General features: G+C 44.3%; 5 protein-coding genes across 8 annotated transcripts; 3 read left to right on the forward strand and 2 right to left on the reverse strand.

Moving 5' to 3' along the window:
* The first annotated feature begins 22,015 nt into the window (after nucleotides 1-22,015).
* LOC100216781 (uncharacterized) lies at nucleotides 22,016-29,675 on the forward strand. 3 transcript variants are annotated; one of them, XM_020544907.1, is made up of 13 exons: nucleotides 22,016-22,142; nucleotides 22,228-22,576; nucleotides 22,998-23,527; nucleotides 23,608-23,697; nucleotides 23,775-24,014; nucleotides 24,162-24,383; nucleotides 24,469-24,775; nucleotides 24,866-25,185; nucleotides 25,269-25,375; nucleotides 25,461-25,555; nucleotides 25,652-25,728; nucleotides 25,810-25,909; nucleotides 29,247-29,675. In XM_020544907.1, exons 2-12 carry the CDS (start codon nucleotides 22,264-22,266, stop codon nucleotides 25,906-25,908), a joined length of 2,400 nt encoding a protein of 799 aa, XP_020400496.1. In that variant the 5' UTR covers nucleotides 22,016-22,142; nucleotides 22,228-22,263; the 3' UTR covers nucleotide 25,909; nucleotides 29,247-29,675. The 3 variants fall into 3 exon arrangements, with proteins under 3 accessions (XP_020400496.1, XP_020400495.1, NP_001346428.1); XM_020544906.3 differs by lacking the exon at nucleotides 29,247-29,675 and adding an exon at nucleotides 26,090-29,138; NM_001359499.1 differs by lacking the exon at nucleotides 29,247-29,675 and adding an exon at nucleotides 26,120-26,356 and having other exon boundaries at nucleotides 22,018-22,142.
* A 1,528-nt stretch (nucleotides 29,676-31,203) lies between these two features.
* Nucleotides 31,204-32,136, forward strand: LOC100279100 (uncharacterized). Its single transcript, NM_001152145.2, has one exon. It carries the CDS (start codon nucleotides 31,243-31,245, stop codon nucleotides 31,861-31,863), a length of 621 nt encoding a protein of 206 aa, NP_001145617.2. The 5' UTR covers nucleotides 31,204-31,242; the 3' UTR covers nucleotides 31,864-32,136.
* Nucleotides 32,137-32,573: 437 nt separating this feature from the next.
* Nucleotides 32,574-38,387, reverse strand: LOC103641904 (cationic amino acid transporter 6, chloroplastic). Its single transcript, XM_008665213.4, has 5 exons — nucleotides 37,604-38,387; nucleotides 37,127-37,349; nucleotides 36,481-36,811; nucleotides 36,163-36,394; nucleotides 32,574-35,477 (listed from the first exon to the last, which is right to left on the reverse strand). Exons 1-5 carry the CDS (start codon nucleotides 37,959-37,961, stop codon nucleotides 34,939-34,941), a joined length of 1,683 nt encoding a protein of 560 aa, XP_008663435.1. The 5' UTR covers nucleotides 37,962-38,387; the 3' UTR covers nucleotides 32,574-34,938.
* A 6,835-nt stretch (nucleotides 38,388-45,222) lies between these two features.
* LOC100193614 (glutamic dehydrogenase2) lies at nucleotides 45,223-49,240 on the forward strand. Its single transcript, NM_001138715.1, has 9 exons — nucleotides 45,223-45,952; nucleotides 46,044-46,157; nucleotides 47,195-47,416; nucleotides 47,502-47,576; nucleotides 47,703-47,819; nucleotides 48,006-48,256; nucleotides 48,462-48,537; nucleotides 48,635-48,721; nucleotides 48,808-49,240. Exons 1-9 carry the CDS (start codon nucleotides 45,845-45,847, stop codon nucleotides 48,991-48,993), a joined length of 1,236 nt encoding a protein of 411 aa, NP_001132187.1. The 5' UTR covers nucleotides 45,223-45,844; the 3' UTR covers nucleotides 48,994-49,240.
* Nucleotides 49,241-49,295: 55 nt separating this feature from the next.
* On the reverse strand, nucleotides 49,296-51,338 carry LOC103641906 (histone H1). Of its 2 annotated transcripts, NM_001365345.1 has the most exons (3): nucleotides 50,940-51,109; nucleotides 50,145-50,529; nucleotides 49,337-50,078 (listed from the first exon to the last, which is right to left on the reverse strand). In NM_001365345.1, exons 1-3 carry the CDS (start codon nucleotides 51,054-51,056, stop codon nucleotides 49,474-49,476), a joined length of 1,107 nt encoding a protein of 368 aa, NP_001352274.1. In that variant the 5' UTR covers nucleotides 51,057-51,109; the 3' UTR covers nucleotides 49,337-49,473. The 2 variants fall into 2 exon arrangements, with proteins under 2 accessions (XP_008663438.1, NP_001352274.1); XM_008665216.4 differs by having other exon boundaries at nucleotides 49,296-50,529; nucleotides 50,940-51,338.
* Nucleotides 51,339-63,951: the final 12,613 nt, after the last annotated feature.

Raw genomic sequence — 63,951 nt, forward strand, 5'->3', positions numbered from 1 at the left:
CCACCAAACGGCTAGTTTGGTGGTTTGGGTTATAAATACCCCCAACCACCCCACATTCAAGTCATCCAAGTTTTCCACCTTCCAACTACTTACAAGAGCTCTATCATTCAATTCTAGACACACCCAAGTGATCAAATCCTCTCCCAATTCCACAAAAGCTTTAGTGTTAAGTGAGAGAGATTTGCTTGTGTTCTTTCGAGCTCTTGCGCTTGGATTGCTTCCTTCTTTCATTCTTTCTTGCGATCATCTCATTTGTAAGCAAGGCAAGAGACACCAATTGTGTGGTGGTCCTTGCGGGAAGTTTGATTCCCAATTGATTTGAGAAGAGAAGCTCACTCGGTCTGAGGGACCGTTTGAGAGAGGGAAAGGGTTGAAAGAGACCCGGTCTTTGTGACCACCTCAACGGGGAGTAGGTTTGCGAGAACCGAACCTCGGTAAAACAAATCCGCGTGTCACACTCTTTATTCGTTTGCGATTTTTTTTGCACCCTCTCTCGCGGACTTGATTATATTTCTAACGCTAACCCGGCTTGTAGTTGTGATTAAGTTTGTAAATTTCAGATTCGCCCTATTCACCCCCCCCTCTAGGCGACTTTCAGCCCTCAAAGCAACCAACAGCAGGGAGACACTACCAAGCAAGGTGGCACAAGTGGAGGCCGCTGGCCTCAACGAAGATGAAATGGCGCTTATCATCAAGTGCTTCAAGACCGCACTAAAAGGACGCAAGGAGTACCCCAACAAGAATAAGACAACGGGAAAGCGCTCCTTCTTCAAATGCGATAAGACTGATCATTTTATTGCTCAATGTCCCGATAACGAAAATGACCAGGGGGAAGAAAGACATGGGAAGAAGGAGAAGAAGAAAAGCTATAGGAAGGCGAAAGGCGAGGCTCACCTTGGCAAAGAATGGGATTCGGACTGCTCTTCATCCTACTCCGACGATGAAGGACTGGCAGCCTCAGCCTTCAACAAGTCCTCTCTCTTCCCCAACGAATGACACACTTGCCTCATGGCCAAGGAGAAGAAGGTAAGTGTTCGTGACACCCCTAAATACACTACTTCTAGCGATGATGATTCTAGTGATGATGAAGTAGATTACTCTAGCTTATTCAAAGGTTTAGATAGAGCTAAGGTAGAAAAGATCAATGAATTAATTGATGCTCTAAATGCAAAGGATAGATTGTTAGAAAAACAAGAGGATATTTTATATGAGGAGCATGATAAATTTGTTAGTGTGCAAAAATCTCTTGCTTTAGAAACTAAGAGAAATGAAATGCTATCTTCTGAGTTATCTACTTGCCATGAATCTATCTCTAGTTTAAAAACTTTGAATGATGATTTAAATGCTAAGCTAGAGGTAGCTAATAAATCTAGTTCATGTGTAGAACATGTTGTAATTTGCAATAGATGCAAGGATTTTGATATTGATGCTTGTGATGAACATCTTGCGTCCATTACTAAATTAAATGATGAGGTGGCAAGTCTTAATGCTCAACTTAAGACTTGCAAGGTTGATTTTGATAAGTTAAAATTTGCTAGGGATGCCTACACCATTGATAGACACCCCTCAATTAAGGATGGACTTGGCTTTCGAAAGGAAGCCAAGAACTTAATAAGCCAAAGGGCTCCCCTTTCCAACAAGGAGAAAGGGAAGGCCCATATGGCTAATAGTGCTCAAGGAATCATGCTTTCATTTATAATGATAGAAAATTTTCTAGGAATGCTCATTATAATAGGAGTTATGATCATGATGCCTTTAATGCACATGCTATGTTTGTCTCTAGCTCTACTTTTGTGCATGGTAAGCCTAGGAGAAATCATGTTGTACATCATGTGCCTAGGAGAGTGTGTAATGAACCTTCCACTATTTACCATGCTTGCAATACTTCATTTGCGCTTGTATGTAAGAATGAAAAAGTAGTTGCTAGAAAGTTGGGATCCAAATGCAAGGGAGACAAGACTTGTATTTGGATTCCAAAGGCTATTGTAACTAACCTTGTAGGACCCAACAAGAGTTGGGTACCTAAAACCCAAGCGTAAATTGTCTTGCAGGTTTATGCATCTGGGGCTCAAGCTGGATTATCGACAGCGGATGCACAAACCACATGACGGGGGAGAAGAAGATGTTCACCTCCTACGTCAAGAACAAGGATTCCCAGAATACGATCATCTTTGGAGATGGGAACCAAGGCAAAATCAAAGGCTTGGGCAAGATAGCCATCACCAACGAGCACTCCATTTCAAACGTATTTCTAGTAGAGTCGCTTGGTTACAACCTCCTGTCCGTAAGTCAATTGTGCCACATGGGCTATAATTGTTTGTTTACAAATGTTGATGTTTCTGTCTTTAGAAAGAGTGATGGTTCATTAGCATTTAAGGGTGTATTAGACGGCAAACTCTACTTAGTTGATTTTTCGAAAGAGGAGGCCGATCTAGATGCATGCTTAATAGCTAAGACTAGTATGGGCTGGCTGTGGCATCGCCGTCTAGTACATGTTGGGATGAAGAACCTTCATAAACTTCTAAAGGGAGAACATGTGTTAGGACTAACCAATGTCTGCTTTGAAAAAGATAGACCTTGTGCAGCTTGTCAGGCAGGGAAACAGATGGGAAGCACTCATCACAGCAAGAATGTGATGACAACATCAAGACCACTGGAGCTTCTTCACATGGACCTCTTCGGACCCGTCGCCTACCTTAGCATCGGGGGAAGTAAGTATGGTCTTGTAATTGTAGATGACTTTTTCCCGCTTCACTTGGGTGTTCTTTTTGCAGGATAAATCAGAAACCCAAGGGACCCTAAAGCGCTTTCTAAGGAGGGCTCAAAACAAATTTGAGCTCAAGGTGAAAAAGATAAGGAGCGACAACGGGTCCGAGTTCAAGAACTTACAAGTTGAGGAGTACCTTGAGGAGGAAGGTGTCAAGCATGAGTTCTCCGCTCCCTACACACCATAGCAAAACGGTGTGGTAGAGAGGAAGAACAGGACGCTTATCGACATGGCGAGGACAATGCTTGGAGAGTTCAAAATGCCTGAGCGGTTTTGGTCGGAAGCTGTGAACACAGCTTGCCACGCCATAAATCGGCTCTATCTACATCGTCTCCTCAAGAAGACCTCCTACGAACTCCTTACCGGTAACAAACCCAATGTCTCTTACTTTCGTGTATTTGGGAGCAAATGCTACATTTTGGTGACGAAAGGTAGACATTCAAAATTTGCTCCCAAAGCTGTAGAAGGGTTTTTACTAGGGTATGACTCAAATACAAAGGCGTATAGAGTCTTCAACAAATCATCGGATTTGATTGAAGTCTCTAGCGACGTTGTATTTGATGAGACTAATGGCTCTCCAAGATAGCAAGTTGATCTTGATGACATAGATGAAGATGATGTTCCAACGGCCGCAATACACACCATGGCGATTGAAGATGTGCGACCACATGAACAATAAGAGCAAGATCAACCTTCTTCCTCAACAATGGTGCACCCCCTACTCAAGATGATGAACAGGTTTCTCAAGAAGAGGCGCGTGATCAAGGGGGAACACAAGAAGAACAAGTTATGGAGGAAGAAGCACCACTGGCCCCTCCAACTCAAGTCCGAGCGACAATTCAAAGAAATCACCCTGTCGATCAGATTCTGGGTGACATAAGCAAGGGTGTAACAACTCGCTCACGTTTAGCTAATTTTTGTGAGCATTACTCGTTTGTCTCTTCTATTGAGCCTTTCAGGGTAGAAGAGGCCTTGCAAGATCCGGACAAGGTGTTGGCCATGCAAGAAGAGCTCAACATCTTCAAGAGGAATAAAGTTTGGAGCATGGTGCCACATCCAAAGCAAAACGTTGTGGGAACCAAGTGGGTGTTCCGCAATAAGCAAGACGAGCACGGGGTGGTGACAAGAAACAAGGCTCGACTTGTGGCAAAAGGTTATGCCCAAGTCGTAGGTTTGGATTTTGAGGAGACTTTTGCTCCTGTGGCTAGGCTAGAGTTTATAAGAATATTATTAGCCTATGTCGCTCACCACTCTTTCATGTTGTTTCAAATGGATGTGAAGAGCGCCTTCCTCAACAGGCCAATAAAGGAGGAGGTGTACGTGGAACAACCTCCTGGCTTTGAGGATGACAGGTATCCCGACCATGTGTTTAAGCTCTCTAAGGTGCTCTATGGACTTAAGCAAGCCCCAAGAGCATGGTATGAATGCCTTAGAGATTTCTTAATTGCTAATGCTTTCAAGGTTGGGAAAGTCGATCCCACTCTTTTCACTAAGACTTGTGATGGTGATCTTTTGTGTGCCAAATTTATGTCGATGATATAATATTTGGTTCTACTAACCAAAAGTCTTGTGAGGAGTTTAGCAGGGTGATGACTCAAAAGTTTGAGATGTCAATGATGGGCGAGTTGAACTACTTCCTTGGGTTCCAAGTGAAGCAACTCAAGAACAGCACCTTCATCTCCCAAACGAAGTACACTCAAGATCTTCTTAAGCGGTTTGGAATGAAGGACGCCAAGCCCGCGAAGACATCGATGGGAACCGACGGGCATGTCGACCTCAACAAAGGAGGTAAGTCTGTTGATCAAAAGGCATACCGGTCTATGATAGGGTCATTACTTTATTTATGTGCTAGTAGACAGGATATTATGCTTAGCGTATGCATGTGTGCTAGATATCAATCCGACCCAAGGGAATGTCACCTTGTGGCCGTTAAGCAGATTCTTAGATATTTAGTTTCTACGCCTTGCTTCGGGATCTGGTATCCAAAGGGGTCTACCTTTGACTTGATTGGATATTCAGACTCTGATTATGCTGGATGCAAGGTTGATAGGAAGAGTACATCAGGGACATGCCAATTCATAGGAAGGTCCCTGGTGTCTTGGAGTTCAAAAAAACCTCTGTTGCCCTATCCACCACTGAGGCCGAGTATGTTGATGCAGGACAGTGTTGCGCGCAACTACTTTGGATGGGGCAAACCTGAGAGCACCTAGAGGGGGGTGAATAGGTGATCCTGTAAAAACTTGAAACTTAATGCCACAAAACTTGATTAGGAGTTAGCACAATAAAGCCAAGTGGCTAGAGAGGAGTTCTTGCAAAACATAATAACCACAAGGAGATCAACACAGAGAGGCACAGTGGTTTATCCCGTGGTTCGGCCAAGTCCAACACTTGCCTACTCCACGTTGTGGCGTCCCAACGGACGAGGGTTGCACTCAACCCCTCTCAAGCGGTCTAAAGACCCACTTGAATACCACGATGTTTTGCTTTGTTTCACTATATCCCGCTTGCGAGGAATCTCCACAACTTGGAGCCTCTCGCCCTTACAATTTGATTAACACAAAGAATCACAGAAGTAAGGATGGGATGAGCAACACACACAAGACACAAAATCAGAGCAACAATATGCACACAAGTCACAACTTGAGCTCTCAACACAACTCAAAGAGTTCTCTACTCAAATGGAGCTCCAGTTGCTATCACAAAGAATCGAATGCGCGGAAATGAGGTCTTGGTGCTTAGGAATGCTTAAAGGATGCTTGGTGTACTCCTCCATGCGCCTAGGGGTCCCTTTTATAGCCCCAAGGCAGCTAGGAGCCGTTGAGAGCAATCCTGGAAGGCAATTCTTGCCTTCTGTCGACTGGCGCACCGGACAGTCCGGTGCACCACCGGACACTGTCCGGTGCGGATTTCTTTCCTGTTTTGGCGCAGCCGACCGTTGGCGATTTGGAGCCGTTGGTGCACCGGACATTGTTTATGCACACCGGACAGTCCGGTGCCCCCTTCTGATCGTTGGCTCGGCCACGCGTCACACGCGGATTCCTTGGCCGACCGTTGGTCCAGCTGACCATTGGCTCACCGGACAGTCCGGTGCACCACCGGACAGTCCGGTGAATTATAGCCGTACGCCGCCGACGAATTCCCGAGAGCAGCCTTTTCACCAGAGCCAGACTGGCGCACCGGACACTGTCTGGTGCACCACCGGACAGTCCGGTGCACCCAGACCGAGCAGAGTCTTGGCTGCTCGAGCCAAGACTTATCCAAATGTATTTTCTCTGATTCTAGCACTTAGACAAATTTGTTAGTACACAAAAACCAATGTACTAAGTCTAGAATTATACCTTTGTATTGATTTGCACTTTGTCCACCATTTGGCATAGTTTAACACTTAAGCACTTGTGTTGGACACTAAATCACCAAAATACTTAGAAATGGCCCAATGGCACATTTCCCTTTCAATCTCCCCCTTTTTCGTGATTTATGCCAACACAACATAAAGCAACTAAAAGAAGTGCAATATCAATGCAATTTCGAACAAGAAATGGTTTCGATTCAAATTTGGCATATTTGGATCATTCTTTGCCACCACTTGGTTTGTTTTTGCAAATCAAACTCAATTTCCTATCTCTAAGTCAAATTCACTTGCAGAGACATAAAGAGAGGTATTCTAAGAGAAATTGATCAAAGATTCAAAAACTCCCCCTTTTTCCCATAATCAAGCATTCTCCCCACAAGAGACAGACTTTTAGCACTAAGAGACAATAAGAGTATTTTGACAAAACAAAACTCTACTCTACTATTTTCAATATTCTCAAGTGGTAGCTGATCCAATTCTTGCTTTGGCCTTATTTTCTCCCCCTTTGGCATCAAGCACCAAAACGGGATCAATCTTGGCCCTTAAACCCCATTGCCTCACCAAAATCTTCAACTAAGAGTAAAAAGGCAATAAGAATATGAAGACGGACTTGGAGTGAGTTACCCTCTCATCGGAGTGCAGTGGAAGTCTTGCATGGTCCAAGTTCACCTTTCCCTTTCAATCTACCTTTGAGACTAAATCAAGTAAACTCAAGCACACGGTTAGTCTCAAAGGGTCAAGTTGTAGCATGCCTCCCCCTAAATAAGTGCATCACTTGCAATTGAACTTGTGAGGTCCGGGGATCATGAGTACAACTTGAGCACCATAAATAAACAACAAAATGCATAAGGAACATGATCAAAGGCATAAACACATGTATGCTACAAATCAATCCAAGTTCCGCGAATCTAAGACATTTAGCTCACTACGCAGCCTGCAAAAGGTCTTTTCATCTAAAGGCTTGGTAAAGTTATCAGCTAGCTGGTTCTCGGTGTTAACATAAAACACTTCGATATCTCCCTTTTGCTGGTGGTCTCTCAAAAAGTGATGTCGGATGTCAATGTGCTTTGTGCGGCTGTGTTAAACAGGATTGTCCGCCATGCGGATAGCACTCTCATTGTCACATAGGAGTGGGACTTTGCTCAGATTATAGCCAAAGTCTCGGAGGGTTTGCCTCATCCAAAGTAGTTGCGTGCAACACTGTCCTGTGGCAACATACTCGGCCTCAGCGGTGGATAGGGCAACGAAAGTTTGTTTCGTAGAACTCCACGACACCAGGGACCTTCCTAAGAATTGGCACGTCCCCGATGTACTCTTCCTATCAACCTTACATCCAGCATAGTCGGAGTCTGAATATCCAATCAAGTCAAAGGTAGACCCCTTTGGATACCAGATCCCGAAGCAAGGCGTAGCAACTAAATATCTAAGAATTCGCTTAACGGCCACAAGGTGACACTCCCTTGGGTCGGATTGAAATCTAGCACACATGCATACGCTTAGCATAATATCCGGTCTACTAGCACATAAATAAAGCAAGGAACCTATCATGGACCGGTATGCTTTTTGATCAACGGACTTACCTCCTTTGTTGAGGTCGACGTGTCTGTTTGTTCCCATTGGAGTCTTTGCGGGCTTGGTGTCCTTCATCCCAAACCGCTTTAGCAAGTCTTGCGTGTACTTCGTTTGGGAGATGAAGGTGCCGTCCTTGAGTTGCTTCACTTGGAACCCAAGGAAGTAGTTCAACTCGACCATCATCGACATCTCAAACTTTTGAGTCATCACCCTGCTAAACTCTTCACAAGACTGTTGGTTAGTAGAACCAAATATTATGTCATCGACATAAATTTGGCACACAAATAAGTCACCATCACATGTCTTAGTGAAAAGAGTTGGATCGGCTTTCCCAACCTTGAAAGCATTAACAATTAAAAAGTCTCTAAGGCATTCATACCATGCTCTTGGGGCTTGCTTAAGTCCATAGAGCGCCTTAGAGAGCTTACACACATGGTCTGGGTACCGTTCATCCTCAAAGCCAGGGGGTTGCTCCACGTACACCTCCTCCTTGATTGGCCCGTTGAGGAAAGCGCTCTTAACATCCATTTGGTATAACCTGAAAGAATGGTGAGCGGCATAGGCTAACAAAATACGAATCGACTCTAGCCTAGCCACAGGAGCAAAAGTCTCCTCAAAGTCCAAACATGTGACTTGGGCATAACCTTTTGCCACAAGTTGAGCCTTGTTCCTCGTCACCACCCTGTGCTCGTCCTGTTTGTTGCGGAACACCCACTTGGTTCCCACAACATTTTGCTTGGGACGCGGCACCAGTGTCCAAACTTCATTACGCTTGAAGTTATTGAGCTCTTCCTGCATGGCCAACACCCAGTCCGGATCTAGCAAGGCCTCTTCTACCCTGAAAGGCTCAATAGAAGAGACAAAAGAGTAATGCTCACAAAAATTTACTAATCTAGAGCGAGTAGTTACTCCCTTGCTAATATCACCCAATATCTGATCGACGGGATGATTCCCTTGAATTGTCGCTCGAACTTGAGTCGGAGGGGCTTGAGGTGCTTCTTCCTCCATAGCATGATCATCTTGTGCTCCCCCTTGATCACACGCCTCTTCTTGATGAACTTGTTCATCGTCTTGAGTTGGGGGTTGCACCATTGTTGAGGAAGAAGGTTGATCTTGCTCTTGGTGTTCCTGTGGTCGCACATCTCCAATCGCCATGGTGCGAATTGCGGCCGTTGGAATGTCTTCTTCATCTACATCATCAAGATCAACAACTTGCTCTCTTGGAGAGCCATTAGTCTCATCAAATACAACATCGCTAGAGACTTCAACCAAACCCGATGATTTGTTGAAGACCCTATACGCCTTTGTATTTGAGTCATAACCTAACAAAAACCCTTCTACAGCTTTGGGAGCAAATTTAGAATTCCTACCTTTCTTTACTAGAATGTAGCATTTACTCCCAAATACACGAAAGTATGAAACATTTGGTTTGTTACCGGTTAGAAGCTCATACGAAGTCTTCTTGAGGAGGCGATGAAGGTAGACCCGGTTTATGGCGTGGCAAGCCGTGTTCACAGCTTCCGACCAAAACAGCTCGGGTGTCTTGAATTCTCCAAGCATTGTCCTCGCCATGTCTATGAGTGTCCTGTTCTTCCTCTCTACCACACCATTTTGTTGTGGTGTGTAGGGAGTGGAGAACTCGTGCTTGATTCCTTCCTCCTCAAGGTACTCCTCCACTTGAAGGTTCTTGAACTCGGACCCGTTGTCGCTCCTTATCTTCTTCACCTTGAGCTCAAACTCATTTTGAGCTCTCCTTAGGAAGCGCTTGAGGGTCCCTTGGGTTTCTGTTTTATCCTGCAAAAAGAATACCCAAGTGAAGCGGGAAAAGTCATCAACAATAACAAGACCATACTTACTTCCTCCTATGCTTAGATAGGCGACGGGTCCGAAGAGGTCCATATGAAGCAGCTCCAAAGGTCTTGATGTGGTCATCACATTTTTGGTATGATGAGAGCTTCCCACCTGTTTACCTGCTTGACAAGCTGCACAAGGTCTATCTTTTTCGAAGGTTACATTTGTTAGACCTCTTACATGTTCTCCCTTTAGAAGTTTGTGAAGGTTCTTCATCCCCACATGTGCTAAACGGCGATGCCACAACCAGCCCATGCTAGTCTTAGCAATTAAGCATGCATCTAGACCGGCCTCCTCTTTTGCAAAATCAACTAAGTAGAGTTTGCCATCTAATACACCCTTAAAAGCTAATGAACCATCACTTCTTCTAAAGACATACACATCTACATTTGTGAATAAGCAATTATATCCCATATTACATAATTGACTAACGGACAACAAATTATATCCAAGCGATTCAACTAAAACTCATTAGAGATAGAATGCTCAGAAGAAATTGCTATTTTTCCTAGTCCTTTAACCTTGCCTTGATTCTCGTCACCGAATATGATTGAGTCTTGGGGATCTTTGTTCTTGACGTAGGAGGTGAACATCTTCTTCTCCCCCGTCATGTGGTTTGTGCATCCGCTGTCGATAATCTAGCTTGATCCCCCGGATGCATAAACCTGCAAGGCAAATTAGGCTTGGGTCTTAGGTACCCAACTCTTGTTGGGTCCTACAAGGTTAGTGACAATAGTTTTAGGAATCCAAATGTAAGTTTTGTCTCCTTTGCATTTTGCCCCTAATTTCCTAGCAACCACTTTCTTATCCTTTCTACAAATAGCAAAGGAAGCATTGCAAGCATGGTAAATTGTAGAATGTTCATTACTTACTTTCCTAGGTACATGAACAACATTTCTTCTAGGCATATTATGAACAACATTTTTCCTAGCAAAATTTCTATCATGCATAATAGAAGAACTTGAAGCAATCATGGCATGAGAATCAAAAGCATCATAACTTCTATGAACATTCCTAGAATATCTCCTGTCATGGTACATGAAAGCATGGTTCTTTTGAGCACTATTAGCCATAGGGGCCTTCCCTTTCTCCTTGGCGGAGATGGGAGCCTTATGACTTGTTAAGTTCTTGGCTTCCCTCTTAAAGCCAAGTCCATCCTTAATTGAGGGGTGTCTACCAATCATGTAGGCATCCCTTGCAAATTTTAGTTTATCAAATTCACTTTTGCTAGTCTTAAGTTGAGCATTAAGACTAGCCACTTCATCCTTTAATTTGGAAATGGAGACTAGGTGTTCACTACAAGCATCAACATTAAAATCTTTACACCTATTGCAAACCACAACATATTCTACACAAGAGGTTGATTTATTAGCTATTTCTAGTTTAGCATTCAAGTCATCATTGATACTATTTAAGCTAGAAATAGATTCATGGCATGTAGGCAATTCATATGAAAGCATTTCATTTCTTTTAACTTCTAAAGCAAGAGAACCTTGTGCACTTACAAATTTATCATGCTCTTCATATAAGAGATCTTCTTGCTTTTCTAAAAGTCTATTTTTCTCATTCAAAGCATCAATTAATTCATTGATCTTATCAATTTTAGTCATATCTAATCCTTTGAATAAACTAGCATAGTCTACTTCATCATCGCTAGATTCATCATCACTTGAAGAGGCATAAGTAATAGCATTTCGAGTACTTACCTTCTTCTCCTTTGCCATGAGGCAGGTGTGATGCTCGTTGGGGAAGAGAGACGATTTGTTGAAGGCGGTGGCGGCGAGTCCTTCGTCGTCGGAGTCGGACGAAGAGCAATCTCAATCCCACTCCTTTCCAAGGTGTGCCTTGCCTTTAGCCTTCTTGTAAACCTTCTTGTTCTCTCTTTTCCCATTCTTTCCTTGTTCCTGGTCACTATCATTATCGGGGCAGTTAGCAATAAAGTGACCAATCTTACCACACTTGAAGCAGGAGCGCTTTCCCTTCGTCTTGCTCTTTTTGGGATGCTCCTTGCGACCCTTTAGCGCCATCTTGAAGCGCTTGATGATGAGTGCCATTTCTTCCTCATTGAGCCCCGCCGCCTCAACTTGTGCCACTTTGCTAGGTAGCGCCTCCCTGCTATTTGTTGCCTTGAGAGCAATGGCTTGAGGCTCATGAATTGGACCATTCAACGCCTCATCGACGTATCTTGCCTCCTTGATCATCATCCGCCCGCTTACGAACTTTCCAAGTATTTCTTCGGGCGACATCTTGGTGTACCTAGGATTTTCACGAATATTGTTTACAAGATGTGGATCAAGGACAGTGAAAGACCTTAGCATTAGGCGGACGACGTCGTGGTCCGTCCATCGTGTGCTTCCATAGCTCCTTATTTTGTTGACGAGGGTCTTGAGCCTGTTGTATGTTTGGGTTGGCTCCTCCCCCAGATCATTGCGAACCTTCCTAGTTCGCCTTCCACCAACTCCATCTTGGTGAGCATGGTGACGTCGTTCCCCTCATGTGAGATCTTGAGGGTGTCCCAAATCTGCTTGGCGTTGTCCAAGCCGCTCACCTTATGGTACTCATCCCTGCACAATGAGGCTAACAACACAGTAGTAGCTTGTGCATTTTTATGAATTTGTTCATTGATGAACATGGGACTATCCGTACTATCAAAGTGCATTCCATTTTCTACTATCTCCCATATACTTGGATGGAGAGAAAACAAGTGGCTACACATTTTGTGACTCCAAAATCCATAGTCCTCTCCATCAAAGTGAGGGGGTTTACCGAGGGGAATGGAAAGCAAATGAGCATTGGAATTTTGCGGAATACGAGAATAATCAAAGGAAAAGTTTGAATTAACCGTCTTCCTTTTCTCGTAGTCGTTGTCGTCGTCGTCCTTTTGGGAAGAAGAAGACTCGTCGCTGTCGTCGTAGTAGACGATCTTCCTGATACGCCTCTTCTTCTTCCCGTCCTTCTTCTTTTGACTTGAGCCCGAGTCAGTGGGCTTGTCGTCTTTCGGCTCATTGATGAAGGACTCCTTCTCCTTGTCGTTGATCACTATTACCTTTCCCTTAGGATCCATCCCTTCGGGCGATTAGTCCCTTCTTTGAAGAGAACGGCTCTGATACCAATTGAGAGCACCTAGAGGGGGGGGTGAATAGGTGATCCTGTAAAAACTTGAAACTTAATGCCACAAAAGATTAGGAGTTAGCACAATAAAGCCAAGTGGCTAGAGAGGAGTTCTTGCAAAACACAATAACCACAAGGAGATCAACACAGAGAGGCACAGTGGTTTATCCCGTGGTTCGGCCAAGTCCAACACTTGCCTACTCCACGTTGTGGCGTCCCAACGGACGAGGGTTGCACTCAACCCCTCTCAAGCGGTCCAAAGACCCACTTGAATACCATGATGTTTTGCTTTGTTTCACTATATCCCGCTTGCGAGGAATCTCCACAACTTGGAGCCTCTCGCCCTTACAATTTGATTAACACAAAGAATCACGGAAGTAAGAATGGGATGAGCAACACACACAAGACACAAAATCAGAGCAACAATACGCACACAAGTCACAACTTGAGCTCTTAACACAACTCAAAGAGTTCTCTACTCAAATGGAGCTCTAGTTGCTATCACAAAGAATCGAATGCGCGAAAATGAGGTCTTGGTGCTTAGGAATGCTTAAAGGATGCTTGGTGTACTCCTCCATGTGTCTAGGGGTCCCTTTTATAGCCCCAAGGCAGCTAGGAGCCATTGAGAGCAATCCAGGAAGGCAATTCTTGCCTTCTGTCGACTGGCGCACTGGACAGTCCGGTGCACCACCGGACACTGTCCGGTGCGGATTTCTTTCCTGTTTTGGCGCAGCCGACCGTTGGTGATTTGGAGCCGTTGGCGCACCAGACACTGTCCGGTACCCCTTTCTGACCGTTGGCTCGGCCACGCGTCACACGCGGATTCCTCGGCCGACCGTTGGTCCAGCTGACCGTTGGCTCACCGGACAGTCCGGTGCACCACCGGATAGTCCGGTGAATTATAGCCGTACGCCGCCGACGAATTCCCGAGAGCAGCCTTTTCACCAGAGCCAGACTGGCGCACCGGACACTGTCCGGTGCACCACCGAACACTGTCCGGTGCGCCACCGGACAGTCCGGTGCACCCAGACCGAGTAGAGTCTTGGCTGCTCGAGCCAAGACTTATCCAAATGTATTTTCTCTGATTCTAGCACTTAGACAAATTTGTTAGTACACAAAAACCAATGTACTAAGTCTAGAATCATACCTTTGTATTGATTTGCACTTTGTCCACCATTTGGCATAGTTTAACACTTAAGCGCTTGTGTTGGACACTAAATCATCAAAATACTTAGAAATGGCCCAATGGCACATTTCCCTTTCAAAACCCCCAGGACTTTGGCTACAATCTAAGCAAAGTCTCACTCCTATGTGACAATGAGAGTGCAATCCGCGTGGCGGATAATCCTGTTGAACACAACCGCACTAAACACATAGACATCCAGCATAGTTTTCTGAGAGACCACCAGCAAAAGGGAGATATCGAGGTATTCCATATTAGCACCGAGAACCAGCTAGCCGATATCTTTACCAAGCCATTAGATGAGAAAACCTTTTGCAGGCTGCGTAGTGAGCTAAATGTCTTAGATTCGCATAACTTGGATTGATCTATAGCATACATGTGTTTTATGCCTTTGATCATGTTACTTATACATTTATGCAATTTGTTGCTTATTTATGGTGCTCAAGTTGTGCAAGGGATCCCTGGACCTAACAAGTCCATGTGTGAATAATGCACATATTTAGGGGGAGAAGTGCTACAACTTGATCCTTTGAGACTAACCCTTGTGTTTGAGTTACTTGATGTAGTCTCAAAGGTGCATTGAAAGGGAAAGGTGAACTTGGACCATGCAAAGACTTCCACTGCACTCCGGTATTAGCGTACTCACCTCCAAGTTCATTCTTATGCTTTTATTGCCTTTTTTGCTCTTAATTGACATTTTTGGTGAGGCAATGGGGTTAAAGGGCCAAAAATGATCCCGTTTTGGTGCTTGATGCCAAGGGGGGGGAGAAATTAAGGCCAAAGCAAATGGATCAGCTACCACTTGAGAATTTTGAAAATAGTAGAGTTAGAATTTTTGATTTGTCCAAAACACTCTTATTGCAAAATTTGGTCTCTTGTGGAGGAGAATTTATGATTATGAGAAAAAGGGGGAGTTTTTGGAACTTGATCAATTTTTCCATTGGAATATCTCTCTTTGTGCCTAAACAAGTGTGTTTGACTTAGAGATAGGAAAATGAATTTGATTTGCAAAAACAAACCAAGTGGTGGCAAAGAATGATCCAAATATGTCAAAATTTGTGCAAATACAATTTTGTTCTCAATTGCAGTGATGTTGCACCTCTTTTAGTTGCTTTTGGATGTGTTGGCATAAATCACCAAAAAGGGGGAGATTGAAAGGGAAATGTGCCCTTGGGCAATTTCTATTATGTTTTGGTGATTAAGTGCCCAACACATTTAAATAAGTTCTCATGTGCTAAATGAAGAGAGAAGTGCAAATCGAAGAGAAGGTATGTTTCTAGACTTAGTACATAGTTTTTAAGTACTAATATGTTTTATCTAAGTGCTAGAAACAATGAGAAGAAAAGAAGAAAAGAATTGCAAATGACTTGGCTTGGTGCAGCCGAAGTCCAGCTCGGTATGGCACACCGGACTGTCCGGTGGTGCACCGGACAGTGTCCGGTGCGCCAGGCTAGCTTTCGGTGAACATGCCACTCTCGGTAAAAATCGACGGCGTACGACTATAATTCACCGGACTGTCCGGTGGTGCACCGGACTGTCCGGTGAGCCAACGGTCGGCCGCGCAATCCGTGGGCGACGCGTGGCCCGCGCCAACGGTCGGCAGGGGGCACCGGACTGTCCGGTGTGCACTGGACAGTGTCCGGTGCGCCATCTGGCCCGGAGATGCAACGGTCGTCTGCGCCAGAATAGGAAGGAGATCGGCACCGAACCGTCTACAGTGACTGTTCGGTGGCGCACCGGACTGTCCGGTGCGCCACCCGACAGAAGGCAAGGATAGCCTTCCTTGTTGGCCTCCAACGACTCCTAGCTACCTTGAGGCTATAAAAGGGACCCCTAAGCGCATGGAGGAGTTACCCAAGCTTACAAGAAATATTTTAAGACTCCAAGACTCCAACTTCGTGCATTTGATTCTTTGAGATAGTGACTTGAGCTCCATTTGAGTTGTGAACTCCGTGGGTTGTGTTTTGAGCTTAAGTTGTGACTTGTGTGCGTGATTGTGCTGTGATTTGAGTCTTGTGTGTGTTGCTCTCCCCTCCCTTACTTTTGTGCTTCTTTTGTGATCATCATTGTAAGGGCGAGAGGCTCCAAGTTGTGGAGATTCCTCGCAAACAGGAGAAGACTAAGAAAGGAAAAATCGTGGTATTCAAGTTGATCATCGGATCACTTGAAAGGGGTTGAGTGTAACCCTTGTCCATTGGGACGCCACAACGTGGAAGTAGGCAAGTGATACTTGGCCGAAGCACGGGATAAAAATCGTGTGTCTCTTGTGTGCTTTCTCTTTGATTGTCTGTGTTCACAAGAGCTCGTTTCAAGCCATATCGGATCTAGGGATGAAAATGGGACGGATACAGCTGGATACAGGGTCACCCTATATCCTACCCTAATGTATTTCTCTCGAATACAGGACCGGATACGAGTAGTTAAGATTAAGTACGGATACAGGACGAGACCGGGTAATAATCCAGGCGGGTAAGAAACGGATAACGGATACTACTCGGGTAGGTACCGGATAGTTGTCGGGTAGTTCATCACGATGATATTAAATATCCAACCATCCAACAAAAACACATAAATTAAGCAATACATAATCATGTATATGATAGATCAAATGTAGGAAATGAAACCGATAAAATTGACATCATACAGTTCAAAGTTACTAATCACAAGGACATTGTAGAACTAACACCACAATATTAAAAATTCATAAAATATTCTAGTTTCACTCAAAAATTGCAAATAAGTTACAAAAATTAATAAACATTTTATACGAAGATAACTCAAGTCCTCATATGAAAATGATAAAGTAAAGTACTGATTATGTTGAAACTTGGATACTTATAGTGATTTCACATGTAACCCATACAAATAAGTGAAAGGGAAATGGAAGGAAGGAACACAGACATCTTATAGATCTTATGATCCAAATATTTTTTATGGTTATATATGGACATAGGTTGTACCTCCTTAAGATTTCATGACATTTTGTGGCTATTTGAACGTTATTTCAATGATTTTGGCCTAAAGATTTGTTTAAACAAAAAATGATGTACTACAAAGTTATAGATCTCTTCGAGCTCTACAATTTTCATATAAACTTTATCTTCATCTGATTTCATACGTAAAAGTTATGATTTTATAACTATATTATGCAGAAAAAGTAAAAACGGGTACCCGAATTCCGGGTATTCGTATCCGACCCGAAAATATCCGGGTATTTATCGGGTAGTCCTAGCTCCGTATCCGACCCGATCCGAAGCTGCAGTATCCCCGAATATAAAAATACCTGAATCCGTATCCGAAAAATGGGTATTTACACTATCCTTATCCGGTACCCGACGGGTATACCCGACCCGTTTTCACCTCTAATCGGATCTTACTTGGATAACCCACTTCTAGCTCGATGCCCCCTTCCCCTCGCACCGACCAGGTTGAGGGAGGGAGGCCCTCCCCTCCGAAAAATCAAAAGGAGAAACCCTCCGAGGGGGAAGCGTGTCTGACAAAAGACAGGTGGTGAACGCAGGAAGCAAGCCCCGGAACGACGATAAAGTGGCAATAGATGGACTCTCGCTCGACGCGTGACAAACCATCACAGAAAAGGGTCTGCCCTTTAAACTGTATAAACCCCCAAGCAATCCATATGGATTACTCGGGGGCTACATCTACCAGATGCGCTTGCGCGCACCTAGAAAGGCACCCGCCCAGGCCAGCCAGAAAAGATAGGAGATGGACTCTCGCCCTGCGCGTGATGAACCATCACATAAAAGGGTCTCTCCCTTACATTGTATAAACCCCCAAGCAACCCGTGTCGATTGGTCCGGGCTCGGGGGCTACAACTAGCAGATGCGCTTGCGCGCACCTAAAAAGGCAACCACTCAGGAAAAGCCTCTGCGTAACTCCAAGGATTTACTAAAAAGGAAATGTGACTTTGGGACATTTCTATATTTTTTTGATGATTAGATGGACAACACATTATGTTTTAACTAACATGTTTTATAAGAAATGTATATGAAGCAAATTGAGCTCTGAAGTGGACATAATGTAAATCTAGATGGACCAAGTGAAAAGGTAAGCTCTGGACACTTAGTCAATTGTTTTGTGTGCTAATCATATTTGTCTAAGTGTCAGGGACCTTATAAAGTCAGTCCAAAAGAGAGCAAAAGAAAACAAAGAAAGAAACATAGAAAAGGTGTTGGACTGCAGCGCATCGGACGATCCGGTGCCACCCACCGGACAGTCCGGTGCATGGTCTGACCAACTTGTTGCTCTCAAAAATTCTAGCCTGTGCGGTTATAATTCACTGGACGGTCTGCACGAGGCGTCGGACAGTTCGGTGTGCCAGTCGCGTAACGGTAGCTGCCACGTTGGCCTCGGGCCAACGGTGAAGTGGTGCACCGGACGGTCTGGTGCCCCCAAGACAGGAAAACAACCAATCAGGGATTCTCTGCCCGCGCCTAGCCTGCGCATAGTTCACTGTCCGGTGTGCACCGGACAGTCCGGTGCACCCGCGGACAGAAGACAACTAGAGCCTTCCAAATGGAGCTCCAACGACTCCTAACTCCCTTGGGGCTATAAAAGGGACCCCTAGGCGCATAGAGCAGTACACCAAGCACCCATTGAACATTCTACAACACCGAGGCTTCGCAAACACACATTTGGTTCATTGTGATAGAGATTCGAGCAATTCTTTGAGTTGTAACTCCGCTGTGATGTTTTGTGTGCTCGTTCTTTTCTGGTGTGCGTGTTGTTGCTGCAACTCTCACTCGTGTGTGTTTCTATTTCCCCTTACTCTTGTGTCCGTTTGAAATCATTTGTGTAAGGCGTGAGAGACTCCAAATTGTGGAGATTCCTCACAACGAGATATTATTGAGATAAAGAGAACCATGGTATTCAAGTTGATCTTCGGATCACTTGAAAGGGGTTGAGTGCAACCCTCGTCCGTTGGGACACCACAACGTGGAGCAGGCAAGTATTCTACTTGGCCGAACCATGGGATAAAAATCATTGTGTCACGTGTCTTTATCATACTGCGATTTTCTCTCTATCTACGTCACTTACATTATTTGCTCAAAGTTTAATACTCACTTAGTGAAGAGCAATTAAGTGAAGAAGTCTACTACACTCATTCAAACTTGGCTCTTGCTTTCACTAATCCAATATTAGTCCAAGTTTATTTTGTTGAGTTGTTTTTACAAGATCACATATTCACCTCCTCTAGGTGCTCTCAATTACACAAAGGATCGGGGCTACTGTCGGGTATCTAGGAACTGGGTGCCCGAGGAAGGCCCAAAAGGCCTCCCAACCGACCAGCCCGCCTGCCGAGCGACTCGGCGAAGCAGCCCAAAAAGGCCTCCCGAAGACGACAGATCAACCCGCTCGCCAAGCAAATCGGCGAGGCAGAGTTGCCAACCAACCCACCTACCGAGCAAGTCGGCAAGGCGGAGTTGCCGACCAACCCGCCCGCCGAGCAAGTCGGCAAGTCGGAATCGCCGACCAACCCGCTTGTCGAGCAACACGCCGAGGCGGAGTTGTCGGCCATCCGACTGTTGAGCAACTTGGTGAAATGGAGTTGCCAACCAACCCTCTGGCAATAAGACCCACAAGGCAGGGGGACTAACCCAGTACCACTGAGCAACGTCAGCGCAACAAGACAGATCACCACCAAACCACGCCCGGGTCATGGGAACTGTGCCGAAGGGACCTCTATCAAACACGACCCCCAATACGTTCTCAGATGTGCCCCACTGACCGGTGGGACCGGTCAACCCCCGTCGCAGGGACCTCAGCATCAGAGCCTCTATAGTGACCGAAATACTAGAAAGAATAGGATAGTACGCCATACCGGATGTATGCCTATGTATTCTTAAGGATGACACGAAAGGGATGTCAGAATATCAAGTTGTACTGAAGACGGTCCTGAACCCCACCACAAGTCCGCTCTATGGGACCCACCAAGCACCACCAGTTTTCATCAGAATGGCAACATGAGCCCATATGGCGATAGGACAATACCGAACGCATAACAAAAGTACGACAACGCTCGACCCATGTGGATGATATCAGAGGAGCTACGCCAAAGCAGCCAACTGAAATCCTCCATAGATAGATGCTGGTTCTCATTGTAAAATCTACCCTTGAGCTATAAAAGGGCAAGACAACCCCCATATTCTAAACACAAGCACTCAACTGTAACACGCTCCAAGCAATACTATGATCAGCACTATACTGGACTAGGGCGCAAGCCTGAACCCGTATAGCCCCTTCCTCAGATCCACCTTCGAGCCCCTCGTGGCTCATCATTCGTAGTGAGTCCACACTAGCACCCCTGCCGAACACAGATCTTATTGTCCCCGGGTTTCCGAAAACACGACATATGGAGAAGAGGTGAGCTCCCCACACTCAGTCAATTGATTTACATGCTAATTATGTTTGTCCAAGTCATAGGGAAGCCTTCAAAGAAAGCCAAAAATGTTTGGAGGAGATAGGCTCAAAAGAGCCAAGCTTGGTCTGGTTTGGGTTGCACCAGACCGGTCCGGTGGTGCACTGGACCGGATCCGTGTGATTAGGCCATTCTGTTGCGGTCTCGAGAACTTTATTATAAAATTCACTGGATCTTGAACAGTACCGGTCTGGGGTGCACCGGATCGCTTCTCCAACAGCTACTTCAGACTTCGCCTGACGATCAACGGCTACCTGACGTCATTGGACAGTCTGGTGGTGCACGGACCTGGTCTGGTGCCACCTAGCTATGGAAAAAGCGTCAATCAAATCCTGAACTGGGGGGGGGGGGGGCACACAAATCCAGTCCGGTGCGCTCGCAGACAACCCAGATATGTTGTTTTCTAAGTTAGGAGGCAACGTCTCCAAGGACCTATTGTCCTATATAAAGGACCCTAGGCGCCTCCATTCAGTACCCAAGTACTCCAAGTGCACAACAACACTCCGACACTCTGCAACAAAGTGTTCTAATGATTAAGTGAGATCCGAGTGACATTTCTGAGCTGTTCTTGCGTCTTTGTGACATTGTGCACTTATGTTTTTTTCTTGCATGTGTTGCTGCAATTTGCTCTTGCGTGTATACTTTCTCTCTATACCTTGCTCTAAGTTGTAACTTTGATCTTCTGTAAGGCTGTAAGAGACTCCAACTTGTGGAGATTCCTTGCAAACAGGAACACACTTGATATAAGAAAGAATTGTGGCACTCAAGTTTAATCTACATGATCACTTAAGAAGGGTTGAGTGCAACCCTTGTCCAAAGGAGGACACCACAACGTGGATGTAGGCTTTGTCGAACCACGTGATAAGAATCACTTGTCTTTTACTTTCTTGCGATTTACTTTCTTTCTAAGTTCTCTCTATTCACTTATGATATTCCTCTTGGTATAGTTCATATCTTAGAAGAGCAATCAAGCGAAGGGAACTTTTCTCTCTTCTTCCTGTCTGAAACTTGGTTTTAGTACGCACTGACTTCTTTTTAGACCAAGTTTATGTTATGTTAAATTAATTTTGCAGGATCACATATTCACCTCTCTAGGTGCTTTCATAGGCGCCAGGTCCTCGCGTTGTTCGATCAATGTGGGACGACACTCAACTACTGCAGGCCCACCTGTCAGCGACTAGAGAGGGGTACCGATTCTGGTGTAACATGAAACATGTACTTGCAGTCCTCTAATTACCCCGTTGTTCAATGCATATCAGGAATATATTTGATAACCAAAATTATAAGAGTACTTAGGTCCACCAACTACATATGTATCTATAGTTGATAGCCGGACGAGACACGCTTGACAAGACAATTTGCGCTTCTAGCTTACGGTATTATCGTGCCACCCGACATTCTGCTTCTGAGTGTTTGGTCCTACAGATTTCCGTCCTAACAGTGTCGCACGTGCAGTTCAGCTAGCAAGACAACAATATATGAAAATAAAAATTTGTAGAAAAATAAAATAATAAGTATTTTAAACAAAAACCCGAATATTTTAGTGAGGGAGTATAGGCAAACCCTTCTATAATACGCAAAACAATATTGTCATAAAAATTAGGGAAAAGACCAGAACGCCCCGTATCCCGTGGGAAGCGGTCAATGCGAGAACGTGACAATCTGTTAGCAAATCCGTAATTAATCCTAATTCCGGGCCCGATTTGATAAGACCGCGATTCGCCCCGCGGAAAAAATACCTAGGCCATGTCAGGTCGCTAGGTCTCCGTGTCAGGTCACTGCAATCCGAAGGCCGCACCTTTCGCCTCCGGGCTCCGGCGCTAGGGTTTCGCCTACATCCCAATTCGATCCGCGAGCTTACCACGACCAGGTACGCCCCCACGATTCCATCACCGGCTCCCAGGTTCGGTCTCTGGTTCCGCTGAATCTCTGTTTTTTTCCTTGGTGATGTCCAGGTGATTTCTTCCCCTTTTATTGCGGTGACGTGGGAGATGCCGCCGAAGTCTAAGAGGGGTGGCGCTGCCGCCGCGAGGAAGGCGCCGGGGACGAGGAGCCGGATGGGGAGGGCGCAGGCTGCTGCGGCGGAGGCGCCGGTTGTGGAGGCGCCGGCTGCTGCGGTGGAGGCGCCGGTTGTGGAGGCGCCGGCTGCTGCGGCGGAGGTGCCGGCTGTGGAGGCGCCGGCCGAGGAGGCCCCGAAGGTGGCGGAGGAGCTGAAGCAGCAGCCCTCGCCTCTGCTGCCGCAACAGCCGGTGGTGGAGGAGAAAGGCTCCGATGGCGCAGCCAACAGTGTCAACCGCGGCGAAGGTATTGTTTCTGCTCCTATTTCGTGTATGTGTCGTGGTCGTGGACTTCTGTTGTGATCTATCCTGCGGCCTCAGAGATTTATATTTTTAGTTGTAGCATGGCAGTTGTATTATGGTTCAATAATCCCTATTATACTTGGTGGAGCATGAACATATATTTTGACCATTCTATTGATGACACGCCCAGGATATTTATTTGGATGCCTGTGGCTATTTGACATTCTGTTTTGACAATAACTACTATAGGCTTTCCCGGTAAAAAAAAACTACTATAGGTTCTACCTAGCTTGAAATAGAACAAAGAAGATTATATGTTTATTGTAATTATGGCTGATGAGCTCTGCTCTATATGGGTCTTATATCATTCACTGTTTTATCCTAAAGTAAGCTTATGGAAGAGTGTCTTGTGCCCAAATTTTTAGATGATGGAGTTGCAAAAGAAATATATGAAGAAGAGGACAAAGGTGAACGGCTTGAGTTTGAGGATGAACCAGAATATGAAGAGGAGGCTGCTGTAGACTATGATGAGAAAGATTTGGAGCAGTATGAAGAACAATACGAGGATGGTGATGAAGAGGTGGAGTATACTGAAGATGTGGTTGAAGTGGAGACTGATATTGTGGGTGAGGAACTTGATGAAGGTGGTGTTGATGGGGAGGGGGAGGGATACGAAAATGATGATGAAGAACATCATGTGGATGTGGATGATGCAGAGCAGGATGAAATGGTTAAAGAGCACCGCAAGCGGAAAGAGTTTGAAGTTTTTGTTGGTGGTCTGGATAAAGATGCAACAGAAAATGACCTTAAGAAGGTTTTTGGTGAAGTTGGTGAGATCACTGAAGTTCGTCTGATGATGAACCCTGCCACAAAGAAGAATAAAGGCTTTGCCTTCCTGCGATATGCAACTGTAGAGCAAGCAAGGCGTGCTGTTTCAGAGCTAAAGAATCCACTGGTTGGTTTTAAGATTGACTATTTTATTTTTCTGTTATATCCTTTTCTCATGTGACTTACATATTTTATTTAATACTCCAGGTGCGGGGTAAACAATGTGGTGTTGCTCCAAGTCATGACAATGATACACTCTTTGTCGGCAATATCTGCAAAACATGGACAAAAGAACATGTATGACACTTGCGATTTGTTTTCATGATTTTCATTTGCTTCTTTGCTGAAGAAATAACTTGTTTTGGCTTTTGCAGTTGAAGGATAAACTGAAGAGTTATGGAGTTGAAAGTTTTGACGACTTACTACTGGTTGAGGATACAAACAATCCTGGGATGAATCGTGGCTATGCCTTGCTTGAGTTTTCTACTCGACCTGAGGCAATGGATGCTTTCAGGATATTGCAGAAGAGGGATGTAGTCTTTGGAGTTGATCGTAGTGCAAAGGTTTCCTTTGCTGATTCCTACCCTCAAGTTGATGACGAAATAATGGCACAGGTGACTACTTATTTTGTACAGTAATTATAACTTACAATTAAACATGAATTGCTCATTAGCATGTGTAACCAATAGTTTCTATGTATCCACCACATCTGTTTAAACTTTAAAGTTGTTGCATCCTGATGTATGTTATTTATTATTCAGGTCAGAACAGTATTTCTTGATGGCCTTCCTCCCTCATGGGATGAAGACCGTGTTAAGAAATATCTCAAAAAGTATGGAGCTATTGAGAAACTTGAACTTGCTCGAAACATGCCAGCTGCCAAGAGAAAGGATTTTGGGTTTGTTACATTTGATACGCATGATAATGCTGTTGCATGTGCTGAAGGGATAAGTAACTCTGAAATTGGTGAAGGTGATCACAAGGTCTGTTTTGCAAATTGCAATTTTATTTGCAGTGCTCTTATAAATACACTCTTTTTTCTGTAATGATTGTAATTTCCTGATTCAGGCAAAAGTAAGGGCTAGACTGTCGCGACCACTACAGAGACCACCTAGAATGAAGCATGGATTGAGAGGAAATTTTAGAGTCGGGCATGGTGCCCCACGGGGTGGCCGTTTACAGTACGCTCGTGCTCCTCCACCTCGCAGGCCTCCACCACGCCTTGTTCGGCCTGCTGGTAGTCGCTTACCACCAATCAGGAGCCATCCATTGAAACGACCCATATACATCAGAGATAGACGTCCTGCTATGCCAATGCTAGATAGAGCTAGGCGTTTACCTCCTTCAGGGAGATCTTATGACAGGAGGCCCCCAGGTTTGAAGGCCTTATATGTAACTATTCATTTGTGTTTCAGTGCAATGTATTATAGTCGTCTCACTTCTCCCACAATTTATTTGTGTACAGCTCCAGTTTACCTGAAGAAAAGTCCAAGGAGAGAATACGGGAGGCGTGATGAACTTCCTCCTCCAAGGAGCAGAGCTATGATTGATTACAGTCCTAGAGTTCCAGTTGATAGACGTCCCTCTTTGAGGGATGATTATTTACCCCGGGGATCAGGTTATTCAGACCTAGGTCCTCATAGTGCTCCCCATCTTTCTGATAGGCGAGCTTATGCTGATGATAGTTATGGGGGGAAGTTCGACCGGCCTTTACCGGTCTATAGGGAGGGTCGTGGCCATGATTATGACACCGTTTCTGGATCAAAGCGTCCATATGCAGATATGGTGAGTGCTGTTAATTTGTTTAAATGTCCTGGCCTTGAAGTTTGGTTCTCAAATCAACTTAACTGTTTTAATGTTTTGTCAAGGATGATGCGCCTCGGTATCAAGAAATTGGTGTTCGTCAGTCCAAGGCACGCTTGGACTATGACATTGGTGGCAGCAGTGCTCGCTATGGAGATACATACAACGAGAGGTTGGTGGACTTGAGACTGAAGTATTTTCCTTTCTTTTTCCCTAGTCCTTTATTCTATTCAACATGCTACATTTTATCCTCATAGGCCTGGACGACCACATGCGGGATATAGCAGTAGTCGGTCTATCCCTGGTCATGATTCAGCATATGGTAGCAGCCGTAATGGCATGAGTTATGGAGGTATATAGTCTTTGAAGGCTACGTTATTTTTTATGGCACCTTTGGTCATGCACTTATTTTAATTTTATAATGTCAATTTGCATTCTACTCTTGTAGGTTCTGCTAGCAGTGCTGATGCTGGTGGTATGTACCCACCGAGTTACAGTGGTAGCTATGGGTCTCGTGGATCTGATGTGAGTATGAAATACATCCAATTTTACTACTAACTTATTATTTTGGATTCTCTAGTTTATTTGAATTTTCCATTTGGGCAGGTTGGTGGGAGTTCATATTCTTCGCTTTACTCAGGCCGCAATTTGGGTAGCAGCAGTGGTGGCTACTATGGAGGTAGCGGTTCCGGTTCATATTACTAAGGTGCAAAATCAAATCTCTTCTGTCTTTCACCAAGCTTGTTTCACTGTGCTTAAATTATTTGCACCGTCCCTCACCTCTATCACACATGCACACATCATGGTGCTATTGTTGGGGATGAGAAATGTTTCCCCTTTGTGTAAGATGCGGGAAGTCCAGAACCATAAAACTCTAATTACACAGATTTGGCATCACCTCGTCTTTGTGGAACAGATTTGGCATTATAGGACGTTGGTGTAGGCCCTGCATTTTGTGGAGCTCCTTGATTTAAGCCCTACAGATCTGGAAAAGAAATCCCAAGCACCCAAGTGAGGCAATGATTTCAAATAAGACATTTCAACGAAGCCAGATCATTAAGTTGGTTGAAGCAGTAGTCCCGAGGATGTTCTGGCTTGCTTATGTAATGTAAGGATTTGCTTTATCTGATCAAGAGTTATGAACATAAGAGCCAGATATGGTGTTTTAAGTGTTTCTACTGGTGTTTTAAGTGTTTCGACATGTTTACTTCCAGTGTTTCTATAACGTTATTGAGACAGAATGGAGTGTACTTTGAGGTAGTTTCTGCAATTCAAGGTATTTGAGATTACATCTTTGATGTGCTGCCAAAGATCAGGCTTACAAAAGAAGCTTTACAAGCAGTGCTTCTTGTAAGGCTAATAGTTTCTGAAAACCTTCCCTTCTGTCCTCTAGAGGACCAATAATCGTCAAGACAGATAGTTGATTGATCAGACTTAAATTCTGGACATCTGTACAAATGGTTCTATCGGTTGCCAAAAGTTGAGAGAAACTGCTTGTGTGGCAAAAATTTCCCCAACCTCATTTGGACTTCTCCCAAGTTTAGGATAACAGAACTTGAAGCAAAAGGACATTTGAAATTTGAGTATAGCCTTGCAGTACGATGACTATATAGAGCACAAGGCATCAGGTAAATTTAACAAGCAGTGCCAGTATTGAACACCACCCTGGTTCCCTCATTTATGAAATTCCTTGAAGTGCTTTGTGGAGTATGGATTAAACAGGGCAGACCCTGTACAGGTGGCTCCAGCTTTAGTGGGGTCTGGGGAAGGGACAAACAGAGGCAAGCTTTCTCCCCGCAAATGTGGAGAGGCTGCCTCGAATTCGTGACCTGGTGATTCAGTGAGACGACTTTCACCACTGCACTGGGACGATCACAATCTTTCAAGAACCTTGCTGGAGGCATAACACACTAACTGATCAAGTTCCAGAAAAAGTATCGTAACATAGTTTGGGACCTTAGGCTATCTCTAGCAGCTTACCCATCCCTATACCCATATTCAAACTCCATTCTGCGAACAGTGCAGTCTACAGTGCAAACCGATGTTTTTGGTGATGATATAGGTGAATTGCTGGACACGGTCTTAGTAACCAGGTTCCTGGATTGATGGGATCGAGGAATAGGAACATGGTACATGGTGCGGTACTTGAAAAAAGATTTTAACACTACGGGGACGAGGTTGTTCCCACATTCCCGGAACACCCCGATTTCTAAGTTTGGGACCAAACCATAGTCACAAAGTTTCCAGATCGGTAGGGACGAGGAACGGGGTCAAGGAACATGGTACACTACTTGTGAGAGACTTACATGGTGGGAATGGAAATGACCCTACATATCTGGGTCGGGGACGACGTTTCTGGGTCGAGGGTCTCTACCACCATACGTGTTTCTTGTGAATATGGACCAATCATTTAGCTCAATATCGCCACACTTAGGCTTTAAACCCAAAAAGGGCAGGCTTGATGTGGTGGTGAGAGTTGTCTCACTTGAGTCATCATGTTGGTGAAAGCCTCTAGCACTGGGTCTGCTATCTTAGGCTTTAAACCCACCATATGCGTGATATATTTCATTGGTCTAATTTGTGTTGCGTGGACCATTTTCACCAAATGATAACTTTGCCAAGAATTTACCTTTTATATAAGTTGAAGAAACAAGGCGTGCTGTGTTTGTGTTTTGACAGTGACTACTTATGTATGGCATCCTGCAAAGTAGCTGAAAGATGAGTAGTAATACCAACACCCCAGCTATAGAGGCCGCAGAGAGCTGAAACCTAAGCTTAACTTTTAAGTGATGGTGTCTTTCTTCTGTGAGTTTTAACATGGAAATCTCATGCATTAACTTTGGATCTGATCAATTGGGCTAGGGATAATAACTCGGATCCTGAGGTCAGACCGCCAGAGGCAATTTTGCCCTTGAATTTGGTTTTTGCAGATGACCTAATGATGCCACTGGGTAGGATGAAAGATCAATATGTAATTTCATGAAAAGGCTACTCAGATGACTTTTGCAGTATTCAGAAACACACTTTTCTGTGATTATCGATGTACTTGAGGGCCATTTGTTTGTTACTTATGTGTTATTTCTTGTTGGAATTTGTCTTCAAGAGGGAATTTGATGATGGAATTAGGAGATCTAGCAGAACTGTTGATTGCCAAATGTGCACAGAAGAAATACTATATGCAATGGCATCAATGGGCTTGGTTACTGGGGGGCAGTACGTGGGAATCAGCACCTGCTGGTGCTGGCTGGGTTGGTGCTCATTTGAAAAACAAGGGGAAGGAGATTATTTTTCCTTGATGGGGCAAGGACGGTAGATCTGAAAGCAGCATGGCGTGGAAATATTTTTCTTGAAAACAGTAGGCACAGGATTAAGTACAAGAATACTCCATTAGAATTTTGAGTTGAAGGGTCTTGAATTTTTTACCCAATTGCTGGAGCAAACTCAGGGATCTAACACGGTTTAGTCTAACTACTTAGTTAAGAGTATTCAACATAAAGATTCTTTGGAATCACAATAAGCTGACAAATGCATCATTTCTTTATCAATTTCACCATCTCATCTGCATAGTTCCCTTTGTTTTTATTCTGTTATTCACATGGTTTTTCTAGTGATGTTATTATCAAAGCAGTTGACGATGCTTACCTGTTTTTCCATGCTAACGTGGCTTCGATATTATCATGTTTTTTTGAGCCCTTTGAGAATTGTAGCCCACCAGCATGCCTCTTTCCAAAGTCGTGCGTGGAGATTCAAACCGGTAGTCTAGTGGTTGCCGTCAAAAGCAGCCAGATTTGTGAAATCGTCATGTGTGTTGCTCTCTAGTTTACCGATCTGTGGGCTTGTAAAGAACACTGTAGGCATGAAAGCAACCGTATGTACAGAAAATATAATTAACTGCTCGTATGAAATACCATACGGAGATGTACCGACGTTTGTCACGCGCGTCTGAAAATCTGTTCCCAATTAGTTCTTGTAAAGAAACATTGCAGGCATGGAAGATACCAGAAGTGCAAAAATATAATCAAGTGCTTGTATGAACATTGTAGTCTTGAAGTTCCATCTTCCATTGGCCACGCCGTGTCCGGTGCCCGTGCAGCTCTGTGCGTGTTGCCTTGGTTCTACACTGCCTCATGGTCATTGAAATCCCGAGATGGCCATAGCCGACCACGCTGTTGCCCTACGTATTGGCTCGATGCTCACGCGATGATGGTGCGCATTTACCCCGTCGCACACTTGAGAAGGTTCAGATGACGGTTCCATCGCCACCCCCCAATCCCATCTTCAGCTGTCGTTGACAATAAGCTCAGGCTCGCGAGCCGGCTCGAGCTAGGCTCGCGAGCCTCGAGCGAGCCGAGCCAGTCTTTTGAGCTCGTTGCGGTAGCGAGCCGAGCCGAGTCGGATCGTTCTGGCTCGCGAGATTTACCAAATTACTTAATATGTAAAATAATGATGGATATTATGTAATTTTATAGATAGTCAGTTTGTTTTTTTAACGTTTCATGATAAAGCCGAGCCGAGCCGGCTCGTTTCGGCTCGCGAGCTTTGCCAAATTACTTAGGCCCTGTTTGGGAGAGCTTCACTTTAAGAATTTCAATTTTGTTCGAACTTCTTCAACCCAAACAGGTCCAGCTCCACGAGCTTTAGTTTTAAAAAAAATCGAAACTAGAGGCCCGTTTCATGAAATTCATGAAGCTCCTTAGGAGGTGCTTTAAAAACACTGTTTTTATATCTCCTCATGAAGTTGTATGAATATTACCCACCATGCCACTGGTTACGCAACATACAACTTTCGTTCTCTCTGACAACAACCCACTAATCATCAAGGGTAATCAAGGAAACCCACACAAATCAATTGTACTATAGAAGTTGGAGTCCATATACAAACCAAACGCTCCTGGAACTCACCTTAACAATTTGCTAGAGCTGTTTTATAATGAAACTGGAAAACCAAAGTTGAAGTTTTTAAAGCAAAGCTCTCTCAAACACCCCCTTAATATGTAAAATTATGATGAATATTGGGTAATTTTATAGATAATCAGTTTGTTTTTTAACGTTTCATAATAAATATATGACAATTAATAATTTAGATTACTCATAATAATAAATAATATCTATATATTTATATTTATATACTAATAATTCACTAGATAATGCAATTATATATATCAGGGTGTGGCTCGCGAGCCACCTTCGAGCCGAGCCTGTCTCCCCAGCTCGTGAAATGGACGAGCCGAGCTCGGTCAGCTACCGAGCTGCACTGAGCCGAGCTTAGCTCGGCTCGTTTCCAGCCCTAGTTGACATGCCCATATTCTATTATCCGCAGTTCTGCACTGATTCGTTCCACGCTGCCGGCTACCGTGTCCCGGCCGGCGGCCGCAGCATGCGACTACATTTACACCCTGACCGGCACGTCACACCACATCGCCGTTGTACTGTGGCCGCGTCGGCGACGGCGTCGCTTGGTTACACATGGACACGGCCCCTCCGCGCACGCCTTGCCGCGCCCCCGCGAGTCGCCTTGCCGCCGCCGCACGCTAGCCCAAAGCGTCCAGGTCGCACGAGCCGCATGCCGCCGTGCGCGGCCAATCGCAGACGTGACGACCACCGTTCACCCACCGTCCCCGCTAGGCCGCTACAGAGGCCAAATTCCATTTCGGCCCCCGAAACCAAAACATTATTACCAAGAAGAGGACGCAAGCGACTATTGAAGTCCAGTGTCCACGGCCCACGGGGGCGGCCCACCCGTGATCCGACGGCCGTCGCCCCCGCTCCCGACGCATCGTAGCCGCCCAGCAGCCGAGAAGGAGGACGGAAGGCCACCGCGCAATTTTACGAGTCGTCGCACGCCCCGCGCCCCGCGCGCGGGGTGTCGGGCAAGGTGCCCCCACGCGCGGCGGTTGGCGCCGCCGTCGTCCACCGCCGCCCGCGTGCGCCCACCGCCACCTGTTACCGCCTAAGGGGAACGCCTCCGTTATAACCCACGGCACCATCCATGCCGTCCTCCACCACCGCTTCACCATCCCCGCCAGGCCCACCACCACCATGGCCTCTCCTTCCCCCGCCCGCGCCTCCGGCCGGCGCGTGCCGCCCCCGTGCTGGACGACCGACGAGACCCTCGCGCTCGCGCGGGCCTACACCGCGCGCCGCCTCGCCGTCGGCCGTGAGCACCTGACCTCCGCTGACTGGGCCGCCGTCGCCGCGGCCGCTCCGTCCAAGACGGCCAGGCAGTGCCGCCACAAGGTCGAGAAGCTCCGCCGACGCCTCCGGTCCAACCGCCGCCGCCCGTGCCCGCTCCTCGACGCCATCGACCTCCTCGACGTCCCTTCCCCGCCCTTCTTCTCCAAGTCCCAGTCCCGATCCACGTCCCGGTCCTCGTCGCCGCCGCCGCCGGCGGCGGCGATCTCTTCGCCGTCTCCCCCTTCCCCTCCCGCATCCCCGCCCAGAAAGAGGCGGCGGGACGATGCCGGGGACGAGGACGGTGTGAGCGATGTGGTGGGGGCTCTGAGGGCCATCGGAGAGGGTTTCCTGCGAGCGGAGGAGAGGAGGATGGAGGCCGCCCGGGAGACGCAGAGGATGCGGATGGAGATGGCGCTTCGGCACCTTGATGCACAGAGGAGGCTCATGGACGCGCTTGTCGGCCGCATCGTCGACGCCTTGGACTGAAGTGGTGTCACAAAGATGTCTCATCGAGGTTTCTTGCTTGTCCTCGTTGCATGCTAGCTTGCGAGTTTAGGAGTTTCTTAGCGCTGTTTATGTGTAGTAGCTGTGATGGATCTGTGATGTAGTTGAAGCGGACAAGCCTTAGTGATTTCCCACCCTTGTATTTGCTTAAAAGGGGAGTTTCTTATGAAGAAGAGGTTGCACGTCTGTTGCCTATGCCTACTTGCTTCTTTGCTCTCATGTATCATGCTATTTAATTTGTTTGATTTTGTGTTCTGATGAAAGTGACATATATATACTACTGATAACCATGCTAGAAGATTAGCATCGGGTTTTGGTAACAATTATGTTTTGGGGCTTTGGACTTCTAATTTCTTGAAAAGAAAGAAAACAATTGTCACTGCTGCATTACAGACTTGCATCATAAAAAAAACTTTGCTACCTTTGCCCAGCAAACATGAGGGGTATGTGACAAGTTATATTCATCATCTAAAAAGTTTAATCTCCTGAAACATGAGAAAGAAAGAAAATATACCTCTGGTCAGTAGCGGACAAATTAATTTACACGCACAAACATTGTGTAGAGATGAGAAGGATTCAAAGCAGAAACACAATGACAAGGAATGGTTATTCTTATTTGCTATCCCTTTTTTATACCGTGCAATGTAGAACATGTCTTTCAAGAATAACATCATTATATGAAGAAGAGCATGTAGAATCCAACTTATTCAAATTTCTCCCAATAGTTTTACATACAAGAGGTGAGTGTAAACTTTTGTCTCACTTTTGAAGGGAAATCTGTGTAACCTCATCTTGAGGATATTTGCTTTGGTACCACTAATTGTTATCAAAATGTATATTTGATGCAGCAGTCGTGGACATAAGGAATGTTAATGTGTAGATGTTGAGTACCAATATTGTCTCCCCTTTTTTCATCCAGTCATCAAGATTTCCAACTTCAGGCTGGGGAATTCTTCATAGAGATACAGTGCACAGAATATTGAGTTCCCTCCACAGTACAATTAAATTTGTAGATTGCAGATTTTTCAGCTCCATACAGCAAAAAATTTGACAAGGACTAAACACTTGTACTCTGCCGGGGATGTAATTGAAAATGAAATCTTCGCATGATTGCTTCACAACATATAGGTTGGTGTGACCAGCAAAGTAGAACCCAGTGCTGAAATTTCATTCAGGATCTAAAATAAAAAATATATAAAGGATACCATTGGCCTCACAGAGTCACAGACCTCAGTTGGCGGGCTAAGGCACTAGCAAAGGACTGAAAAAATACAGTCCCTGACAAAACAAAAATCTTTTGTGTGTGTTAGGGGGGTGGGGGTGGGGGGAGCCACATTTTTGTGTCTTTTGCTTCTAAGTGAAAACTGCTTCGGCTTCATTGTTTTTCCTTGGTTTTTGGCTTCACCAAGCCATTTTCGTGTGTGCACATTTGGCAGCACTTTTGATTAAGAGGGTGGAGAATCCCTAACAAAAGCCCTGCCAAAGAGGACCTTAGAGAGAAGGGAATTAGGGAAATGCTTTCCATCTATTAGCCTCAAGCTTTCTGCAAATCTGCAAGTTTAGCTACTTTGAATGACAATTTTGGAACTATAGGTATTCCATGGCCTTCTACAGTTTTGTTATTCTTCAGAATCTTCTTATCTGGTGAGAAAAATACATGGGTACTTAAGTTTTCCATGTAGTTCATTATTTATTGGTTCAGAACTGCAATCTAATAGTTTTGTTTTTTCTCAGCGGATTTGGTGCAGATGAAGGCACCACTATCCACTTAGTACTATCTCGGACTCACCATCAGAGTGTGGTCCTTAGTATGCTGGCATCCAATCCTTGGCTCACTGTGCTGTTCGACAATTGGGCTACCATTTGAGGTGTGCATTAAGAAATAAAACTGAGGTATGTACCTTGACTCGATGAGGCATGCTGAGTTGAAAGCATGGATTCGCTCCATGATGTTCGGCTTTACTCCCGCATTCCATCATGCGTGGTCCTTGAACTTTCAATACAATTATGTATGACAGCCATTGTTTAGGCTTATCATGTATCAAAGCCTAGTCTATTGAATATTTGCACCTCATTAGTCTACATGTCTTGATAAATTGTAAATACGTTCTTCTTTAGGAATGGACTTGATGTAACTTTTGAAATTTGTATGGAGCCTCCTTTTATTATAACATGAATACAGATTATTTAGTTCTCAGAACTAAAAATGTCTTCTATGCTTCTTGTGAAATTCACGCCTAGTTATTTCCTGGACCAGTAAGGTTAGAGGATGTGCTTGTATGATCTATTTTTTCTTGGCGAGGAACTGTCATTCTTTTCTCAAACACACAAGTGAATTGTGTGCCTTTAGGCATCAAACTCTATGGCATGAAAGATGAATGGTATCAATGTGTTCATGTGTTAAAGCTATCTGAGCGAACTCTTGCTCCATACTAATGGAAATAGTGTGATTGAAATAGTATCAGTAATTATTCTGAAGTCTAAACACAGTTTTCGTTTTGGTTTCCTCTGTTTATTTCTCTCCATGTATGAGTTACACAGAAAAGCAAAATCATTAACTTCAGCTTCTCATGGTTCAATTACAATGATTTTTATGAAGTACACCAGTGCTTTTACATTTTTTAGGATATGCTTTCCAGTAAACTTTGATACATTTTTTTTGTATGCTCACTCCTGCTCTATCTGCAGGAATGGCTAGTTGCAGGTGAAAGTAATTTCTAGCTGGAACAGATCAGTCATCATGCTGATGTTTGATAGTTTCCTGCATTCTAGGGCATTGTCATTTGTTGTGGTGAAAATAGATAGATTTTCAAATCACTGGCCAAACGGACACATGCCTTGCACAATCCTGCATATGTACCTCGAGCAAAAAGTAAGCACATGCCAATAGTTTTGGGCCAATCAGAAAGCACAAAAGCAGGAAAAAAAAAGAGGGATTAACCTAAAGCAAAATACTCTTTTGCACCATCTTTAGGCCTAGGACCATCTCCAAGATGGCCTAATTGCCAATCTATTGAGCTCTAATGTAACTTCTGGCATATAATTAACCTGCCACTGCTAAGATATGTCCAAATTTGCATGATGGATCATTGCATTGACAATCTCATTTTCTTCTGCAGAGTATGTGGAGTGCACCCCATAGCAGACATAGAAAACTATGGTCACAAGGCTCCAGATGCCGAACCTCTGGTATGATCTCACCTTGAGAGTGGTTATCAGGAACACATTCAGGAAGACAGATGCAGCGGCAGGCCATGGCATCAGAGGAACCGACCACTCCAACGAGGGTCCGGCGATGTCCTGCCGTGCTGTGCAGTGGAAGATGGTGGTGATTGCTATGGAGACTGCGCCGAACAGTGTCATCCCCCACTGGCACCACCCATCGATCTTCCTCGAGAGGGAGAAGCCGAGAGAGCTCAGGGTGAGGAGCAGCAGGAAGAGGAGGACATGCAGGGGCCGGTTTGTGCCGACCTTCACGTACCGGTGGTAGATTAGTGCATTGGCGACCAAGTAGAAGACCAGCAGGGTTCCGATGGATATCATCTCGAACACTATTTGCAGCTCCGTGAAGAGTGCTAATGATGCAGTGCAGAACCCTGGGCAAAGAAAGCGCTAGGCTGTAAGAATGTATTGCAAAAAAAAGGGGGGCTCTGTATTCTCTAGTGACACGTCTGTGACTATGGATATCAGAGCATTCATCAACCTGCTCTAACTATAGCTAATGTATACTGATCTTAATAACCTGCTCTAACTATAGAAACAATAACTCAATCATGGAAAACAATGCTTGTTATGTGGACTCTGCCCCTCGATATTGGAAGTCCATATCAGAGCATCAAAGCAAAAGTGAAGCTAATCTAGGGCAAGAGGGCAGCTTATTTATTATATGGCTCACTTGGTCTAGACTAGGTTTATTTTATAAGTTATCTTAAGATTCATAAGCTTATGACTTTAACTATTATATTTACTACTACTGCTTGCTTGTCCCTTTTTCTACACATACACATGTATATAGTTCTCTTGATCTGCTTTTTCTTGGGAACGATGTATTTTATTTTGTATATAGTTCTCTTAACACTAGTTATGTCACCATTCCAACCATTTGGGAGTTAAAAGTTAAAAACATTTGTACTCAATAGTGCTGATATCTGGACTTGCAGAAAATATTTTCAAGCTACCCGGCATGTACGACTGCAACTTTACTGCAAAATTATAACACGGGTCGTCGCTGGTGTATCATCTTTCTTGCAAAAAAGATCTGCATTCTTGTTGTGTGTATACCTAGAAAGATGGTGGCGTTCATGGGGGTGCCTGTGGAAGGGTGGACCTTGGCGAACCACAACGGCACGAGACGCGCTCTGGCGATGACGCACAGGTACCTGGCCTGCCCCAGCATCGCCACCATCAGCGACGCCACGATGCCGATGCTCGCGCCGGCGCCAACCACGCTGCTCGCCCACCTCCACCCCACCTTCTCCCTGAACGCCGACGAGAACGGGGCGGCTTCCGATATCTGCACGTACGGTGAGGCGAGAACATCTAGCTTATCTAGGCACCGAGCGACCGGCCAGGAGTGCGTACGCATGCATGGTCACCCACCTCGGTGTAGGGCAGCATTACGCAGAGGGCGACGGACATGAGGCAGTAGAGCCCGGACACGACGAGCACCGAGCCGGCGATGCCGACGGGGAGCGCGCGGGAGGGGTCCCGGATCTCTTCGGCCATGGTGCACGCCGAGTCGTAGCCTATGTAGCTGAAGTAGACGACGGCGGCGCCGTCCAGGACGCCGCGGACGCCGTAGGGGGCCAGCCCGTGCGGCCGCACGAGGTTCCTCGCGCTGCCGTTCCACAGGCCGGCAGCGACGATGAAGGCGAAGAAGAGCAGGTGGAACACCGTGAGCACCATGTTCAGCATCGAGCTCTCCTTGGTGCTGCGTGCAGCAGTTGCGAATTTAATCGGTCTGGTCAATGATGCTAATACTATCTTTTTGCAAAGCGTGTTTTTTTTAAAAAAAAATCAACAGCAGCCAGAGAACAAGCTACTAGTATGTAATGTATCCATGTGTTTTTGTGTCATCGCATTGATATAGCAAGTCATGCACAGAATTTGTACTACTACTGTGCCCATCATAAAATACAGGAAGTAAGAACACAGAACCCTATATATATCACTAATGACAGTCTCAAAGGACAGACGACTATAAAAGGCACAAGTTAATGGTCTACATGCATTATTAATTTGTTACCTATAGCACAGGCATACGGTTATGAGAAGGATGAGCGCGACGGCCGGCACGTCCAGCTCATTGTACCCGTCGGCGATGCCGTCGACGACGATCCTCCACGCGTTGCGCTCCGTGACCCCGAACGTCGATGCCAGGTAGTCCGTGAAGCTCCTCGCCACCGCCGCGTTTGACAGCACGTACTCCATCAGAATGTTCGCTCCGCCGAAGAACCCCACGAACTCGCCTGACAAGATGTAGCTAGCTAGGAAGGATCATATTCATAGAAGGGTTTTGCTTTGCATTGTCCACTTTTATTAAGTACCTGTCCTTTATTATTAATTAGGACATGAACACATTTTTTTAATTTACGGTACACATATATCTGACCGTTACGTTTCATTAATTGATTCAAGTGATTCCTCCTTCCTTTTAAACGTACAGTAGCAGCGTGAAACCATGGCGCGAGAGGAAATGAAAGAGTCGTAATTATTAACCTACCGAACGTTACTCTGAGGTAGCTGAAGGCGCCGCCGGCGACGGGGACGCGCACGGAGAACTCGGCGTAGCACAAGGACGACAGCAGCGCGGAGACGCCGGCGACGACGTAGGACGCGAAGACGGCGGGCCCCGCGGTGTCGCGCGCCACCCTCCCCGTGGTGACGAAGACGCCCGCGCCGAGCATGCCGCCCACGCCGAGCCCCACGAGGTCGTACCACTCCAGCCGCCGCTTCATGCGCGCCCCGGACCGGTCCCGCACCTCGTTCAGCTCCTGCGTCGGCGTCCACGTCACCAGCGCCCTCCTGCGCAGCCGGTGCGGCGTCTGCGCTATGGACAGCAGCACGTCGCGAAGCGCCATATCAACGGCCTCTAGCGAGCAGCGCCCCTGCTACTATCTAGCTCCGTTTCTCTCGAGCTGTTAATTTCTCTCTTCTCTTCGTTCCTCCTTCTTTTGCTAGCTCCTCCTGGTGGCTTGCGCTTTCTTCATCTGTGGCTGGGCCTGGGTGGACGTAGCCGGGGACGATCGAATCGAGCTCGCGGCTACTATTTATACGAGAAAGAGAGGAGGAGGGCATTCAAGTTCATGGCCACTCGGACGGTGGGCAATGAAGTCTCTGCGCTTGTCCAGCTTTTTGGCGTACTGGCCTCACCCACGCGAGCGAGCTAGCCAATCCAGCAGGCCAGCACCAGCACTAGCAGTAGACGATGGATGCTTGTGTCCGTCAGTAACTTAACTGGGGGGGAACCTTGCCTAGCTACTGGCTAATGGAGAGTATCTAGCTCGCATGGGGGAGCAGCAGCTTCAGAATTAAGTGCATGTCTCCTGCTGCTGCTCGCTCTCCCCTGCAGGCTGCAGCGAGCGACCGCTGGAGCTCAGTGTGTGCTCGTTCCTGTCCGATGCCAGGTGGACGCCGTTCATCCGTGCCGTGCGTGAGTCATGTGCATGTTCGCCCCCAAAAAACACTATACGCAGATCAGCGCGCGCACATGCCAACACAGCTGGAGTTGCTGGGAGGCTTTTCTAGCTGCAGGCTGCAGCGCGACGCGAAATGCTGCTGTTCTTGTCCCACTTCTCAGACAATGCAAGTTTGAAAACCTTGAGGCGAAAGATGCTAGGTTGTTTCGTTGTTCGGATTCATTTTTACTTGGATGAAATATATGGTTGCAGATTCAGGCACATACTCTCATCGCTTCTCCATTTAATTAGGGTGTATTTGGTTGAGAAGTGGAGAAAAATAGACCGACTTTATTCTTATTTTCTGGATGTTTATTTTCGAAAAATAGGAACCGAATGACTTTTAAAGCCTTTATATAGAAATTTATTATAAATAATTGAAATGCTCCCGTAGTCCCCGTTCCACTAAAATGACCAGATATGACCAGATACGAGAGCTTCCTTAGACGCGAGCGCTCTCCTCCTCTCTACGCTCCGACCAAACAAAAAACGGTTTCATTTTAGTTGACTCTTCAATCAAACACACTCTCAGTCTTCACACACACCAGTACTTTGCTGTTGGTACATCTGCAAATGTGCTGTCTCTGACGGCTCCGGCATTTTCTATGTTGCCACAGCTGAAGCTCACACATGGCACAGCCGCACAGGGATCCAGGCTCCAGCAGGTAAATGCGTGTAGTGGATCTTGTCGCTGTTTATAAATGGCGATGAAATCTGTACTAGGATGTGGTCACGTAGAGCACAGATTCTCGTACCCTTCATATGTGAATGTGATCTAGCCTTGAAGGTAAGATTTATTATCGTGCTTTGCTGGAAAGCAGAGTGTGAGGTCAAATCTACATGAGCCCTACAAGGAGACCATCAATATACTACTGATGACCATGTTATTAGGCAACAGCAGGTGCAGGACCATGGCGACGTGTTGACATGTGATTGACCCTCCGCGGAGAGCATGCCTCATCAGGCACTGTCATCTGCAGGCTGCTAGCTGTGATTACTTCAACAAAAAAAAAAAAACCCAAGAAGCTGCAGGCGCTGCTCCAGGTTGTTAGGCTATCCGCACTCATATAACTCTAAATTTCTACTCTAAAAGGAATATTCTGTCCTAGTCAGCAAAATTCTTTACTCTATACTACAATTCTCCGCAGTCATATCTACTTCATATCTCAACTCTATACCAACTACCACATATTATATTATTTCTTTCTACCATGCTACCACACACGTACAGCCACATCGCCTCACGCTGTCAGCGCACAAGTTTCCATGACGGGAGGAGGGAGATTTGGAGTAGCTCTAGAAGTAGCGTTTTTCATGTCTTCCTTTAATTTAAGGTGGGCGGTAAGGTGCAACGTTGCAGCAGATTTTTACTGCATTTCTAACTGTATCCGGTAGCGCATGCTTTACAGCTTTCGAGTGCGGACAGCCTTATCTTTTATCCGCCTGAAGATATATGTTTTGAGCTACCAACTTCCAATTAAAACAGCACCAAATGCCAGAGCTGAAGCGAAAGGTGAGAAAATGCAGAAATAACCTCTATAAATTAGCGGACGTTATATGTAAAAAATCAATAGGATTGCAACATTCTGAAACAAATCCGCCTGAACCCAGTAATTAGGTAAAGTCACTTGGAAAATTAGCGAGAAATGATTGTTTTTTACAAATAAATGCAAACCTAAAACGTGTTTACAGGTACTGTTTAGGGGAACACACCAGCTTAGTGACTACAAGAAGGAACGCTGTATTCAAGCCTGATGTAGCTAGAGGCTGCGGCTATATGACTTTTCTTCTTCTTCTTCTCTCTCTCTTTCCCATGTATGGTCTTTTATGTTTGGGATTAAAGATTAATTTTGTGGCCGAGACTGTGAATGTGAGTTTGGGTTTACTTGCTTGGGAGTGTAGAGAAGCTTGGCTTGGACTGATTCCTCTCCTAGGAGAGACTGTGAAAAAGAGGCATGTCAGGCGTTAGACGATCGAGACATCGGGAGTATTATTAGAAACTGCTCTGAAAGTGAGTAGTAAACGTATTCTCTGATCCAACCGGCCCTTATCGGCTTCGTTCCTTTCTTCCAAGGGAACCTCGACGAGCTTTTCCGAGAACGCGATCTCTGTAGAAAGATAACATACGAGGATAGCACCAATGATCTGACGGCTTGAAAGAGAGGCCAGGCGACGTCCTGAATAGTCAAAGATTCAGAGAGCATAAAATGATTAGCCTGGAGCTCTGAAAAGATATACTCCATACAGACGAACTAGCTAGTACTGCATGAAAGCATCAAGAGCGTACTGCTACAAGAAACAGCTTTGCGCGCGCAACGACGCAACATACAATACTCCAGAAAAAAAAGAGATCGGCTGTTAAAAGGTTGCAGGAACAAGGAGCAGCAGATATCGATCGATCCGCCTGATCCCGACCGTATGCAGCGCCGGCCGGCACAGGGACAATTCGTTCGCCTTGGATGCCTCGTAGCATAGCATCTGCTGGCACTATAAGGGGTTTTTGGAGAAAGAAGAGCACGCACGCACGCATATGCGTACTGCGTACATAGGCTGCCACTAATGATGGCCTCGAAAGAAAGATGAGGCGACTCTGCAATTGTTAATCCTTCTGTTCGTTGTAGGGGTTGCACGGATCGGAGATGGAATCATCTTACTAATCAAAGGTGAGGCCTAGGTTATTAGATGCTACAGGTGTGTAGGCATTCTTGATGGTCCCTATTAGCCTGCCTTTTGGAATAGGGGTACGTATACAATGCACACTATATCGTATACTATATATTGTAGCCAAATTAACTGGGCATATGGGCATGCCACTTTCACAAACAGGTCCATATGGGCATGCCACTTTCACAAACAGGTGTAGATGTAATTAAGATCAAGATGCATGTTGCATATTGTAATGTGTTGAGATTTATTTAGGCTCTAGGTCAGAGATGTTGTGGATTCTGTATTGCAATGCAGTGCTTATAAGTAGACGTGTGAGGGATATGTATGTAGAAAGTGGGCAAGAGTGGCACTTAGTTGATAGATAGATGTTCATTCTCTGTCTTTCTTTATGTGTTTTTTACTAGATGAGTTTCACTCATTTCTGAAAATCACAATAGTATTACATGATAAGGGATTTGCAGCAACTTATTTCTCTAACTAAAAGATATAGTATCGCTTAAGCAATGGAGAATAGATAAGTTACCAACAATGCCTTTACTCGACGGGGGAAAAAATCCTTCCACATTTTCCAGTGACCCATTTGTTCGGGCCTTTCCGTTATTTCTATGTCATATATATAGATTGGAAGGGTTGAAAAAATTAGAAGACATTTTGACTTGCTATGGATTTAAACATCTAATCCCCCTCCAATCTATATTGATTGAGATAAAAAACGAACAGCTTCTCGGGTTGAAAACACCTGTTGTCATTTGTCAACTGGGAACGATTATATATGTTCTTGCATAAGGAAAAAATGCTCACAGAAGAAAACCCGAATTGTTGTAGCACAATAAAAATAGTCTGAGACGGCGACCTCGCTGTTGCCAGTCGCATAGACAGGGAAATATTTCCGGACCATGAGCTCATCACCAGCCAATTCTGGTCTGGGCTGGTTTTAATTCAATTTTTACTATTTTGGGTTGAAACCAAAACTTGAGACCAGATTAACATAAGTGCGTTCCTATGCCTTGGCCCATGAGCCTGATAGGCCCGGCTCTGGGGTACGGCGAGGGGAGGTGTCCGCTTCAGGCCTCCGACGGCAAAGGGCCCTAGCGGCTATGTGCTGTCGATACGTGTATTGGACTGGACCTAGAGCTTTAAGCAGACAGCTTTTGTCTTGGGCTAGCCCAAAAGTACATGAGCAAATAGTTAGTAGAACGCTGAAGATTTTCTAAAAAAAAGGTACGTAGAACGCTGATGCTTTGCTAAAAAACAGAAGTAGAAAGCTTATGCAGTCTTCGAATCTTGCACGCACTCACATCCTCTTCATAATTCTGAACCCAACGGCCATCGCTGAATGGCTAGATTCTCTTACTATGATAAATGGATGATCAACTTCTCATAAATGAGTGCTAAAGTTCAACAAGCGTTTTATTATTAGATCGCTGATCAAGTTTACATAAATTAATACTCAAGTTTCAAGTGTTTATTATTAGACCGCTGATCGCCTTTGCGTAAATGAATGTTGAATGGAACCTTGAGGTGATTTAATATGTAACTCCTGTTGCAATGTAAAGTGTACATCCATTTTATTCCTGGAACACATTAATTTCAATTGAAATTGTGCATGGAATACGTTTACTCACTTTGAGATCAGTTTCTACTCCCAATATCTCAATCCCCATCTAGTAAAACAAATGCAATCCGACTTCGTCCCTCCTAGCTAGAGGGAAGCAGGAAGAGAGGGTAAGAACGGCTCAGGTCCCGAGTGAGGTTGTTATTTTTTTTATTTAACTGAATTGGTTAGTAGTTAGTACTCCTCCGGTCCTATGTGGAAGCGAATTTTAGGCCACAAACAGGGGCGACGCCAGTAGTACTTGTCTGGTGCACGGGCACCAGGGTGTATCAAGAATTTCTTTGTAAATTGAGTAATATTTATTATATATCACAAGAAAATTTACAAGTTCCTTGAGTAGTGTACCACCTTTATTTTTGTGCTAGCTTCGCCTCTGCCCACAGGCAGGTCGAGTTTTCGGTGAGTTGGACTGAAAGAACAACCCCCTTTCATCATTTCAGATGTTGAAACTTGGAAGCCAAGAGGGGAAGCAGACAGCAGTGTATTTAATCTCACGCTCTGTTGATTGCGCTTTGAGTCTTGCAGTCCACAAATCTGCCTATCCCTTTGGTGGTCTGGGTACACGTGAGATGTGATTGCTGCAGTCGACCAGCTGGTTCTTAGATACACCCTCTACAGAGAAAGCTACTGTCTGTATGCTAAGCCATGCTACTTGTATATGTAGGCACTAGAAGATGGGGTCAATGGTATAAGTCTCTCTCTATTTGCTCCTCCTTCAGTTTCATCTGGGCCAGCACCTTTCCTCGATTTGCTCGAGGCACGCACAGCTGCTCCTTGCCACCAAAAGGCTGGAGTGTCAGTTGTTCTGTTCAGGCCGTCAGCAATGCAAGACCTGGTGCAAACAAACACAGTCGCCTCTTTCAGCTCACGGATGTTAAGCGTTGGCGTTGCTGCTTGAACAACAGACTAGAAGTACAGAAAAATCCAACCATAACTGGCAGTGGGAAAGTATTCTTTTGCAATTCTTTCAAACTTTACCTTGGCTGTTGACCAACAATCTGTAGCATTTATTTGTTAGCAGCACAGCGCCCTCAGCGTTTCCTTATGGTGGGGAGCTGGGGAATAATGTAGTTTCTAGACAGCCTTTTACTCTTGCATGACTGTACCTGATCTTCGACAGGGCGACATCACTCACTCTCTACCTGCCAAATTTAACACGGGAATTCCCTTGAGATTGGTGGTGTTCCGATTCGGATGGGTCAACCTTGACGCAAAGGCTAGCTGTTGGCTCTTGACGCAAAGGCTAGCTGTTAGTACTAAAAGAATTCTCTTAAAGCCGACGTGTAGGTCGTGTGCGATACGGTGGACCTGATTTGGGTTCGTGCGTGGGCACACACGCCTTGCGATGAACTGGCGAGTAGTGGCGATGACTTGAGTAGAATAGGATTATCCTTCCACCCATTGACACGAGGGCTTGGCTGAGAGAATTCGAGATGAGGATGTGAGCAGCACTAGATGACGCCGACGCGGCGAGGCGGACGCGCTTATCCGAGTCAGCGCGGACGCGGCGGCCGGCCGGTGCGATACGCCGCTCCTGAGTCCTAGCGGGTAGCGGATGTACGGATCTGACCCATCTTTTTTAATGGATACCATCCGTTATGTTATGTGCCAATGGCAAATGGCATGGCGAGACGCCAGTACGCTGTACGCCACCGGCCACCGCCCACCGGGCTCCTCCCATGCCCAAGGGCCAAGCGCAACCGTGAAGCATTTGGGCAGCCGTTTTCCTGGGGAGGCGCCTCCGTGAACGAGGAAGTTGTTGCCTGCCTCAGCCCTCAGATCAGATGCCACTACGGCACAGCGCCGAGTGCGCTCCTTCGCCTTTATGGCGGTCGGCGCCAACGCCAACGATCATCCGGACGTCTGGCAATCAAGATGCCTACGTACCTCAAGCGTCCGCAAGGAGTACGGTTGAAACAGAGCCTGAAAAGACAACGTGGATATGACAGGACGATGCAAAGCTCAGGTTTGGACATTACCTGCCTTGTCAGGGCGATGCTTGGCTGCACGGGCAAAGGCTGCAGAGAATCCAGCGACGCAACGACGACAAGAAATAAAAATAAAAGCACTCACACTTGACGTTTTCAGTTCTGTTCGGTGAGATCACCCGAACGAAAAAGAGCACCAAAAAGTTCGAACACGGCATTCGACACGCACAGACGCACCGGCAGCCAGCCGGTCCGGCCCGGCCCGGCCCAGCCCTGAAATAATATCTTCACTGTCAAACGGGACCCACACGCAAAAGGCGATTTTTTTTTTGGTAAGTGGACGGAAAAGGAGGCAGGAGAGACAAGCCAGCCATGGGATGGGCGGGCGACTCGGCGCGTAGGAGGAAGAACTCTCCCTCGGCGCGGTGGCGGCCTCTCCCACAACTTTTCCTAATTGAATTCGATCTCCCTTCCCTATCCGGCATCAGCGCGCACCACCACTAGCGAATCCCGTTTGGTCATCAAGAAGACGTACGGCTGTCTCCAATCGAAGTTCCAGTCCCACTCCAACATCGGAGAGAGAGCACATGTCAGTCTGACTTGCGAACTCCTTCCCTCTCCTCCTTCCCCCAGGTCAGGAGTCCCAGATCGTGAAGCCAGCTATTTTACTCTACTCCCCCCTCACCACGAGTCGGAATTCAGCCCCGCGCCGCGCGTCGATCTTATCCTCCAGTCTGATTCCAGCTCCGCCCCCGCCTCCACCTCCCCTCTCTCTCGATCCCTCGCTATTAATACATCCCGGCGGTTCACTCCCGATCTCCATCCCTCCCGGCCGGGCCTGCCTCCTCGATCCTCGGACGAAACGCGCCGCCTTCTTTCTTCGTCCCAGCCTCGCCTCCTGCCCTTTTTAGGTCGCCCGGATCTCGCTCTCGTCGTCGTCGTCGCGCGCGCGCGCGCGCTTCTTGTTTCTGTCGGCGCCGCCGCGGTGCTGGGAAGGCGGCTCCTTTTCGCGGCCACAACCCACAACACGTCCTCGTGATCCTAGTACCTTCTTCTTGGAAAAAGTTGCCGCCGCGATGAACGCGCTCGCCGCCACCACCCGCAACTTCCGGCGGGCATCGAAGCTGCTCGGCCTCGACTCCAAGCTCGAGCAGAGCCTGCTCATCCCGTTCCGGGAGATCAAGGTGGGGGTCCCCCCGGCGCCGTGTTGCTTGTGGCGTCTCTCTATTAATCGTTCGTGCTGGTCGAATTGTTTGCTCATGGGTTTCCCCACAGGTGGAATGCACCATCCCCAAAGACGACGGCAGCTTGGCGACGTTCGTGGGGTTCCGCGTGCAGCATGATAACGCCCGCGGGCCGATGAAAGGCGGCATCCGCTATCACAATGAGGTGAGGGATCGATTCTGTTCTGTCTATTGTGTGTGCTCTTCCAGAAATACAAATAATGCAGCAATTGTAAAGCAGGCATGTTTTGGCTGTGGTCACTTTTTCTCTTTAGCAGGGCCACTGTTTGTTTCTTTTCGAGTTGGTAAACTAAACAAGTCCCCTGTGGCTGTCTAAATCATCGCTTGTCATTTTGTAAAGCTCCCCCACTATTTCTCCCTCCTGCCATTGTGATAGAACGGGACATTAAACTTTTTTGCCGGCTCCCTCTCACATTGACCCCTCAGAAAATGAAAAAAAACATTTGCGGCTCACATCACTTTTTATGATGGCAACACGTTACATATCCCATAGAACAGCTCAATCTGTAGTCTTTTTCCCCAGCAGTTGTTGACACTGTAACGTTCTAAGCTTTCTATAAAAGTCAGGTTTACTTCTATAAAAAAAGCAACAACTTAATGTGTAGTAAAATTTTCTTCAACCAATCTTCTAATGGCCTTTTGCGAATGTCCAAAACTTTATACTTCCTTAAAGGCTAATGCTAGTTCAACCTGTGAAAACCTATCCAAAATCTGTACTGGATGTCTTGTTATGATATATCTAATTATCTATTTCCAGATTTTTTTTAACCATCTACAGTCAGCTGAATTTATACCTGCTGCTTGTTTCAACTACCTGTGTATAAGCAACTGTTGTAAATTGTGATCGGTTGTGTTTTTAATAGAAAATCCAGCGTTGCACTTTTGACAAGTTCCTTACTTTTTAAGGAACAATTGGATCTATACCATTAAAAGATCCAAACTTTAGATATATACCATGGACCCCACATGTCATTGACTCATGTGGACCCACATGTAAGTGAGATAGTAATGGTATGGATCCAAAGTGGTGATCTTTTAATGGTATGGATCCAAATTTCCTTTTTTTTGCGTGCTAGGTTTGCAAAATCTCAAAAAAATCAACTAGTTCTTGTTAACTATAATTTTCTTGTATGTTTCAGCAATCTAATAGTTAAAACATAATCTTATTGATTTGTCGGGCAGGTTGATCCAGATGAAGTAAATGCCCTTGCTCAACTCATGACATGGAAGACAGCTGTTGCTGCAGTCCCATATGGTGGAGCAAAGGGAGGGATCGGGTGCTCTCCTGGTGAACTAAGTAGAAGTGAGTTGGAGCGGTTGACACGAGTATTTACCCAGAAAATTCATGATCTTATCGGAACGCATACAGATGTCCCTGCTCCTGACATGGGGACCAATGCACAAGTAGGCCTAACATTGCTTTTGTTATTTTTTTTTGTATGCTCAGCTATCTTGTTTTTCATTTGTACCTTTTATGCAATTGTGACAGACCATGGCATGGATGCTGGATGAGTACTCGAAATTTCATGGTCACTCCCCAGCAGTCGTCACTGGGAAGCCAATAGTAAGTGAAAAAATGTGGCAGCAAGTTAAATTGGTGCCAATAAACTTTTTTACAAAGTATAATATAACAGAAAAAATGTACACAATAGTTATTATCATTTTTACTCTTTTTTGTTTGTTGTTGTAGGATCTTGGCGGATCACTGGGCAGGGATGCAGCAACAGGGCGAGGCGTAATGTATGCTACCGAGGCCCTACTCGCTGAATATGGAAAATGCATTTCTGGATCAACTTTTGTGATCCAAGTGAGTGATAGTTTATTCACATATGTCCATCGAATGTACTTTTATAAGATGATAAAAGGATAACCACATGTTCCCTATAGCAGGTTACCTACTGAAATATTAGTTTTTTTTAAAAAAACTCTATATTTGTATATTTGCTATCGTGTCAGTATGCAATATATATGGTTTAATATGTAAACCTTGCAGGGTTTTGGCAATGTTGGTTCATGGGCTGCTCGACTTATTCACGAGAAAGGTGGTAAGATTATTGCAATTGGGGATGTGACAGGTTCAATTAGAAACACGGCTGGTATAGACATACCTGCTTTGGTGAAGCATAGGAATGAAGGTCATGCGATGAAAGACTTCGATGGTGCGGAAGTTTTGGATTCAACCGAGTTGTTAGTGCATGACTGTGATGTTCTTGTCCCCTGCGCCTTAGGTGGAGTTCTTAACAAGTAAGAACCAGTGTCCTTGTCTATTGTTAGTTTCATAGCTTTCTTTGAACAATTTTCGCCCATAATATGTGTTGGTACCTATTCATGGCCTGGTAAAATATGCCAGTTTTGTTTTGTGAATAGACTGCTTTTGATTTGTTTCCTAGCTCTGTTGTAGATGTACCCCAGGATTGTTGATTTCTGGTAATTGGTTGGTTTTGCGCAGGGATAATGCACCAGACGTGAAGGCCAAATTTGTAATCGAAGCTGCTAACCATCCAACTGATCCAGAGGCAGACGAGGTAGAACCATCTATTGAACAGTAGTATCAGGAACACAACCAATTTTGCAACCTTTTTTATTATTTTTCTGAGCTTCTGCCTCTTGCATATGTTGTAGATTCTCGCCAAGAAGGGGGTAGTAGTATTACCTGATATATATGCTAATTCAGGTGGCGTGGTCGTTAGCTACTTTGAATGGGTGCAGGTAAATGCCTGTTCGTCGCTGCTTCATTGCTCGATTGGTTCCTTGCTCTAATCTGCTTTCTTGTGCCATGTTGATTGATGGTGCAGAACATTCAAGGTTTCATGTGGGATGAGGAGAAAGTTAACGATGAACTAGAAAAGTACATGAGCAGTGCTTTTCAACACATGAAAGCCATGTGCAAATCTCTGGATTGCGACCTTAGGATGGGGGCCTTCACCTTAGGAGTTAACAGGGTTGCTCGTGCCACCCTTTTGAGAGGCTGGGAGGCATGAGACCATTGACCGCGCATTACAGATTCGACAGGCGCATTCAATAATTCGTGTCCAACAACGTTGGAGGATCAGTGTATACGGTAAAATTCATCCGGCTTGGAATGAGCCCGTTGAAGGGTGTTGTGCTTGTTGATCCTGAGTTACCAATGGTTGGTTCACCAGTTTTTGGTGATGATTAGTGAAAATTTTATTCAAAACCATTTTATTGTATTTTAGAAAGCTAATTTGGCCTCGACAGAGTTACTGTACCTTTTCATTTTTAATGAAATTCTGGTCTGAGGTTTGAAGTTCCCAGATGTAAATGATTTGCAAAAAAATTGCAGAAGGGATTCAAATAAACCAGTTATCATTCACACAGTTTAAAGAAGTGCTATGACTGAGTTAAACATAAGCCGCAAAGCAACCTAATAATTCAGTAAAAGTGAACACACTAAAGTTATCATCCTGCGCATTACGTTTAACAATCGTGATAGAAATGCTTCAGGTCAGGTAGCCAAGTTTTGGAGCTACGGGTATGACGCCGCTAGTGTCTGGAGAAGGCAACGCGAGCAAAGCAATCTCTGGATCATCTGAAATCTCGTCAGCGCTAACTGGGTACAGTTTGCGAGGCCGCCCGTGCCGCTTCAGCGTCGCTGATGCTTTCCTGCCGCCCTGGTCAGCAACTGAAGCCGGAGTACGACAGCCAGCGGCAACCACCGGTGCAAACTTGGGCGATGCAGATGAGACCTTACAACCTAGCTTCTTGCCAGGTGTAAGAGCAGAGCGGCCACCAGTAGCCACCGCGACTGATTTGCGTTGCCGGCGACGTCCCTTGGGTGTAGCTGACAGATCGAGAGGCTGCCCACCATCCACAGGTCGCGTGGTTGGAGGGACCTTGGTGCATGCCTTGTCCATGGTTGGTGTGTTGGAGCTATCATCGAGGATCACCAGTGCCAGCTCACGCGGTGGCTCATGCTCCTCCCTGCTATCTTTCTTGCCTGCGACGAGTGCTTCGCCGGAGCTGTCAGCGGTCGTGGCCATCCCCTGCCTGCGAAGCCGGCGACGGCGCTTGGGCTTCAAGGATGGTGCTCGGCTTTCGTCCTTGTCTGCAGCAGCAACCGGTGACATTAGAACAGAACCCTTGGCAGCAGCGGCTAGTGTGGAAGAAGAACCTGCATGTGGTGTCATCCACTGAGCACCCGCGCCGCCATCCTTCCTGCCTTCAGGCGGTGTCGAAGGATAGCCATCCTTCGGCGGCCTGCCCCGGCCATGCTTGGCATCTACCACCAAAGACCCAACGGAAGCCGGGTTGCACGAGCCGGCCTCAGTCTGCTCCACCGGGAGCTCCTCGGCTGCGTTCTCCTCGGGGTTGCGCTCGAACCGCCCCGCAGCGTTTCGCAGGAAGAATCCCTCGGCGACGTGCTTGCCGAGGTAGTGCCGGAGGAACCTATCGTGCGCGGGGGGCACGCCAGGGTGCCTGGCGCGGATGAAGGCCGAGATGGAGTCCTCCTCCGAGCCGCCGTCCTCAGCCAGCTCGTCAATTGCCTCGCCGATCATCTGCAACCCAACAGGGCCACAATGTCAAGCATAAGTGGTAATCGGTGCCCCACGGAGAAATGGAGGCTGGTACGAAGTACGAACCCTATTGAAACGCTCTATTCTCAACAAAATAAAAGAGGGGGGAAATCCTCCATTGATGGGCGATCGGCAAGGCGGCTCTAGTGATGTGGCCTCTAAATCGGAGGTGGCTATACACAATAACTGATTTACTAGTCCGTTCGATTATGCAGAGATCAACAGAGCAAATTAATCGCGGAATAAAACTAACTAAAAACAGTGTTGCCTTAATTACAAAACCTAAAACGTTAATGTTTTTAGATCAGACGCCATAATTCGGGGGGAGCACAAGAAGAAACGGCAATGGGGTGAGTAATCGATCAGCGAATCCGCGGCGAGTACGGTATTACCCAGCAATAGGGTGGGTGATCCGGCGTGTGTTGGCGAGGCGTCCGCGCGGCCGCCGACGGCTGCCCCTTCTCATCCGTGGCCTTCCCCCGCTTCGCCGCTTGCCCCGCGTCCACCATTGCTGGGTAGGGATGCGGAATACCGGTCTCCTGCTGTTGTTCGGGTGGGAGAAGGAAAGAGGAGGGTTTAGCGTGGTGGGGGCGAGGAGAAGGGGAACTGCGGCCGGTGCCCGGTGGGCGGTAGTTCTTGGTTGTGGTTTGGGCTGGGCTCTTGCGCCCGTCTTCCCTGTCCCACTTTATATATATGGAAGTAATCAAGTATTGTGATCTTAGGGGCGAGAAAATAGAAAATAGATTTGTTTGTGGATTGACAGAGGAGATTTTATCGGGAGTGTTTTGCTTAGGATGGGAACTGAGGGAGCTGGTGGAGGAGTTTTATAGGCGAGCGGTGGTGTTCGGTTACGGAGTGGTGGTGATGGAGCAGGTGCGATGGAGGGGAAGGGGGATGGTGTTGCTAGCGGTAATAGCGGTGGGTGCGCTGCAAAGGGGGCATGGGCGGCGGTAGTGCTGCAAAGGGGGGGTGTGGGGCGGTGGTTGGAGGTGGAGCACGCATGGGTGGGCACGGGTGAGTGGTGGGGTCTATGACCCTGATGTTTATGGTCTCTGGTTCCAAGAATCTTTGCCTCTTCGTATGGTAATAATTTCTTCTGTCCTCTTTTTCTGTTTACTTTGACTCAGGGACAGTGCTTTGATTCTCACGATCGGTCCTTTTGACTGAGCGACTGGACAGGTTCCTTCTGTAGCTTATTCCATGCTTCAAGGGTAAGCTTCCCGGTATCTTCTTGGGTAAGGTACTTTTCTCTTGAGATGGGTTAAGATGAGAATGGAAGCATAAGGTGAGGATTAGCTCTAATTTGTTATCTATATTTTTAGAGAAAACCCTTTTTAAAAAAAGGAAATAAAACACACAAGCTCAGCAATGATAAGCACAAACAAATCAAATATTTTGAATAAGGGAAGAATAGAGTTTTCAATATTACGAACTACTTGGATTCGTGGGCTAAGCATAACTACTATTGCTCGGCTCCTGAACTGAGAACTATGCTAAATGTGACTTATGAGCACTAACATTAAAGCATCACATATGCACTCAAAAGGGGAGAAAACATCAAGCAAAATTCATTTTGAAATGCCCTAGGGGGCCACACAATTAGAGTTTTTAAAAACACGAGACTACACGGTTACCTCTCATACATGCAGGGCTCTAGCCAAAGTGAAGAAAAACTTCACTACCCAATGCATGCAGAGGACTGGGCATAACTAACTTCAGACCGGGCAACTTCTCTTCTAGCGAGGCTGGCACACTACTTCAATTTGAGACATCTTCTGGATGGGTTAAGAGGGAGCTAAGGTTGATGACTTCTTCTGGCGGCGACTGAGATGGCAGGACGGGGTTGAACTCTTCTTCAAGCGAGACTGGCTCTTGTAGCTCCTCAAAGGGCGACGGTGCTGGTGGGGTGCTTGTAGCTTCTTCCTTGACCTCAAGGGAGGGTGCTGGAATCTTCTTCATGGTGAGGGGCTCAAACAACTCCGGCGGGGAATCTTGGGAGGACTCGAGGTGCTCTTGCTTATCCATAGCCTGAGGGGAGACTAGCATTCCTTCCAAGACTATGGTTCCTTCCAGGAGTTCTCAAGCCTTCTTCTCTCCTCTGATAGAGATCGGGTGACCTTCAAGAATCTCGAGATCTTTAGCTCTCATGGGTTGAACTGAGTTGGATGGAGCGGGCTCTTGGATCCACAGGGCTCTACGTTGGTTGCGGGTTACCAAGTAGGCCTCCATCAACTTCTGGACATGCTCATCCTTGGCTTGCTTCAGGGCTTCAACAGCAATGACTTCATGACTTTCCAAGGCAGTTGCACGGGCTTGAGCTGTGGTGAGATCCACATGGAGCTTACGGTTGCGCTTCTCTGCATCTTCTGCTCAGGCAATCATCTGACGGTGGTGCCGAGCCAAGAAATCATACTGTGCATCTAAGGTGAGCAGGTATGCAGTGAGGTACACAACTGTGGGGTCGTCCTCAAGCAGCTGCTGCCCTTCCAATGCACTCATCCTGGCCATCCAAACTGGACGGTCTCTCTGAAAGGGTGGAAAGAATCTGAGCGGGGTGTCGACCACTTCTTCTTCGTAGATTTGACACAGGGCCCTCAATGCCTTGCGAGCGACGACTTGGCAGGTGTCTTTGAATCTGTGACCCGAAGCAGAGACACTCCATTCCGCATGGTGCGGACTGGATCCAATGTATACAGTCACGACACACTTCTCTATTCCAAGCTCGACAAATTCACTGAAAGTGCATTCATCCATTTTGTGAGTTTTGGTGATTTGGATAACAACACATTTAAAGGTCTAACAAGTTTGCTAAGTGTTGAACAGGGAATTCAGTATGATGAACATACTTGAATAGTGTATAATGATCAGTGAACAAGGTTCAACACAAGGTCAAATAACCAGTGAGACAATGCAAATGGATATAATATGGTCTCTATATTGGTTTGAATATATGGACAAGTCCTGAGAAATCACTATGCATAAATATGATCATAATAGAGGTTGAAGTGATTAAGAGGATTGGTCAAGCCAAAGTGAATAAGATATGAGGAATCGTGAATTGGCTTGACCATATTACTATTAGTCCATATATAAATATATGAGAATCAAACTAGAGCTTGATTGATCTTAGCAGTTATATCTAAATGACATTCAAGCAAGGTTCACAATATTGAAGAAATGATTCTCTCAATGATTGCTCAATAGGGTGTGACTCAAGAATGGCTTGATAGGGTGAAGATAGCAAGGAAAGGGCTTCGAGGAACTAAGCGAAGGTGAAGGCCAAGCGACGGCTTGTAGACCGAGGTACCATGGCTAAGGTGAAGAAGAGAGTACTTGCACTAAGTCGATGAACTAATCAGCTATGAAGAGTTACAACATGTTGATGCATCAGTAAGGTGACTTGAAGCCATGATTTGAACTCATATATGGTGAAATGGCACAAGTCATAGGCTCGATTTGTGTTTGCTTCAAAAGGTGAGACAAAGATGTTTGTGATCCTTATGAAGCAACACCATGGAGAAATCACACTTGAGACACCAATGACTCAAGGAGTTTACTTAATTATATTTTATTTAACCTGAGTATAGGAATCGTCGTACTATCAAGGGGGATCCATAAAGAAGGTTGGTGTTGGTACTAAAGCTCAAAATCCTTGATCTAAAACTTCCATTTTTCCCTGGTTTCACTTCGGTTTTCTCAAAATCTGTGCAACAGTTCAAAAACCGGTTCAACCGGACCTAAAACCGGTTCAACCGGTTTCTGCACTGTTCCGCTCTGTCACTGCCAGTCTGCCAGTCAGTCCTGTCAGAAAAAGTCGTGTGCAGATTTTGGGAAAACCGGTTCAACCGGATTTGAGCCCGGCTCAACCGGTTTTGGGTCCGGTCAACTCTCCGGCTGAGTAGGTCAGTGAACCGAGTTCTTCCTGGTGGAAACCGGTTCAACCGGTTTACAAACCGGTTCAACCGGTTTTTGGCCAACTTTCCCCAACGGCCACCTGCTTTTGTGGGCACCTTTATATACACCTCCCACACTCTTCCCCACAGGAGAGCACGCACAAAACTCCATTTCTAACCTGAGAAACACCTCCCACTCTCTCACACACACCTCTTGCCTCTCCCATTTCAAATCTTTGGAGAGAAATCTTTGAGTGAGTTTGAGAGCTGCGGTTTTTGTGCTTCATCTCCAAATCTCTCTTGCTCTTCTTGATTCGAGCTTTGGTACTACATCGAGTTCTTTGTGGATTCATTACTCTTGGAGCTTCTAGCTCCTAGACGACTAGGTGTCTCTTGTGAGTCTCCAAATCTTGTGGAAGACCACAAGAAAGTTTGTATTACCCGCTCGTTTTGAGCAAAGATTATTGTGTGGGCTTGACCTTTGTGGTCGGCAAAGGGAGGATTAGGGTTGAAAGAGACCCGACTCTTGGTGGGCGCCTCAACGAGGAAGTAGGGCACCTTGGTGGTGTGACCGAACCTCGGGATAAATCTTGTGTCTCTTGTGCTCTTGCTCATTATGTTTGTTTGTGTTCTTCGTTCTCTCACCATTCTGTGAAAGATTTGTTTATATCTTTTTGGTGTGTGGATTTTGAGAAGTGCCCTTCTTAGATCTACTACTTTGAACCCTGTGGATCATTTAGAACATCTCATTTCCAAAGTTAACTGGGTGAATTTCGAGATCAATTTAGTTTTACCCAGTTTGCTTCTAGTTTTTGTTGAAAAAGTTTTAACTTGCCTATTCACCCCCCTCTAGGCAACTTTCAATTGGTATCAGAGCCTAATCCTCGTTCTAACGCTTAACCGCGTGAGGAAAAGATCATGTCGGGGGGACTAAGAAACGAAAGTGCTTCTAAGCTTGAAAAAGTTGAGGTTGCCTCGACTTTATCTTTTGGTGCAGATGTTGATCCTAGGGCAATAGACCTTGCCATGAGAATCGCCGAAAGGATGTTCCTCAAAATGAAGGAAGATGAGGTGAAGAACAGTATTGAAGAACAAGAAAATGATCGATGGAGACCAAACGACGAATCCACCTCTTCACAAGGTTCGTCTTTCAAATCCACTTCTCATATGTGCTTTGTTGCTAATGAGAGTGACAGTGAAAGCGAAAGTGAGGATGAGGAGGAGCATGAAAGTGATAGTGAAGATGAGGATGATCTTCAAAAATTCTTCGCTCAACTAAGCAAGAAGAACCGGATGAGCTTGCTCAAACTCATGAAAAGAGCGGAAGAACAAAAAGAAATGCTTCATAAGCAAGAAGACTTCCTCATCAGAAAAATTGAAGACTTAGAGAAGTTGACAAGAGAGCATGAGAAGCTAAAGTGCTCTCATAATGATTTGGTCCAAAGGTATGAAGACATTTCAATTGAGCAAATTAAAGCTGTTAATCATTCATCATATATTGCTCAATTAGAAAATAAAAATGCTATGTTCAAGAACACGATAGAAAGGCTAAATATTGAAAATCTAGCTTTGCAAGAAAAACATGATATGCTTGTGTGCTCTCATAATAAATTTATGGATTCACATATCATGTTAGAAATGGCTCATGAGGTTGTGTTAACTAATTTGAAATCATACCAACCTCACATATGCACATGTACTCAAGTAGAAACTATATTATCATGTGCTAACAAATGTTGCTCTCAAGAAAGCCAATCTTCCATTGAGCTAGAAATTTCAGGAATTAGTGATATTTCTATGACACAAGAAAATAAAGATCTCAAGGAAGAAGTTGGAAGGCTAAGAAGGAGCTTAACTCTTTTGAAGGGGAAGTGTCATGCTCAACATTCTCAATATAACCGTGATAATATGGTGAAAAAGCTTGAAAAGGGGACAACCGTAGCATGCACAAAACCCCTTCAAAAGAATACCAAGCTTTCCAAGAAGGGCATGAGCAAAATTCATGGTAAGAAAATTAATGCTCATACTATTTGCTCTAACAATGTACCTATGTGCTTCAACAAAGAAAGATCAAAGAGAAATGATAGAAGGTGCTATGGATGTAAGGAGAAGGGCCATGAAATTGATTCATGCCCCCACATGAAGAATCAAGACCTTGCACGATCAAGAAAGATGACCATCAAAAAGGATGAAAGCAAAAGACAAATGCATTGCAAGGACAAGCATCGCATTTGCTACAATTACCGTGAAAAAGGTCATCTATTCAAGGTTTGTCCAAAGGGTAAAACTCCTAAGCCTAACTTGTCAACACATTCAAATATGCTTAGGAGACCCAAATTTGACTCTTGTGCTAGAAAGGTGATGAGTTCACCACATTCTAGGACCAAGGCTATTTGGGTACCTAAGTCCTTATTGGCTAACCTTGATGGACCCATCCAAAAATGGGTACCAAAATGTACTTAACAAGTTTTGCAGGTACCCAGAGATGATATGAAGCTTTGGGTGCTTGAGCGGTTTAACTCAATTCTTATCTCAAGCTATCAATCTTACATTGTCTATCCTTTAAGATTGACCCAAAGATGAATTGAGGTGTTATATCACTAACTTCATATTCATCTCTAGCAAGAACTTGTGTTGTAGGGAATAAGGATTAACCTTTGTGGGAATCAAGCAAAAGGCCTACAACCAAGTGATATCCAAAGGATGGTAACAATTAATTCTTAAGTGCACATTGCTTTTAATTGGTATATTCCTTTGTGTCTTTTGTAGCCACATAGAAAAAAATGAAGCACTTAAGAATGAACTTAAAAGATTTTACCTTGCTTTGGAAAGGATCTAATTATATGGTAGATTACAAGTTCATATTTTTATATTGTGACAATCTACATGATTTAAATTGATTGTATGTATCTTGTGGCATATTTCCAATTTATTATCGTATTATTGCCATGACCTAGACATAACGAGAATTATCCCATGTTCTTAAATGAATAGAGTGCTAAGTAAGAAATTCAAATTCTTAAAGCACTTACCAAAAGGGAATTCTCTATATGACTAGAGTTGTGAGACTAATGTTTTTATCTAAGTGATTTATGTAGTTTCACAACATGAGAATGTGTTTCCCAAATGGAGTGTGCCATTCAACATTCAAAGAAGATTGAACCAATACTATGTGAAGTATTCATTCTTATTTAAATTGGTTTTGAGTCTTCTACATTAATCGCTCACCATGCTATGAATTAAACTTGCCATTTAAAACTTAATTAAATAATCACACTACTTTCATCTTTTTTACAATTGATGTTATGCATGATGCTTGTAAGGGTAATTTAGTTCATATCATAAGGTTTCCTTGTTTTAGTAACCTTCCTATCATTCATATACTAGAGGTTGCTAAATAGGAAACTATTGCTTGTGTTACTAATACAATCTCTTTTAAGATATTTCGTGGAAATTCATAAGTAGAGATTGTGCTCTTTCAATTGATAAAATCACAAGCTTTAAAGGTTAATCTTCACCTAAAAGAAAGATTAGGAATGCTCAAGGCAAAGGTATGGAACAAATTGCTTCAATTGGTAGTTGATCAATAGTAGTTCCTTCCAAGTGGCATTCTTTCAATTGGTAATAATCTATTTTATGGAAAGAAATGTCAATATGAAGGTTAAATTCCTTTTGGCTTAAATTTGTAAATTGGTGCATATTATTAATTCACTCATCCATGTGCATTAATTTAAAAGGAATTTAATTTATGCCTTTATGCCTCATAAATGATGATTTGTTTGCCATTCATATATAGATATCATCATTCATTAAATACTTCCTTGTACTACTAATACCTCTTTTCAAAGTGTTTTATCAACTAGTTTTAAAAGGAAAAGAGATAACAAAGAAGGAAGTCTCCACAAATGATGAAAAGAAGAATACTAAGGTGACACCACCACAGATAGTAAGATCTGTCAAATTGGTATAAAAATGGTACATTCTATATGGTGGTAAGTACTCTTAGGCATAAGTTAATTCATTGCAAATTTGTCATGCCTTGACCATGATGTGTAATATACTCCTCATGAGACTCTTAACTGAATTGAAAGTGCATGTGGCAAGTCATTCAAATACTTGATGCACATATCTAGTGGGAGAACATTATATATCTTGTGTCATAGAGAATAAGTTTCACTTGAGTAAGCTATACTAAGACAATCCAAAATGGTAAATTTGTATCTCATTCATATGGATTGTAATTTTTGTTTTCTAAATAGCTACTCTTGATGCAGTTTAAAATTCCCTTATCGTTAATTCTAAAAGTGCATAATAATCTTTTTGTTGATATTCATCACATATATATGCACTAATATGGATATGATTTTTAAACTGTAAAAGGTACAATTAGTGATCCATACTCTCTAAATTTTGGAAAGCCATATTTCGATATCTTAGAAATATACTTCAATCGATATCCATATGCTTCACATTGAATTGGATCACTAAGTTGTAAATTCCATGCATAACTTGTGTTCATGATATGAATGCTTGTGCGACTAACCTTGATAAGCTAGGTGCACCCAAGGTCAAGCTAGGTTCATCATCAAGAAGGCAACACAACGATGTATTAAGAAAAAGGAGAAAAGGCTCCTATTCTTAACTCTAGTTTTCATCTATGTGATTAAATATTAACTTGAAACCATGTAAGATGGTTGTCAAGTATATGTGGTTGCCTGCACAAAGAGAAAGGCCACAATAAGGATTGTGTGGGTACTCAAGGCTCTTACTACTAATCTCAAAGGACCCAATTCAAATTGGGTACCAAGATATGAAGCTTAAACTTGTTTTGCAGGATCACTCCTTCAATGGATCAAGTTGGGTGCTCGATAATGAATGTATAAATCATCTTTGGAGATAGTAGCTAGGGTGGTAACAACTGAATCTCAAGTGCATATTATTTTCAAATCTTATCTTTTTGTGACTTGTGTAGCCACTAAGGGAAAAGAAGCACTTGAGGATATACATCAGTTGTTGATTATGAAATAAAGGTCTAATTGGAAGTTGAATGAATATTATCATATGGTGAACAATCCAAAATTATGTGACGTATTCTCTATCTAGTTAATTTGGATTTGATTCTTCTATATTAGACACTCACCATAATATGGATTAAGTCATCCCTTTAGACTTCATTGAATAACCATGCATATTATCCATGTCATTCAAAATATATTGTGCATGAGGGATCAAGGGAAATTTAGTCCATATTATGAGGTTTCTCTATTTTAGCAACTCGTTTGCCTTTCACATATAAAGGGTTGCTAAATAAGAAACTAGTGCTTGTGCTACTAATGCCATCTCTTGTGTTGAGTTTATCCATAGAAAATCTATGTTAAGAGATGGTGCTTGTTTTAAATTGGATAAATCACAAGCTTAAAGGATACTATTCAACTAAAGTAAGATGAAGTTGATAAGAGACCAAGGTATGAAAACTTCCTCTCCTTCAGTTGTTTTAGTATTCTATCCTTAGTGGGATGTACCATAGTATAGGTTAAATTCATTGCATTATAAAATGTTCAATAGTGCATATAACTTTGACATCAACTATATGTGTGCACTAATTTAAAGGAATTTAGTCTATCCTTTTGGGTTTCAAGAATGATGGTTCATTTTAATCCACATATAAGGATCATCATTTGTGAAACCTTCCCATGTGTTTTTAATGCTCTCTTTTCTAAGTGTTTGAACAAGGTCCTTCCAAGTGCTTTCAAGATGGATTCAAAATCTACGGATATAAGAGTCTTGGTTATTTCAATCATTGAGTTTCAATGGGTCTAATATCATGTATGATTGAACCATGCCAAGATGAATGAAGTTCAAGATTGCCTGGTTGGATGAAATCATAAAGAGAAAAGAAATCATAGTGATTCAAGAAGGGAGTTACACTTTTTGTCAACCAAATAATGAAGATGCAATGACATATTTATATGATATCCTTCATTATGAGGTTTGAGGTTCATATTAGCATGCTTTACCCTTCAAGATTTCAATTGATATACTTTTAGTTCTTAAACTTTTAATTGGTATAATTTTCATCATCTATGTAAAGCATGTTATGTTAAACCAAGATATAGTGCAAACATCTCCTTTAACCTCGTATTGTTGATGTGCATAAGTGTACTTTGTGTACTCTTGAATGCACAAATTGATGGAGAGTTTAGCCTATATCTTGTGAGACTAACGATTTCTTTCAAGTTCATGTTGTGTAGTCTCACACCTTGGTGAAAGAAGAACATCAAATGAGGATGAGTGGTTCCAAGGAAATGATCAAATAATTACCACATGTCACCCCATGGATTAGTTCTATTGGGGAACGATATGTGTTCTCTAGCATAAATTCAATTGTTTCAAATATATTATGCCTTGACCAAGATATATGATGAACTCCTCTAAGAATCTTAATTGAATCAAGTGCATGTTACAAGTAATTCAAGTACTTGATGCATACATTTAGGGGGAGCTCATTCTATATCTTGTGTCCTTAAAGACTAACATTTTCTTTTAGTGAATTTGTGTAGTTCTTTGAAGAGAATGAGTTTCTCTTGATCGTTTAAAGAGGATAAGTTTCTCTTTAAAATGTCAAGACTATCAAAAGCTAAGATAGAAATTCATGATTATAATGAAGACCATATGGCATGGAACAAAGGTGTGTCACTCCATGAACTATTGTATTACATTTGTGTATTTAGGCTCTTACAAGTTAGTGTATGCATGTATATGCAATATCTTAAGTCACATCATAAGGTTGCACTTGAATCTTGGCTTAAAATATTGCATATCATGTCTATTAGTATACCTTTTGATTATGAGTAATTCCTTAAATTGGTGCAATTTCATATTTTTCATACTTTATTTGTACCAAGGTTCAAATTGTAGAACTTAATCCCCTGGCCTCACAAGTCCAAGTGCATAAGCTAAACAAGTATTCATCACTTGTATGCACACATTTTGGGGGAGAATGGTCTATAATTTGAATCTTCGAGACTAACTTCATTTTCAAGTCTATTATGTATGTAGTCTCAAATTAGAAAGGAATCTTCGGGCAAAGACAATCACTTCCACTACAAATTTTGATGGGTATCAAAAAAAAAATTCTTTGCTCCAATAAATGTATCTTTTATACATTTCATAAGAGAATGAGTTTCTCTTGTATATGCTACTCCAAAATCATCTAAAACTGGTAAACATGTATCATATTCTTTTAGATTGCAAATGTCTAAAGTAGCATAGCTTATAAATTCTCCTGTCTAGAACTTAATTGATTAAATAGTGCACATGTTTCTTATGTTGCATGATTATGTTCAATTGATACTCCTTTTATGCCAATGGTACTTTAAGTTGCAAATAAGTACTCTCAACAGATATCAATTGAATTCATATATATGTGTGCACTAAAACTTGAGGAGAACTTAGTGTAATATGCTATTAGTGATATGCTTATCTATCAAATTGTATCAATTGGTGTTTTTCAATTGATATTTTTCATACATGATCACTAGTTGTATAATCCATACTTGTGCAATTTTCATGCTGCCTCTTGTTTTGATAAGAAAATGCTAGGTGACATCTAGACTCCAGGTATCAAGATTTATCTATCAATTAGTATGACAATATTCATTTGATATCTTGGACCTATGTCACAATTATGCCAACAAGGGATTGCAAAATGAACTCTAAATACAACACAAGTGTGGAACACCCCTTGAAAAGGTAAAATGCAAAGGTACATCACTTTATGTCACTTCTCCATTACCTTTGTGCCATCTAAGGACCCTTTTCATGATAGTGTGTTCAAATCTTGATTAATCATAATTTCTGCCCTTTAAACTCTTTATATCTTTTTTTTGGAGATTTATGACAAAGGGGGAGAAATTGTGCATTACAGCTTACCTTTAGTCTTATGTAACTAAGTGTAGACTTTAAAAAGGGGAGAAATAATTAAAAAAAGGAAGTCATAAGAAAAACATAAGATGTAGAAAGTTGATTAGTGCATACTATGTCATGAGCATCACGTTTATTTTATGACGCACTGCATCCTATGAATAGTATGATATAAGTTGTCTCCATACTTTGACCCAAATATGTGCTTTTGGCATTTGAGTACAAAATTGGTATTTTCTGAAATGCACATATTTAGGGGGAGGAAACTATATCATAGGATTCAAAATCTTATTTATCAAATCTTATGTAAGCTTTAAATGTGTTGTCATCAATCACCAAAAAGGGGGAGATTGAAAGTGCATTCATCCATTTTGTGAGTTTTGGTGATTTGGATAACAACACATTTAAAGGTCTAACAAGTTTGCTAAGTGTTGAACAGGGAATTCAGTATGATGAACATACTTGAATAGTGTATAATGATCAGTGAACAAGGTTCAACACAAGGTCAAATAACCAGTGAGACAATGCAAATGGATATAATATGGTCTCTATATTGGTTTGAATATATGGACAAGTCCTGAGAAATCACTATGCATAAATATGATCATAATAGAGGTTGAAGTGATTAAGAGGATTGGTCAAGCCAAAGTGAATAAGATATGAGGAATCGTGAATTGGCTTGACCATATTACTATTAGTCCATATATAAATATATGAGAATCAAACTAGAGCTTGATTGATCTTAGCAGTTATATCTAAATGACATTCAAGCAAGGTTCACAATATTGAAGAAATGATTCTCTCAATGATTGCTCAATAGGGTGTGACTCAAGAATGGCTTGATAGGGTGAAGATAGCAAGGAAAGGGCTTCGAGGAACTAAGCGAAGGTGAAGGCCAAGCGACGGCTTGTAGACCGAGGTACCATGGCTAAGGTGAAGAAGAGAGTACTTGCACTAAGTCGATGAACTAATCAGCTATGAAGAGTTACAACATGTTGATGCATCAGTAAGGTGACTTGAAGCCATGATTTGAACTCATATATGGTGAAATGGCACAAGTCATAGGCTCGATTTGTGTTTGCTTCAAAAGGTGAGACAAAGATGTTTGTGATCCTTATGAAGCAACACCATGGAGAAATCACACTTGAGACACCAATGACTCAAGGAGTTTACTTAATTATATTTTATTTAACCTGAGTATAGGAATCGTCGTACTATCAAGGGGGATCCATAAAGAAGGTTGGTGTTGGTACTAAAGCTCAAAATCCTTGATCTAAAACTTCCATTTTTCCCTGGTTTCACTTCGGTTTTCTCAAAATCTGTGCAACAGTTCAAAAACCGGTTCAACCGGACCTAAAACCGGTTCAACCGGTTTCTGCACTGTTCCGCTCTATCACTGCCAGTCTGCCAGTCAGTCCTGTCAGAAAAAGTCGTGTGCAGATTTTGGGAAAACCGGTTCAACCGGATTGAGCCCGGCTCAACCGGTTTTGGGTCCGGTCAACTCTCCGGCTGAGTAGGTCAGTGAACCGAGTTCTTCCGGGTGGAAACCGGTTCAACCGGTTTACAAACCGGTTCAACCGGTTTTTGG

This window comes from Zea mays, chromosome 10 (assembly GCF_902167145.1).
Source record: "Zea mays cultivar B73 chromosome 10, Zm-B73-REFERENCE-NAM-5.0, whole genome shotgun sequence".
In the NCBI taxonomy this organism is placed as follows: domain Eukaryota; kingdom Viridiplantae; phylum Streptophyta; class Magnoliopsida; order Poales; family Poaceae; genus Zea; species Zea mays.

Bases quoted from the DNA above. Each gene is read 5' to 3' on its own strand.
- LOC100216781 (XM_020544907.1), top strand. From the start codon at position 22,264: ATGCCGCCGAAGTCTAAGAGGGGTGGCGCTGCCGCCGCGAGGAAGGCG. The intron at 24,776-24,865 runs GTTTGAAGGCCT...ATTTGTGTACAG, and splicing joins TTATGACAGGAGGCCCCCAG to CTCCAGTTTACCTGAAGAAA. The intron at 25,729-25,809 runs GTGAGTATGAAA...CCATTTGGGCAG, and splicing joins ATGGGTCTCGTGGATCTGAT to GTTGGTGGGAGTTCATATTC.
- LOC100279100 (NM_001152145.2), top strand. From the start codon at position 31,243: ATGGCCTCTCCTTCCCCCGCCCGCGCCTCCGGCCGGCGCGTGCCGCCC.
- LOC103641904 (XM_008665213.4), bottom strand. From the start codon at position 37,961: ATGGCGCTTCGCGACGTGCTGCTGTCCATAGCGCAGACGCCGCACCGG. The intron at 36,812-37,126 runs GTAACAAATTAA...TGCTGCACGCAG, and splicing joins ACCGTATGCCTGTGCTATAG to CACCAAGGAGAGCTCGATGC. The intron at 36,395-36,480 runs GTGGGTGACCAT...CCGTACGTGCAG, and splicing joins TAATGCTGCCCTACACCGAG to ATATCGGAAGCCGCCCCGTT.
- LOC100193614 (NM_001138715.1), top strand. From the start codon at position 45,845: ATGAACGCGCTCGCCGCCACCACCCGCAACTTCCGGCGGGCATCGAAG. The intron at 46,158-47,194 runs GTGAGGGATCGA...TTTGTCGGGCAG, and splicing joins GCATCCGCTATCACAATGAG to GTTGATCCAGATGAAGTAAA. The intron at 47,577-47,702 runs GTAAGTGAAAAA...TTGTTGTTGTAG, and splicing joins TCGTCACTGGGAAGCCAATA to GATCTTGGCGGATCACTGGG.
- LOC103641906 (XM_008665216.4), bottom strand. From the start codon at position 51,056: ATGGTGGACGCGGGGCAAGCGGCGAAGCGGGGGAAGGCCACGGATGAG. The intron at 50,530-50,939 runs GTAATACCGTAC...GTTGGGTTGCAG, and splicing joins ATCACCCACCCTATTGCTGG to ATGATCGGCGAGGCAATTGA.